General features: G+C 56.3%; 1 protein-coding gene across 1 annotated transcript; it reads right to left on the bottom strand.

The window, feature by feature from the left end:
- Positions 1-36,527: 36,527 nt before the first annotated feature.
- Positions 36,528-63,982, bottom strand: C1H14orf132 (chromosome 1 C14orf132 homolog). Its single transcript, XM_028508046.2, has 2 exons — positions 63,711-63,982; positions 36,528-41,402 (listed from the first exon to the last, which is right to left on the bottom strand). Exons 1-2 carry the CDS (start codon positions 63,735-63,737, stop codon positions 41,178-41,180), a joined length of 252 nt encoding a protein of 83 aa, XP_028363847.1. The 5' UTR covers positions 63,738-63,982; the 3' UTR covers positions 36,528-41,177.
- Positions 63,983-70,140: the final 6,158 nt, after the last annotated feature.

Below are 70,140 nucleotides of genomic sequence, written 5' to 3'. Positions count from 1 at the left end.
CAGCATTCTGGTGCCAAATGCCTGGCAAAGGGCCCTGATGAGCACTACCGTGTGCAAAGAACGCTCGTGTGAGGGGTCTGACAGCCACAGAGGCCGAGAAACGTGGCCCCTGTCCTCGAGGGAAGGGGGAGTGGTGGGAAAGGTGTGGTGGCCCAGTTCCTCCGCTTTCTGCCTGCGTCACGTGCCTCCCTGAGCTGCTAGGGTTAGTTCAGCTAATATATCTGAAAGCAGTTAGCTAAGTGTCTGGCCTATGGTGGGTGCTCCAGAATGTTTATTTACCATATTTTTGGGACTATAAGATGTACATTCCACCCCCCCTCCAAATAATGGTTGTTAATGCTGCCGTTGAGTTCTGTTTACATTTACATTGGTGAAATATTATGTTATGTACGTTATTAAATATTTTACCACATTTTTTGTTTCAAAAATTTTTTTTCCTATTTTCCTCCTCTAAAACCTAGGTGCGTCTTATGGTCTGAAAAATACGGTACTTCTTTCTGCCCTTCCCTGCTGGCAGTGGCCATGGCTGGGGACGATGGCTGGGACCACTGCACCACTGGGCTGACGGTCTCCCAAGGGCGAGGCTCCCCCTAACCAGCACCTGTGGCATCCGGCCTGCTGGACACTCAGGCGTACTGAGAAGAATAATTCTTGCTTTTGTTTAGGCTGGCCCCTTGGATGCAAGGATGCTGTTGAACTGACCAGCCCTAGAGCCTGTGACCTTGAACCTGGGGGACCTGAAGTTGACTCGGATGTCAAGTGGCTCACTGCTCCTCATTCCAGTGAGAGAGGCTCCCACAGTGCGACCCACCCCAACAGCAGCCACAAAGAAGTGGGAGGCCAGCCGTGTGTGATGGCCTTGGTCATTCCCCTGGGGACCTGGCCCCCGCCCCCCCAGCCACCGCCACACTATGTTCTGCGTCTGGCTTTGCCCCGCTCGGTTCTTCTCTGAGAGCCCCGCTCCCAGCATTATGTGGCCAGAGAGCGAGTCAATGAGAACATCATCTCCAGAAACACTTTCCTCATCTGAAGTCTGGCCAGCCGCTGTCCTTGGGGCTCTCGTGGTGCCCTGTGACCACGGTCCCCTCACCGCATGGTCATCGAGTCGTCTGGCTGGCACCACGCAGCGGTCTGCTGCTCCACTTCAACCGCTGCTCCCCGCCTGGCCCAGCGCAGGGCACAGAGTAGCTGCTCTGGGGTTGTCTGTAGACACGACCTCCCCTGAACTCGACCTGCGGAGGCAGCCGGAGAAGAAGGCGGGACGCGGCAAAGCCATTGCGCTGGTGATTTAGAAACCTGACAACGAAATTTACTTTTTCCTAATTGTAAGGCACTAGACAATTGGCACGGTTCAGAAGAGGGCAGGCAGGAGAATGACTAACACTCTCCCCCGGAGGCCGTGCCTGTTCACGTGCGGCTCGCTGCTTGCAGAGCGGATTCCAGCGCATTGTGCCGCGTGCCACTCTTTGCCAGCGCTGTGATCCATTGTGTACACAACGCTGCAGGCTTTCCCCGCACTTCCCATGATATCATAAGCATTTCTCTCAAGTTACTTGTTGTAAATGTTTTCTCTAAACAGTTGCAACATCTTCCCCGGAGCAGATTTGCCAGAGTTTACGTAGCGGGTCCCTGATATCTGACATAGGGGGGTTTCCACATGTTCAGTGTTATAAGTGACACCGATGACACAACTCTGTACGTAGCTGGTTGTGTATTTGGAAACTCGGGGCCTCCTCCGCACTGAGCCTTGACCAGGCTCAACCCGCTACGGAAGGGTTTGTTTGTCCCACGCATGGCTGATCGGCTTTTCAAAAAAAATTAAATCAAGATTTCACATGCGAATCCTATCTTATAGCTTCTTTTGAGGAGTCAGAAGATTAGGTGACCCGGAGCCACATTCCTGCATGTCACTGTCTGCTGAAGTCCTTCAGGTGGGGCAGGAGCCCTGCCGTCCACCCCGTCTCCTCTTCTCTCCCTGTCCCCTCCGCCCAGAGGCCGTGGATGTGGCCACAGCCATTTCCCGCTGCACCCCCGCTGGTATTTTTTCCTGGTGAGAATGGCCAGATATTTCTCACAGTTACACGTCTTTCACAAGTGGGAGATGAAGGGCCGACCGAGGGGACTTCGGGTTTCATAAAGCACAGGACAGAATATTTTCCTTGATGGCGCTGGAGAATATCCCTAGCACTTAACAGGCCAACTGAGTCCATCTTTGCAGAGAGAACGCCCCTACAATGAGCACTTTATGAAAGTTGAAGACAGCTTTACAGACACTCCTGCCTTGGCCTGCTTTACTCCCCACACGCCCCTGCCGGGTTGTCCTTCACACTTCTGTGTGCATCCCCTTCCACGGGAGGCTGGACCAGCCAGCAGGCTCTTCCAGCCAATCAGCAGCATCGGATGCTGAAAGTCTTGGACCAGGAGGCAATGTGTGTCGCACGTAACTCGCAGCCCAGAGGCGGGGCGGCTTCAGGCAGAGTGCAGTCAACGTCCGGTGCTCTGGTCCGGGACCCAAGTTCTGTCCCGTGTCTCTCCACTCAGCACTGATGTCTCCTGACGCTGGCCCATCTTGCCATGGCAGGATGGCGGCCTGTGATGATTGGGACAATACACGCCCCCCAGGAGAAGGCAGAGAGGCTCTTTCCCAGACGGATGAATCTTTTCCTTCGGTGCAACTGGCCAGCTTAGGACACATGCCCACCCCTGGCCGGGTAACAGCCACCAGGGAATGCTGGGCCCTGATTAATTGTGGGGTCTCGGGGCGTCAACCTCATGTCCACCACAGATGGCTTCCTTGAGCCCTCCGGACCTGCTTGTCCTCATTCTTGGCTTTGTGTTTGCGGAGACTTGGGCCCAGCTCTCCCTGAGTCGCGTCCCGTCACACCCCAGCAGATGCCGGCCCTCCCCAAACCGTGCAGGTGGCCACTGTGCCTGCACCAACAACCCCGTGCCCCCAGACCAGCCAGATTGGTTCTTTCTCAGCACCACCACGCACTTCACCCATCGGTTTGGGACTCCACGTTATTTCTCGACAATGCCATGTTTCAAAATGAAAATGGTTTTCGAGCCTCCGTATGACCCCAGGAGACCAGATGATGGAGACAGCATCAGAGTGGCTTGTGAAAAAGCAAACATTTCCGTAAATGGAGTACCGGGTGTTTTTCCCATCCGACTCCCAACGTCCTCCAGGCAGCTACCCCGTCTGCTGACACCACCCGCCACTGGGCTGCCCCTGCATAGGACAGATCGTGTCTACTCGGGAACCCAGCTGGGGTGTGCTGTGGGGGCCATTCCTGGAGTTCAGTGTCCCTGTGTCCCTGGAGTTCAGCGTCCACACCTTGTACAGTCGATGGCTGTGGGTGGGGAGGTTTTCTAGCTAATGAACCAGTCATGTGGCTCTTAGCTGTCAGATCGGGCCGCCTGGGCCAGGGCCAGCTACAGTCCAGGAAGCTCCCGTCCCTGGAGTGATTAGGGTGTTTCAGCTGCCTTCTTGGTGCTAATGCAATCAAGCCTCTGCCACCATTACCCCGGACGGACGGTCGTTCTCCGGAGATCTCTCCAAATGCACATTAGGCACACCGCCAGCATTGCGTTTGCATCCACATGCGGACCCCTTGAAAGATGCGCCTTCACACTCAGCAGAGGGTGAAATCACAGAGTGCTGGAACAGAGTGGTGGGGGAAGCCGGGCATCTGTCGGTTTAATTGTTGTAGTACCTGCGTTACCGTGAGGATGATTCTTCCTTGGCCCTCAATGCCATCTTCCTCCCAAAGACATAATAAAAACCAATGACCTAGAACTCCAGTCCTCGTTTCTCCCCCAGCCACACCCCTCTCACACACACAAGGTCGCTTATTTGTTGATGTCAGGGTCGCAGCTGGAGTTTAGGACAAACTAGGAAAGCCTAGTTTCCAAACTACCATTCCTACTCCAACCAGCTTAGGAACTGGGCTTAGAGACTGAGTGTCAAATACTTCAGCCTCACATTCCTGTCCTTCCACTTACCGAGTACAGCGGCGTCAGGAGCACAGAGCCGGTGCCCCGCCCAAGGGAGCCAGTCCTGGGGGGGGGGGGGCGGTGAGCGGAACGAGAAGCCAGGCTGCTTTCTCTTCCCTGAGCCGTGCCGTCCAGGTGGGCCCAGCTCCCTGGAGGAAGTTCTGTCCTTTTTACTTTTTTTGTTTTGCCTATTTTTACCATTCAATTATTTTACTCCACATACTAATTTGATCATCATCTTCATATTGTTCAAGCATGCTATCTATGTGGTTGTTCAAAGACTGAGCTGAAGTTCGAGTGCAGGGGAGCGCACAGGCCTGTAACGTCCACTCTGACGGGCTTTCACAAACGTGTGCGTCCTCAGACTCAGCTCCCCACCGGGAGGAGGAGTGTGCTCGCACCCACAGTTCCCCTCCCTGCCAGCCAGCCCCTGCCTCTCGAAGGCGACCACTGGTCTGATTCATGTCGCCGGGGGACCCGAAGGTTTGGCCTGTCCTCACACGTCACACAAAAGGAACCCGATGCGGCCTTTTGTGTGTGGTTTCTTTTGCTCACCATTATGTTTTTGGGAGCCGCACGCGTGGCTGAGTGCGTTGGTGGGGGTGTTTTCTGGGGCTGAGCGGCGTTCCACGCTGAAGCTATGCGATGGTTTATTTGCCCACTGGCCTGATGATAGACACTTGGGTTGTTTCCACTTAGGGAGTATTTTAAATAAACCTACTGTAGGTGTTCTTGTACAGGGATTTTTGTAGACATACCCACTCATTGTCTTCCTGGGCGAAAATCTAGAAGCAGAATTCACGGTCATATGGTGAGTGTATGTTGAACTTTGTAAGAAATGATATCATTGGTTACAGTAATGGTTTACACTGTGTGGGTGTGTAAAGAAAATGGTGTGCGAGGTAATGATGAGCATTCCCGTTGTTTCACATGGTCACCAACATTTGGCGTTACTACATTTTTAACTTCTAGCTCTTCAAGGGGTGTGAGCTGGCATCTCACTCTGGTCCATATTTTTCAGACTATGAGATGTACTATTTCCCCCCCAAATTTGGGAGGAATAATGGTTGTTAGTGCTGCTGTTGAGTTCCATTTACATTTACACTGGTGAAATATTATGTTATTTATGTTATTAAATATTTTACCACATTTTTTGCTTCAACAATTTTTTTCCTATTTTCCTTCTCTAAAACCTAGGTGTGTCTTATGGTCTGGAAAACATGGTAATTTGAATCTCCCTGCTGACTAATCGTGTTGTGTAATCTGTCCTGTGTTTATTGGCCATTTGTATATCTTCTTTTGAAATGATCTGTGTAAATGTTTTGCCCAACTTTTATTGTGTCGTGTCTCTCTTTGCTATTGAAGTGTAGGAATTTAAAACTACATCTGGGATATCAGCCCGTCTTCAGATACATGTTTTGTAAATAGTTCCCCTCAGTCTCTGGCTTGCTTACTTGTGTTTTAAAAATAATACTATTTGCCGAGCAGAAGGTTTTGATTTGGGGCAAATATAATTTGTTCTTCTTTTGGCTTATTATTTTCTCTGTCGTGTGTAGGCAAAGGCAACTTTTGGAAGATATTTCCCTACATATGCTTTAAAAATTTTTATTTTAGCCTTACCTTTAGGTTAGGCACACAGGTCATCTTGAAATAATTTTGCCTACCGATGCGTTGTCGCGATACAGGTGTGCTTTCTGCCCAAGTTGCCATCCAGCTATTCCACGGTTTGTTGAAAAGAGTTTTCCTCCTCGAACTGCTCTGGCACCTTATAAAAATTAAATAACCAGCCCTGGCTGGCGTAGCTCAGTGGATTGAGCGTAGGCTGTGAACCAAAGTATCCCAGGTTCGATTCCCAGCCAGGGTACCTGCCTGGGTTGCAGGCCATGACCCCCAGCAACCGCACATTGATGTTTCTCTCTCTCTTTCTCCCTTCCTTCCCTCTCTAAAAATGGATGAAAAAATCTAAAAAAAAATTTAAAAAATTAAATAACCTATGTAAGTATGGATTTATTTCTGGACCCTATAATCTGTTCCATCACATTATTTGTCAGCCTTTTGTCCGGACTCTCTGGATAAATGTAGCCTTAGGGTGAGTTTTGAGGTTGAAAGTCAGAGAGTGTAATTCTCCCACGTTCTTTCTTTTCAAAGTTGCTCTGGATGCTCTAGGTTCTTGGTCTTTCCACTCAAATTTCAGGAGTGCATTGTCAATTTTTGGAAAAAAAAATCTGCTAGTCATTGATTTGATTGGGAATGCATTCAATCCATTCCTTGGTTTAAAGAGGATTGACGCCCGTAACAACGTGGCGTCTTCAAACCCATCAACAGCCCAGAGCTCTCTGTTCTTTTAGGTCTTCTTTCACGTCTCTCCGTGTGGGAGGAGTTTTCAGTGCACGGGTCTTGCCTATCTTTAAAAACAACATTTGTTCCTAAGAGTTTAACAGTTTTTGCTATTTTCTAAATGCATTGCTTTTTCACATTTACATTTTAGATGGTTTGCTCTAACATGTAAAAATATGATTGGTTTTTGTATGTTAACCTTATATTTTGTGACCTACCACAATTCACTTATTAATTCTAGTGGTTGTTTGGTAGCTTGCTTAGCGTTTTTACTAGAAATGATCCCATTATCTACAAGAGTTTTATTTCCTCCTTTCCTCCTTCTCTGCCTTTGGTTTTCTTTACCTGCCTGTCGCACAGCTAGGGCCTCCAGGACAATGCCTAACCAGAGAGAGGGGAGCAAGCATCCTCGCCTTGCTTCTGGTCTTAGAGGAATAACATTAGATATTTCACCATTAAGTATAATGTTAGCTGCAGTTTTTTTCATAAATGTCCTTTCCTTCCATTTCTACTTTTCCAAGACTTTTATTGTAAATGGCTGTTGAATTTTATCAAATGCTTTGTTCTATATGTGAAAATTGTCATTTGTGTTCCCTGTTTGTCACGTTAATATGACAATTTACATTGTTTGGTTGTCTTAAGTCAACTTTGCATTCCTGCAATAAAACCTACTTAGTCGTGGTGAATTATCCTTCTTACATCATACTGGGTTTAGCATGATAATATTTTGTTAAGATTTTGGTGTTCGTATTCACAGGAGATGCTTATCTGTAATTTACATCCGTCAGGTTTTGACTTTAGGGTTTTGCTGGTTGCTTAGGTCTGCAAAATAACCCTTCTTTTGCTCTGGACCTGCATAGTTTACATTTACTCTTTTTTTCTCGACCAGTCTAGCTAAGTGTTTATCATTTTTTCTTTGATCTTTTCAGAGGACCAGCTTGGATTTGTTAATTTTCCCTACTGTATATCTCTTTCTACTTTACTAGTTTCTGCTTTCATCTTTATTACTTTCCTCCATTTACTTCGATTTTACTTTGCTCTTCATTCTAATTTCTTGCTGTAGGAACTTATAATATTAATTTTAGACTTCTTCTTTGTTACTATAACCACCTAAAGCTACATATTTTCTCCTAAATACTACCTGAGCTGCATTGCACAGATTTTCTTCATGTTTTTAATGTTTTCCAATTTTCCTTGTGATTTCTTCTGGGACCCATAGATTATTAGAAGTCTGTTGTTCGATGTCCAAAATTTGTTGATTCTCTAGATGTATTTACATCATTAACTTCCAGTTGAATTCCATTTACTTCCACTCCTCATAATTTAACTCTCTGTGAATTTCTTGAGACTTCGTGTATGACCCAGAATTCTCGTTGGTGGAAATGGGGTTCTTTCACGGGATCGTGAGAAGAGCATTTCACAGACCCACAGGTGGGAGGGAGACTGTGGTGTGGCAAGATTTATTCCGGTGGGAACCCGCCCCTAGGTTTCCAGGGCCCCATCCCTGTCCACCCCGCCGTGGGGCAAGCCCACCATGTCCCCAGCAAGGCCACAGTGAGGGCCAGTGTCCGGAGTCCCTGTGCCGCAGGAAGCCCTGGCCCCGTCCAGCTGGCTTGGCTTGTATTCCTGGCTGCAGTTCCACGCTGTGCTGCGGTGTCCGGGCGCCCACCTGGAGCCCGGGGCCACAGGGTCATGAAAAGAGAACGCTCAGGTACATGGGGCAAGCACGGGCTCCCTGGGGAGAGAGAAGGTGCACGGACAAACGGGTGAGAGCGAGTCATGGGGTGAGCGAGAGCTCCACTTCATCCCCCTGGGGTTCCAACCAGGAGCTTTTTCAAAATGGCCCATCAGCTGCCCGAGCTTTCACAGGCTCCTGATAGGATGACCCCCTGACCAACGAGCTCTTTCCCAGGTGAGACCGTGTGGTCAAGCACCTGAGTCATTTTGACTTCCACCGTGCCTGTCCTCACCTCCCCCGTCTTTGTCCCATCCCTTCCCCCAGTGATCTGCAGGGGACAGGGGGGTGGTTCCCTTGGAGGGAGCGTGAAGCTGCAGTTTCCTGGTTAAACAAACAGACACATGCATTCTGGTTGATTATGCTCAACAACGTCCAATTTCCTTTGCTTCCTTTCTCATTAATAATTAGCTACCTATCTATGGGAACAGAACCTGGTCCATTTTGGTAAACACGCTCGTACAATGTGCACTTGAAATAATGACGGATTGTTCGGTTGTTGAGGGCAGTCATTGATAGTGTCGCTCAGGGTAGCTCTAATCCAACTTGGAGTCAATGTGTTTTATCAGTTGTCGGGGGAGGGGTGGTGAGCGCTTTTCAGATGGGAGCCAGAGTTCCCTTCCCCAAACACCCTTTACATTACGCTACCGTTTTCTTTAAAAACTAGCCAGGTGTGCCCAGCACAGGCAGGACGAGACCAAACTCCACACAGTGTGGCTGTCCAGGCGCTCCAGGACCCAGCCTCGCCTGCTTCTCCAGCCTCGCCTTCCCCCAAGCCGTGCTGTCCAGGTGTCTCTGCACCCAGAGATGAACACACGGTAGGGGGGTGGGGGCAGTGTCCGAGGGCAGGGCTTCTCCTCTCAGCTGCCCTCCAGGCCCGACCAGCCACACCCCAGGGGTTCCAACAACTCGGTCCTGTGGGCGCTCCCAACGTGCCCCGTTTGACACAGCGACTTAAGAGTGTCACTCATCACAGTTCTCAGCAGGCCCCAACAGGCTGCTGACGGGTCACCAGTGGGCTCCTGGCTGTTTCTCAGACTGAAAGGGGTGGTGACAGGGGAGCAGTGTAACACCACGATATCACGTAGAACACGGGCGACTCGCCAGTTTCTGAGCAGGAATCAGAGATTATGTTCGGGTAAGGGGTAGGAGTTATATCGCAGGTAAGATGATATGTCAGCATCCGCCGACGTGAAGACCAGGAATTAAGTGGCCATCACCAATTAAGCTGACTTATACTGGCATTGCCAAACTTTTGAGTTATTCTTCTAGGGCCCCCAGCCTCCAGCCCCCAGGCACTTGCCTGGGCAGCTCCTTCAGTGCAGAATGCCATTTCCCCTCTCTGTCGCCTTTTGGAAATGAGCTCATTGTTCAAAACCATGATTCAACGCCTCCTCCTCCACAGAGCCCTCCTTGATTTCCTTCTCAGGGTTGCTTCCCCTGTTTCCATCACTTTCCCATGAGAGTTTGCTCACATCCTATTTTACTGTAATGATGGAAATAAACAAAGGCCTGGAGTCAGACTCCCGTTTGTATCAGGGTCTGCCGAGTGGGCTTTAGGATGTTAAGATAGTCCATTAACCCCTCTAAGCCTCTGTTTGCTCCTCGGCGGCATCAGTAAGGGAACTAACTACCCCAAACGCTGGGGTGGGAATTAAATGTGGTGATACGTGTGAAGCATTGTAGCACTCGGCAATAGGCACCCAGCTGGTGTCAGGGGCTGTGATGATACGAAGGGGCCATGATCATGATCAGTTGGTTAATTCTGTCTCAAATGACAGTGCTTCTTTTCATCTGTCTCCCCTTCTTAACTAGGACCTCCTGGGAGAAGGAGATGTGGCTCATTTCTGTCCCAAACATCTATTGCGTGCCTGGACCATAGCGAGGACTTAGTAAATGTCTCATAAAATGCAAAATGAGATGAACCAGACCCTACAACTGAAACACGAAAGCATATTCCTATTTCAACATTGTGAAGGTCAACAATTTCTGGAGTCAACCAGAAGTGTAAGCATTCCATCAAAATATATATATTTTTTCAGATGTATCGAAGGTGTTTGGCTGAGCAGCTGCACGCCAAGGGAAACGCAGGGCCAGCCTTCTGCCCGCACCTTCAGGTCCTCCTGGGCCCTTTGTCCTTGCCGAGTTCCTGCAGTCGCACGTTGCAGGATGCAGGGTGGGGTGGCCTGGACGTTTTTAACCCTGCCTGGGAAGCTGGCTTTGCTCCGATTGTTAAATTCTTCCCCGCTCCAAACTCCGAAGGGGTGGCTGAACGGGGAAGGGGCCGAGGGAATGGCCGAGGCCGGTCTCACACACGCACACCGCCCCCTGCCCCCCGCCCCCCGCCCCGACAGTGTCCGGGCCCTCGGGGAGCCAGCTGGCCGGCGTTTTCCCGTTCTTGGCTCGCGTGCACAGACGTGTTTGTTCTGTGACGTCCAGGGGAGCTGCGGGCCTGGAACAATGTGCAGGATCTATTCGGCGAGGTGTATTTGCGCTCTGAAGTGTTGCTAAGCGTGTGAAATAGCTGTCCTCCCCCATCGGCCCCAGCCAGGGATTTCTGGATACATCCAGGAGGAATTCCACTCAGTCTCCGTGACTTTCAAGGGGCTGTTTTATCGTTCCCCTCCAGCTCCCCAGCCCTGGGACAATTGTCACGGTGCCTCTTCACCGTGTCACTGTGGGTGGTTGACACTATTAAAGTCTGAAAGTCCATAGATTAAATTTTTAAAGATTAACCACAAACGAGTCCTAATTCATTCTGTATGAGATCATGTTTCTCCACGTTCTGGTCCACCGTGTGGCTGTCACATCTGACGTCTCAACTGGCAAGACGTCCTACCTGAATGGACCACAGGGCGTGGGCTAATCTTTGGCGCGAACTCTTTTACTCCCCAGTGGCGAAGCCTTGCGCCGAATTCCCCACGATCCCCCGCCTCTCACAAGGCTGTGAAACAATTGTGGACTAAACAAACTCTTCCTTGGGGGGATGAGCTTTCGGAAAAGCCCAAACAAAGAGTCATAAGTACTTGTTCCTGCGGAATGAGTGGGGCACAGACCAGGCTGTGCAATATATTGTGTGTGTGTTTTAACACAAAATTGTTCGTAATTTCTACGCTCTTTTGCAGCTTTCTCTCTGGGTTACAGCGTGTCCTGAGCATGCACTCATGTCCTTAAATAGCTTTCTCACCATCATGTTTAGTGGTCGCAGAGTATTCCACCGAATGATTGTTCCATAATTTATCCAAACCATTATTATGCGATGTTTGCCATAACCACATTATCGTACGAGTCATTAATCTATTTGCCAAGTGTTCAGTGAGCAGCAACCGCACCCCAGCCTTCTGCGGCTACGCAGGGCACATTCCCGGCCCCTTGAAAGCTCTCCGTCCCAGGGCGAGATCTTGTGATGGGCGGTGCCAGAGCAAGAGGACTTCCGCCCACAGACACTTTGGGCAGGGCCCGGGCCGCAGGCCCAGCCTCCTCCCGTGGGTGAGGACCCTCCCGAAAGCCCGCGTCCCCTCACCCCACCGTGCTCAGAGCCGGACCTGCACCTGCTGGGGGCGGGAGGCTCGCCTGTGGCCAGTGCCTGTAGCTCCTCCCCTTCGCTCCCCCCTGCCAGGGTAGGCGTCCTCGGCTCCTGGGCTGCTCAGCCTCAGCTGCTAGACCCTGAACACCTGAGTGTGTGGCCCAGCAGCGCGGCAGGAGCGGGGCTTGAGCAGTGGTGCTCCGGCCAACATTGAACATCAGCTCTCCGAAAAGCAGGCGTCATTTATCGTAAACGTCACTGGTGTAAAGGAGGCACAGGACACAACATACAAATAGGTAAAACCATCTGACGAACGAAAGGGCAGTCAGACACGGGTACGTCTCCCTGTCCCTGTGCTGGCTCTCTGAGGTCTTCACACGCCAGGCGGTTCGCCACGGTCAGAGGGGAGACGGGTCTGCCTTCCCTCTGTGAGGCTGGGGAAGGCGGGAGGAGAGAGGATGGGGGGTGGGGGACCGGCAGCTACCAGCGCCCCTGGCGACTGCGGGTGGCAGAGATCTCTCTTTTCCACCAGGGACCTGTGTGTGTGTATAAGTGTAAATGTAAATGCGATTTATGAAATTTTAGATCCCGTAACCTGCCCTTTGCTCCCCACAACAAAGCTTAGACAGTGGTTTGTGTGATCACATTTCCTCTTCTATTTATACCGCAGGATGTTCCATTGTATGGCGGGTTCTCTCATTTAACCAATTCCTATTGACGGGCATCAAGGCCGTTTCCAACGCTTTGCCATTGCAGACACTGCTGTGGTTTCCAACAAAGCAAAACGTAACAGAGAGAAACACGAACCTGCGGTAGTGCCCTTCCCCCAAGGCTCACAATGGCAGTTGCCATTTCTCTGGTGCCCACCAGGTCCGAGCTGTGCAGGGGGCTTGCCCCCTGCAGGACAGGCTGTCACCCCCACCACAGTCGATGCAGCGGACACTCGGAGACTCAGCAGGGGTCACTCCAACTGACCAGTGGGAGAATAGCCGGGGTCAGAACTCCAGGCTGCCCGACGGCAGGGCCCCAGAGGTCTCGAAGGGCAGAATCTGCCAGGGTGAGTGTGTTAATCCCACTTTTATGTTTTGTCTATTTGATGACGCACTGACATCTTGGGGAACTTGTGGACTTGGGGAGGGACGGTCCCTTTCCACTAATTCCCAGGGACGGCAAACAACTTGCCTGGGAGTCCAGAGCCCACCCCTGCCCCGAACCCACCTCCTTTCTCACACCCTCGCAGGCCGAGTGGACATTCCCTGGCCCTCAGTCACCGCAGGGGCAGACAGTGCAAACCAGAGACCACCCTACTACAGTCCGGAGCCTGCCGAATCTGTCCAAACCATTCCATCCTAAATCTACTCAGTGTGCCCGCCAAGCCTCGCCCACCCCAATCCACAAGAGCCACGTGGAAGGCCTTGCCCTCTGCTTGCCCTGCTCCTCTCCCCCCTGGTGCTTCCCCAGGGGGCCCCCCTGCCGTGGCCTGCCCTGTCCTCGTGAGGACTGGCTGTCTCCCTGTCTGTCGTCTTACCCCTCCTGATTAAAACAAAATCTCGGGTGCATTTTAAAACAGCGAGGAGGCCAACCAGGCTCAGGGGGGCAGCGTGGACCGCACGCCTTAGATTTTCCCTCTGGGCGCTCTCCCTGCCCCACCCATCCTGTGACGCCCGCTTTTGTCCGCTCGCCTGTCTAGACTCCTCCGCCAGGGCCGGTGAATTCCCCCACGGCTGCCGAAGTCTAGACTGGGATGCTGTGAGCGAAAAAATGTATTCAGTTTCCAAAACACCGCTTCTGGGTGCCCCGGAATGCTCACACCTTCGGTGCTCACTTCCCAGGGCAGGGTTTTACACAAAAGCTTCAGATAAGAAGAACAATGGCAACGGTTTCCCAGGAGACGAGGAGCGCGAGTGGCTGCATCGTCCGGAGGCGCAGAAGAGCTGACTTCAGCTGCAGGGGAAGTCTCCGCGTCTCAGGAAGCTGACTGGGCCCCGCAGACCCCTTCCTCTTGCAGAGCTTTCAGCAGGATCTCCTAAATTAAACTGTCGAAGGGCTTCCAAGAGGCTTGATCTGGAAGCCCAAATCCTCTCTGAAATTCTGAAATTCCTTGTGTGAGGCCCAGAGGGGAAAAATGTGTCGGGGAAAAGATGGAAAATGGAAATCCAAGGCCGAAGAGATTCGGGGTGTTTCCTCAAGCAGAGAGCTGGAGCATGTCCTCAGCTGAGCTTCGTAAACCCCTCGCCGAGGCTCAGAAGGAGGTGGGAGCCCTTGGAGCCGCTGGGAAGCGGGAAGCACCTGTGTGTCTGTGAGCAGTGAGGCAGGTGCCAGGCTGGGTTCTTCCCGAGACCCCGGTGTGCCCGGCGGGGACACTCCGTAGGGCGACCCGGGGGAGGACTGACAGGGACTCTCGCAGGCAACGAGCTCACGGCACTCACGGGAGACCCGTGCTGGCTGTGTTTCTTTGAGGTGGCCCGCCCACGGGTTCTTGAAGCTGGAATGCGACAGCACGGAGTCAGGCTAGAGAGTCAAAGGAGCAGGACCCAGGGTGGGGACAAAGAGAGAGTTGGTGTTGCTGGACGAAAGGGCTCTCGTCACCTGTGTGCATTGAAGCCCAGTCAGATGCAAACAGGAGTTTTCAGCAAAGAAAGGAGAGGTGCATCCGTTGAGGCAGTGGCGCCAAGCCCGGGGTCCCAGGTGAGCCAGTGCTGCATGTCCTGGCTTTCTGACGGCATCCAGGGGCTGGGTCCTACAGAGGAAACGTCATTCATTGCTGTGGCGGCTAGAGGAGTTGGGGTCACGGGCTCAGCCGATTGGCTGGGACCAAGCCAGGAGCAGCCACCACTGTGTCAGGTCCGGAGGTCAGCCGTGGATGGCGTTGTCCGGTCTGCTTTCACCAGGGCGTGCGCCGTAGGGGCGTTCGGCTTCACAGACCTGGGGCTGAAACGCAGCTGAAGTGACGATGTCATCTGTGGCTCAGCGGGAACTCTGTCCCCGTGGTCCACGGCCCTGAGGCTTTGTTCTTATGACAGTGCGAAACGGACCAGAACCTGATGCCCTAGCGGTCTAATGATTAAGGACGCGAGTGAACGGACAAAAAGGAGAAAGGGTCATGTTACAGAAGTGGACTTCCTGCTCGGTGTCAAGGGGCATCAGGTCGTGGGGGTCGGGGGGGTGGCCTGGTGGACATGCCCAGCAGCAACCAGCCCGAAGAGTCTTGTGAGCCTGAAGGACCTGGAGTCGGGGGAGCTGAGTGGGGTGAAAGGCCTGTTCCGGACCCCCGAGCCCCGCTCCTGTGGATTTGGGGGGTTAGAAGATAGGACTCAAAGCCCATGAGAAGCTCCATCGGCCATGTGCGTTCTTCTGGATCGCAGGTGTGCCGAACATGTCCGCCCCCAAATTCCCCCATTCCCTTCATTTTTGCTGGTTTAAGGCAACCCCCTCTACCTACATTTGAAGTGAAGGGCCTTGCTCAAGGTCTCCCAGTGGGTCACTACCCCCCCCCCATTCCAGCTGAGCCCCATCCCTATAAACTCCCCTGCCACCCCGCTCACATTGGCTTCTAAAGAAGCACTGGACAGAGCCCCTTCTCGTAGTTCTCCAGGAAAACGGGTTGACAATACATATGCAGGAGGGTTCCTTCCTCTGGAAACCAAACCAGGGTGTGATGCATGCTGGGACACACAGGTCTGCCAGAGACACAAAGCTGGGGACAGGGACTTCTGAGCCCACCACAGGCCACAGGAAGCCTGGACAGCAGCCCCTGCCAACCTTTGAAGTGTCTGTTTCCTCCGAGCTCCAGCCCCCGGGGCCGTGGTTCCAGCTCCCACGTCTGCTGAGCCCAATGGCTTTGCAGGAGAACATCTCCCTATATGGTACGTGTTTTCCTGCCCTCCCGGCCGGTTCCCAAAATAGGTGCTTGGGAAGCAGCTCTCGTTGACTTACCGAGGGAAGGGCGTTTTCTAGAAAAGACCAAATATCCTGGGACGGAGCTGGGGAAGGGGAGGTCAGAGTGACAATCAGGCCCCTGGGGTTGGTCATTAAGGGCCGGATGTTATGCCGAGTGTGGTGGCCTTCAGGTCCATTAATCGGATGTGAAGGAGGCAAGGGGCTGGACCGTGACTGATTTCTAAAGAGTGGCTTGAGGTAGTTGCAGAGGATTTTTCTGTCCTGAAGCGATAGATCCTAGAATGTTTCCTTCCTTTTTTTTTCCTTCTTTAATTTTCCTAAAGACCTTATTTATTTATTTTCAGAGAGAGGGGAAGAGAGGGAGAGAAACATCAATGGGCGGTTGCCTCTGGAGCGCCCCCTACTGGGAACCTGGCCTGCAATCCAGGCAGGGGCCCTGAAGGTGAGTTGTGCACGAGCTTTCCAGATGAGTCCCATGACTCGGCGAGTGTGGGGGTCACCGCGCCACTCCGCTGACTTTGGTAAGGACCGACGCATTCACATGTGGGGGTGCAGCAGCGAGTAACTGCGCCTCACGGGTAAGGCACTTTGCAGACAGAAGCTCCCGGCTCTGCCGATTCCCCCACTTCCGCCCTTGGTCAATATCCTTGCGCACCTTTCCCGGACTTCTGCTTCTGGTCCCGCCCACTTCCTGCGCGGACCGGGCTGCTCAGTGTCCACCCACTGGCCGCAGAGCCATTTGGTGAGCCTGGTCTGCCATCGCCCCGGCCCGTCCCATGACCAGGAGGACCTCGGCTCGGTGGGCTGCCTGCTGGCATCCAACCCCACATGTCCTTTTGGGTAGCTCAGGTACAGACTGGCTCGCTTGGGCAACGATCTGATGATGCTTCTAAGCAGGGAAATGTCCATGTGTCCTCCTGCCCGAGTCCTGAGACTGGGAGGCAGAAGTGGCCGCGTAGTAACTGAGGCTTTCTCCCTCCCTGGGCCCTGTCGCTGGCCGGGCGGCTCACAAACACTGGAGCCGCCTCCATGGACACACCCTGGTATCCCAAACAGCTCTTGGTAAATAGACCGCTTGGTGTATTCCTATCTCTCTTTTCTCTGAAGGATGAGGAAACGTGGGACCAAAGGGAATATTTGGGGTGGGGGGTAGTTCTCAGCCCCCGATGCTACCTGAAGGAAGTGGAATCTTTTCTGTGGAGGTCTCAGGAAATAATCAGCCACATTCGAAGTCGTTTCAGAAATCTCGACTATTCATACACTTCCTGTTCCTTCCTCCTCCAATCTGTGGATTCTGTAAGAGTGCAGAAATGGAATAATGGTTTCCATGGCACCAAATACTGTAAGATTCTTAAAACAACAGACCACATTTTGTTGTGGAAATGGTTTGGAACTGGACCCTGGGAGCCCTGTTGTTTACTGGCTTTAGAAGAGTTACTTAAGTTCTCTGAACCGAAGTTTTGTGGATTTTTTAACACAAAAAAGAGATAGTAGTTTCAGTGGATTACAGAAGTGGTCACCATCCCCCACCCGTCCCCAAATCCTCACCTTTCGCAATGTGCCTGGCCGGACCGCCCATCAAGAAGTGGCACCTACCTCCCAGCTCTCCGGATCCGGGGGGGGGGGGGCTTTCCCTTTGCTTCGGCCAACACAAGTGATCCATGCCAGTTTCAGGTCTGGGCGCAAGGAGCCTTGCACCCCTCTGCTCTCTCTCGGAACCCTGCTCAGCCACCATGTGAGAATGTGGAATGGCTCCCTGGAGGGTGAGAGCCCTCTGGGGCAGAAATGAGACAGTGGAGGTTGCGCGAGATCAGCCAGCCTCCAGCCTCCCCAGCAGCTGAGCACGGAGCCATCAGCTGGGCTCTGGCTGGAAGACTGTCCCCTCTGAGCCCAGCCCAGGCTGTCTGCCTGCAGAACGGGGAGCTAAGTAAGTGCTTATTTTTTGTAGCCACTGGTGTCGGGGTAATTCGTGATGCCACGACCCGGACGCATTGGGTTGTCCCGTCCTGCACACATGCAGCCTAACACTTATCAAAGGACTCGTGAGGGCCCCGAACACGGACTCATGCTCACCCCTCGGCACGGGGGCCCCCTCTCTGATGCTCTGCCCCAGAGATTCCAGCACTTCGCTTCTCTGAGCGCCAACGTGGCTTCCTCAGGTTAGAGGATCTATAGGGTCTGGACCTGAGCTTGCGGCGTCACGGTGGGTGGGAATTGCCCACCCGGAGGGGCGGGGTTATGATGGGCTCATCCCGTGAGTTTCGCTTTTTCTCCGGGGCCGGCACTCTCGCACGGCTGGATGTCAATGCTGGAGAACGTGGCTGCGCGGGTTTTGCCCAGTTTTCTGGTTGTTTATGGTGGGAGGATGGGTTGGGTAGACTCACCCCAGCATAGCCAGAGAGCAAAAATCTATCTTTAAACTGTGAACTTTTTTTAGTCATAAATATTTAAAAATGTTTTCATGCAGAGATCATGATTGTTTTGATTCTAGGAACTGCGTTTTATTAAACTCTTCTCAAAGTGCATATGCAGGCTATTTTCAGAAATCAGCCATCACGGATGATGAAGAGTATGTTGGGCCGGTAGCCTTTTGCTTGTGGGTCTGTCCGTGGGATACATTTCTCAATATGGAATGACTGAGTCAGAAGTTGTGAGCAGGTTCGTGGCTCCCTCTGGAACACTTCTATCAATGCCACTGCTGTTCTGGCATCGGGAGGAGGTTTATTTTAATGTGAGTCTATTCGATGTTGATTTCCAGTGAAAATAAGCATTACTGGCCTCACTCTTTGCTATTTTCTTGAGGCTGTAAGTTTGACTGTACAGGTAGCAGACACCAAGATTTCATTTTTTCCTTTCCCACGCCCACCTTGTTGAATTTCTGCCTGTCGTTGTGATGTCCCCTTTTAGTACATACTGTGCGTTCTTTGAACCCTTTGAGCACCCTAAATGTCTCTGTTTTATGGCCTTGTTATATGTGCAGTGTTTCTGGAGTGAAAGTTCCTTCGTTCGCTGTGTCGGACTTGTTTGCCTAGTGTTACATTGTTACTGTATTTCTGACAAACTCGAAGTTCATTGGAGGGTCGTTTCAGGTTCTGCATTTACTTCTGTTACTCACTCTTTCTAGCTGTGTGAGTTTTCCATTGCTCCCGCTGGGTCCTGCGGCCTGTCAGAACAGAACCTTGAGCTGGAACTGGGTTTTGTTTCTTTTTAAGATTTTATTTATTTATTTATTTATTTTTAGAGAGAGGGCCTCTAAAGGGAGGAAGAGAGGGAGAGGAACATCCGTGTGGGTTTACCTCTTGCTCGCCCCCTACTGGGGACCTGGCCTGCAACCCAGGCATGTGCCCTGACTGGGGATCGAACCAGCAACACTTTGGTTCACAGGCTGGCACTCAGTCCACTGAGCCATGCCAGCCAGGGCCGGATCCTTTGTTTCTTGTGAACAACAAGGAAACCACCGTCCAGCTACAGAGGTGGCGGGGTGGGAGGGCCTTGGGCTGGACACAGAGCCTTTCTCCTCCCTACCACCCTGCCCCTCCCCGCGAAGTCCCTGGGAGAGCCGTGGTTGCACGCAGAGGGCCGTTCCTCCCCAGCACCTTTCAGAATCGAGATCTCCCCATCCTCCGCCTTCAGCACCCCCCGAAACCCCTTGCCCTGGCTTTTATCCGTGAGTCTAGTCCTAACCTTCCTCCTTGTTGCCTTGATGTTCATGCAAATCTCTGAATTCCTTTCTCTAGGTCACAAAAATGCATACTTTGCTTTGAGTTCTGTCTCCTCGGAACATTTCTTCCTTATACGGCAGTCCCCCTTATCTACAGTTTTAACTGCTCCCGGTCAGCCACGGTGCCAGAATGTGATATGGAAAATTCCAGAAACAAACCGTTCATCAATTTTAAAGCGAGTGCCGATCTGAGCAGCGCGGTGAAACCTCGAGCTGTGCTGCTGTGCCCCGCCCAGGACGTGAATCATCCCTTTGTCCAGCGTCTGCAAGCCGCACGCACAGGCCGCCTGCCTCAGTCCCAGAGCAGCTTCCTCGGTGACCGGCCCACGCATGGAGGCAGCGCCACAGTGCTCGTGCTCAAGTCACCCTCATCTTCCTCAGTAGTGCCGCACTCTCAGGACACCTGTCACTGCATATGGCCGCGATTGTCCTATTGTATTATTAGTTCTTGTTGTTAATATCTTGTGGTGCTTAATTTTATGAATTAAACTTTGTCAGAAGGGTGTAGGCAGAGGAAAGACATAGTATATGACATACGGGGTTCAGCGCTATCCATGGTTTCAGGCATCCTCTGGGGGTCTCGGAATGTCTCCCCGGTGGGAAGGGAAGGAGTAGTTTTCTTCTCTCGTTGCTTCCCGCTGGGAGGGGCGTGCCAGCATGAACCACCCCCCCCCCCCACTCTGGCGGGGAGCCCGATGCCTGACCTGACAAAGGTGGCCCTCTTTTTGTCCACCTGGTTTTGGATGCTTCCACCCCACCCTACCCGGGGCCCAAACGCAGGCTTCCAGGCCCCCGCCTGACCCCCAGGGCAGTTGGCACACAAAACGGTGTGTGTTTGCCCAGCCTGGAAAAACGTGAACTCGGGGCGGTGGCGCCCTTCTGCTCCAACGTGGAATGACTTGAGTTCACGGAAATCAAATGTTTATTGCCATCTGCGATGTTTGGTTGGAGGGACTGAGGACCCAAATGCACCCAAACATTCTTAAAGCATGCTAACGACTCCTAATAAGGAAGGGTAACAGTTACAGGATGCATCGTCCCTAAATGGCATTTTGTCTGAAAACTGTGGGGGCCTCCAGGAAACCTGTCGCTTCTCAGCACGTCACGACGTCCCCGCAACCTGCCGGTCCAGGCTCCTCTCCCTTTACTCTCTGGCCCTCCTGCCATCGGCCACTCCCGCCTCGGCCCCTTTGCTCAGACCTGGGTGCTTTCGGCTAGTAGCTGCAATGCAGGCTGTTGGACGTTTCGGTCCAGGGCTCAGGGCCGCAGGGCGGGCTGGGACATGGATTGGGGCTCTGGAGCAAAGGGACGTGCGTTCGTTTGCTGACTCCGTTACAACACACCGCACACTGGCTGGTGAAACAGCAGGAGCTCATTGTCTCATAGCTCTGGAGGCCAGAAGTCCGAGATCAAGGTGCTGGCAGGGTCAGTTTCCTCGGAGGCCTCTCTCCTGGGCTGGCAGAGGGCCACCCTCCTGTTGCTTCTCCACGGGGTCGTCCCTCTGGGCACACGCTTCCCCGGCATCTGTCTCTGTGCCCCAATCTCCTCTTCCAATAAGGACTGAATTAGGACGCCCTCTGATAACTTCATCCACTGTTTCAAGGCTGTTCTTTCTCCAATTAACATCCTATTTTGAGGTACTGGGGGTTCGGGCTTCACCACGAGTTCCGGAGGGACACAGTCCAGCCCATTGGAAGACGGCAGCTGAAGTCACAGGAATGAGAGATCTTACTGTGGGAGAGGGCAAGCCAGGGGCACAGACTCAGGGGAGACGGATGACCCACGTGGGCTGGTGGGAACCCATCAGCAACTCGAGTCGTGTTCTTTTCACACGTATACTTTACCTGAGTATTATTCTCATTTTGAAATCAAGTGCTTTTCACAAAGAGAGGTTCTCTTTGCTAATTTTCTTAACACCAGCCTCCCTTGCAGGATATCTGCTGGTTTCCCACCTTTGATAGTGGCCTTGGCATGGAGAGCAATTTCTCTGTCATAATAAAAACTGTACAAAAAGTGCCCAGTGGGTGCAGCTGTGCTCAGGCTCAGCTTTGGAGACACAAGCGGACTTGGCAGGGGCTGGAGAACTGGGAGCGTGTGCTATGCCCGGAGTGTCAGCTTCTCGTCCAACCCCACGGGCTGCCACCCTGGGGAAGGGCTGACCCCGTGCTGCCGGATTTAGGTTTGTTAAAGGAAGCTGCAAAGATGCAGTTTTTAAAGTGTGCAGTCCCCCTCCTTTAACAGAAAGGCTTGACTGATTGAAAAACACAGTGAAGACCAAGAAGAATACGTCTCTGGCTGTGTTTGGAGGGCGAGACAGGAAGTGAGACGAGAGGAGGCATCATCAGAGCAGAGCGGGAGGACCCGTCTGTCAAAGGTCAGCGGGAGTTCGCCACCTCTCGTGACCTCGTGGAGAGCCACAGTTAGAGTCTAAAGTGACCAGATGACAGGTCAATGAGGAACTTCGCATGGAGGGGCTTCTGTCCCACTCGCCGTGGGACAACGGACAGGACGTGTCTCCTGGGGTGTGACGGAGCAGCCGGTACCTACTCTGAACCCTGTTTCCAGGCTCACTCAACCTGAATCGAACTGAGTCTCTAGATAAAAAAAAAAAATTACAGGAAATTCAAAGGTTAGTGGAACTCATTAAAAAGACATTACGAGGATGTAGGAAGTTCTACTGGACAAATAAATGGCTTGATGTTTTTCTGGGGAGTCAGGGACTATTTTTATAACTTGACCAATTTACCATCCCAAGCCCAAACCTTTGTCTTTTCAATGCTTCGCAAATGTATTGTTTCTCAGCTTTCCGGCCACGTCTCTCCCCGGTTGCTTCTTCTGTCCTGAGCCCCTCCCTGCCCCACCGTCCCCAGCTTTCATAAACACACTCTCAACATCATTTAGACCCGTGTTGTGAAATCTTTCCTACGCGACGTCAGGAACCCACACACTGCCGCTGGCCCGAGGCGGCCCCGCGGGGCCCGGGCCCAGGCCGGTAACAAGCCACGCACATTGCGCCTCTCGCTGTCCGTGCTTAGAACCATGGCGCCCTCTGCGGTGGGGTGGGGTATGTCTCCTTCGTGTTGTTAAAAAAGAGACAACCAACGTGGAGTCGCTTGCGCTAAGCCCCACACCACCACCGGAGACTTAATACTTAACTTAGTTACAGTTTCACCTTTTCCCCCGGGAAGATCGTAAACCAGTCAGCCTGGAATTTCCTGGTCAGCGCCTGTGAGGTCATCTGCCTGATAGACACCAGCCACCCCGTAAGGAAGGTGACCTGGTCACAGAAAACCAGCCATGGGCTTCTGTCCTGCCCTCCCTGCCTGTAGAATCCATCATTCTGTACGGCTCTTTGGAGCTCCTCTCTCTTTGCTAGATGGCATGCTGCCTGGCTCATGAATCATTGAATAAAGCCAATAAGATCTTTAAATGTCACTTGGTTAAATTTTGTTTTTTAACAGTGTCCTCTGTTAAAGGTAGCGGAACATGCCACCCCAAAATAGGACTCTTTGGCATAAAATTATTATTATTATTTTCTAACCCTCACCTGAGGACATATTTATTGATTTTAGAGAGAGAGGAAGGGAGAGAAGGAGAGAGAAACATCAATTGGTTGACTCTCATAAGTGTCCCAACTAGGGATCAAACCCTCAACTTATGTATGTGCCCTGACCGGGAATCGAACCTGCGTCCTTTTGGTGCATGGGACAATGTTCCAACCAACCGAGCCCAGCCACAGCTGGCATAAGGATTGATTTGAGAAACAGCAGATACAACAGAAGCTCTGCAACCAGAGTAGAAGTCACCCTTCTGTACGGGGGAGCTGTCTTTACAAAGGAAGCCGCCATATGTCAGGGTGTCGCCCTCTCTGCACCAGGAAGAAAAGGTGGGTCTAACTCACCAGGGCCTCTTATCACCTGCGTGACAACCTTACCCTCTTGTGTCTCCCGGTCACCTCCCACGACTGCTCCCACCCCACTTCTTTGTAGCTAAAGCATGGGTGCTGGTGGGTTAGGCCCCCTGAGGGGAGTTACTCACTTTCCCCCGGGCCTCTCCCGTGTCCACATGAAGTGTACAAGTTAATACGCTTCTGCTTGTAGTTCATGTCTGTTACAGGGCATCTCAGCCAAGAGCTCAGAGCCTAGTAGGAAAATCACTTTGCTATGCTGCTCACCGCATAGTAGGCACACAGGAAATGTCCGAGACAAATGACCGAGAGAGGGCGCTCTCGTCTTCTTAGTGGTTAACACTGGGCTTGGTGCATGGTAGGTACTCAAGAATGGCTTACTTTCTGGAAGGCTGAACGAATTTTCAGGAAGAGTGGACAGTGAGAAGCATTTTGACGTGAAAAAGTGCAGAGTTGGGCTGGATAAAGAGGCTTTCAAAACCCTTCCAGTCAGACCCGCTCTGATGAGCGTGCTTCCAAAACCCTAACTCCCCCTCCTGTGACTCAGCGCCCAGGGAGCGGATTAAGAGGTTTGCCAACGACTCCCCGGAGGAATCCGGCAGCCAGAGCCAGGCTCTCGGGGAGAACAGAGGAGCTGTGAAAAGTCAGGCCGGGGGCAGCCGGGGGCCTGGAACTTTGGCCTCATCCACATGCCCCGCATCGCACTGGGGAAAGGACGCCGGCCTCCGTGGAGCCCGGGGCCGCGCCAAGTGCCTCACTGGCAGCCTCAGCCCTGATCCCCACAACGGTCCCGGAGAGCAGGCTTTGTCCCCTCCTGCCCCACTTACGGACACAGACTAACCCTCAGGGGGGCTGCAGAGCCCTCCCAAACCCAGGTCTGTCCATCTTGTCCCGTGGCGAGCACCAGGCAGGGCCAGGAGTGGGGGTGGGCGTGGGGGGCCGGCTGCATGGGGCTGAGACTGGCTCCAAGTGGGAACACGGACGGGGTCACGTGACTCTGGGGGACCCCCCCCCCCTCCAGGACCCATCTCTCTCACCCCAAGTGCTGAGCGGGAGGGATCCTGGACTCAGAAACGGAGTGGGGAGCCCGTGTCGGCCATGGCTGTGTAACCTGGGGCAGGGCGTTGAGCTTCTGGCAGCCCTGCTCCCCCGCTGTTAAAGGGGGACTCCCCTCTTTGCTGTGGGCGTCGCTGTGAAGACGAAGGGGCAGGGCGTGTGTGAAGCCCACGCAGCAGGCCCGCTCCCTTTGAGAGAAAGAATGCAGGTGGGGCCGCTCCCAAACGCAGCCAGCGCTGCCATCCCGGAGCCGCCTTGCACGCTGACACCTCAGCCTCTGGGATGTGTCACGTGGGCCAAACAGCCCCAGGACTGACCGAAAGCAACACAGCGTTGCCAACAACTGTTTGCACAGCTCACAGGAGGACAGGCATCCTGACCAGCAGACGGAGAATTGAAGACATTCCTCAGCATTAGCGTCAGCATGTGCGGCTAAAGAGTAACTTAGCTCATTTGCATCTGCCCAAATCTCACCCTTCACTTGGAAACCCCAATTACACAGTACTCCCCTTCCCTCCTTCAGAAAACCCGCTTCCCTTCAATTTCCGCTTCCCAGAAGGGCAGTTCTTTTTTGAGCTCAGGTAAACACTTGTGGCTTGTCTCACCTTGACCTTTTATTTGTAGGTTAACACCGTGTACAGGAGCACTCCTCTCTGGGAGCCCTGGGGTGGGGGGAGGGGGTAGGCCCTGTGTCTGGACTCAGGGTGGGGCCCTGTTGCTCCTTCCCCTGTAGCCCCTCCCTCCAGGGTGCCCTGTGCTCACTCCCCACCCCCCCCCGTCCCCCCCAGCCAACAGGTCAACAGGTACTGGCTCTTCCTGTGGCCCCGAGCCTGGTCTGAGAGCTCGACGGGCGTTAACCCATTGCAGGCTGACAGCAACCCTGTGACAGAGTGCTGTTGTTACCCCCGCCTTAGAGGAGGGGAACCTGAGGGCTGGGCAGGCTGGGAGATGTGCCAGGGTTACAGCTCGAAGGTGAGAGGAGGGTGGGGAGTGCGGGTGGTTTGGTGTGGACACCACTGCTTCGTGCTGGGAGCCACACAGGTGGGGTGGCTGGAACCACAGACCTTTCTTTCTCATGGAGTCCCAGAAGTCCAAGATCAAGGTGCCAGGCGATGTGGTTTCTGGTGAGAACCCTCTTCCTGGCTTGGGAGCGCCTGCGGTCTCGCCGCGTCCTCACAGCAGAGGACAAGGACACTAACCCTATTAGGACAGGACTCCGCCCACCGAGGTTGTCACCTAACCTCATTGGCTCCCTTCCTTCAAATACAGCCGCAGGCGGGTATGGGTCTCAGGGGACGTAATTCACCCCCACCCCCTCGTGGGGAGAAGCGGGAATGGTTGGCATTTTAGGCATCTGTAAGGGAGACCTTTTGGGGTGGGGTCAAGGCTTTCTGGAGTGATTCCTTTCTCTGACCCCCAGCGTGCCTCCGTTTCTTCACCCACAAAGTAAGATTAGGGTGTACACCTTCCTCCCAGCACTGCGGTAAGAAAGTCATGAGAAAACACATCGGAAATGCTGAGCTCAGAGCCTGGCACACAGTAGCTGTCCCCACTTCTACCCAGGTAGCCGTGGGTCTGTTCCCAGCCCTTGGACGTGAGCTGGTCCCGTGACTCGCCTCAGCCCATGGAGTGTGGTCGCAGTGACTGAATTTCAAGTGTCTCCAGGGCCCTTCCAGCCTTTGCTATTGCTTTCTTTGGAACTCTGGCACCCCACGGACTGTGGCCGAGCCGGGCTGCTGGGGGATGAGAGCCGGGCCAGGTGCACGCGAGTGAGATCTTTCTAGACTATAGTTCCCAGATGACCACGGATGCATGGGCGAACCCAGCACGCATTGCTCTGGCTGGCCCGGACCAGAAACATCGCCCGAAGGAGCCACAGATTTGTGAGCTAAATAAAATGGTTGTGGTTTTAAGCGACTACATTTTGGAGTCTCTCTCTCTCTCTCTCTCTCTTTAAACCCATAAAAGCTGAGTGACGGCACTCTTTCCTGCCCATCGGAGTGCAGTGTGGGTGGGTGATTCTGATCTTGGCAGGTTGTGGGCCTTCGACAGCTGAGTAATGAATGACAGCTGAGCTGGCATTCAGGCGTTCAACATGGAAATGGTTCTGTCACCTTGTTTTCTTTTCCCCAGAATGTTTAAACAGGTAAGTGTAAACATTATGCAAATAACCCACGCACAGCTCTCTGGGTAAAAGGCGGAACATGTGAGGCAAGCCTAGTGGCCTTTGGGCCCACCCTCTCTCAGGGGCTTCTTCCTGGGGGTAACCATGGTTACCGTCCTTTCTCATTTGCATTCACATCTATGGACCCCGACGAGTGACGCTCCGGGCTTTCTACCCTCTAAATGGAATTGTATCTTCTCTTCTTACAACGTGCTCTTTTACCCAAGGATTCCATCTCGGAGAATCTTCATGCGTGTAAATCTCCTTCCTCCCTCTGAACAGCTGTTTCCTAGCCCGTCGGTTCCGGGGCACTGTGATGTCCAACAATGCTGTCAACGAAATTCTTGTACACGGTTTCTGCGCACAGCTCTAGGGGTTTCTTCAGAGTCCGTGCCCTGAGGTGGCGTTTCCGGGTGAGAGGGCCGCACGCGCATTTGCAAGGCCCATGCTCTTCCACACCCGCCTCTGTCTCCAGTGGGCTGTCCGTGTCTGCGTGCATCTCGTCTCCCCAGCTCTTTGCAGCCTGTGGCACTGCCCCTCCTTTGTGCCTGGTTCCCGCTGGCTACATCCCCAGGCGTGGGAGGAAGCCCTGGGAGATGGTGGGGGTGGCCCTGCTGTTCCTGGCGAACTCTCGGGAAACATTGGTGCAAGGACGGGCTTGCTCCACTCTCCTCCTGCGTACCCGCTGCTTGTTTGATGGTTTATCGGCCACCTCCCCGTCCAGGGCTCGGCACACAGCACACGCCCAGTGAGCCTTTGTGGGGGGACGTCTGCATGAAGAGTGGACGAGGCCTTGTCACCCAAGCCTGGACGGCAGCGGCCACCCACCTGTGCACAGCCCAGGTGCTTGGGCGCCCGCCGAGGGCTCCTGTGACATTTGCCTGCACACGGCCGTGGTGTCTCATGGGAGAATGGAAAGAGAGACGCTGCAGCCCGTGCCCTTGGCTGTGGACACGGGGGTGGATGGCCGGCATGGATTCGGGGAGCAGAAGGATAGCTTCAGTGAGTACAAAAGGGTGTCTGGGGTGTCGGAGAGCCCCGGCCTTGGTGACAGAACTCGGAGCCTTGTCCAGGCCTGGCCTGGGGACTTCCCAGCTGTCCCAGTTCCTGTCCGCGCAGAGGTGGGCCTAGGGTGACGCAGACAGTTTTGGGGACAGGCTTGTGTCCATGCCCGTGACCTGGGAAGCAGGCAGCCGGTAAGCCCGGAGGAAGGAGGACTTTCGCTGGGCCAGGAAGTGGGGTGGTGGGATGGTGTGTGGGGGTGACTGTTTCCTGTGTGGTTTGTTTTTGTTGGGAAAGATCTGGCCTGCAGGCCACCAATGACCCATCCGAAAACCACTTTGCTTTCCGAGGCTGCCTGCCCCTGACATGCTCACGGAAGCTGCGGGATGCAAATGACATCACTCTCCCCCTGGCCCGCTGCCCGCGGCTTGGCGACTCGTGCGACTCTGGCACGGGCCAGGGGGCGCGATTGCTGCAATCTCCACCATCTGGCTGTCTCTGGCCTCCTGCCCTTCCTCACATGGTCAGAGGTCACCCCTTATCTTCCCAGGCGCTTCCTGGGATGGCAGCCCTCCCGGGGCCAGAAGGCCCGGCAGGCAGGGGCGGGCGGAGGTGAGGAAGCCCAGTTACGGGGATGGGGCGGCAGCTGGGGACGAACCCTTCGTGCGGCTCCAGACGCCGGAAGCTCAGAGGCACCGTCCGGGCTCCTCCTTGCAGCCGGCCTCTGAGAGGGGTGCTTGCGCCAGGCTCCTGCACCTTTTGGACAGATGACCACAAGTGGCATGGCTTACAACAACACAACTTTATTGTCTTAGAGTTCTGGAACTAGGAAGTCCAAAGTCAGGGTCACTGGGCTAAAGTCAAGGGGTTGGCGGGGCTGGCTCCTTCTGGCCCTCTCCAGCTTCTGGAGGCCCCTCGTTGCATCAGCCCCCCTTGTAGGGTCCACCCGCCCACCTCACGACTTGCTCTGGCCCTCTCCCGCCAGGGCTGCCCTACAAGCTCACACCGGCCACAGGCACCTTTCTAAGAAGGAGGGGGTGCCCCCTTCCCTGGGCAGGTGGAGCTCATGCCATGCACACAGCTTGGTTGTCAGCCCGCAGACGCTCCCTGGGCCAGATGCCTCTGCGTAGTGACGATCTAAACGGCCACAGGTGACCTCCCCGGCTGCCTCCTGTAAGCTCCCTCTTCCCCTGGGGCTGATGGGTGAGCTATTTAGGACAGGAGTACGGGGGATGGAAGCAAGCAGACGTGGGACGGCCTCCTTCCCTGGGCCAGTTGTGTGGAGAGAAGCCTCCTCCCAAGCTCCCTGGGTGTTTCTGCCCCCAAAGAGGACCAAGAGCGGGGCCCGCGGTTTGGCCAGCCAGGTGGACCCACCTCTCTGTAGGAAGGGCCAGCTCTCAGCCTTCCCCTCTGGGGCGGGGTTGACAAGCTCTTTTTTCTAAAGGGCCCTATAAGAAACATTTTCAACTCTGCTGGCCACATAGCATCTGTTGCTGCCACTCAAATGCGAGCTCAGTGCCTGAGCAGCTGCAGACAGGAAGTAAATGAATGGGCTTGCTGGGTGTGTCCCAATAAAACTTTATTTATAAAAATAGGCGGTGGCTCCCACTGGCTCCTGTCTGGGGACATTTTCCCTTCCCTCGTCTTCCCGAGGAGCTCCAGGGCAGAGCAGCGCTGACCCAGCTCTTGCAGCCGGGAGGGAGTGGTATAAACGGGAGGCTGGCCCATCGGGCGAGCCGTGAGCCCTCCCAAGGGTAATGTGGCAGCTCCCCCTCATCCACACGTGGCTTCCCTTCCCGCTGTCTTAGTTAACTGGGCCAGCCACGGTCTGAACACATGAGATGGAAAATTCCAGATGTGAACAGTTCATAAGTTCTGGACTGCATGCCCTTCTGAGCAGTGTGATAGACTTCCTCACCATGCTGCTTTGTCGTGAGTCCCCCCTGTCGGAGTCTCCGCTCAGCGCCCGCCACTGGCCCGTCCGTTCCTTAGCAGCCCCCTCGGTGGCCAGATTGGCTGCCGACACACCACAGGGCTGTGCTCCAGCCACCCTTGTTTTGCCCGACAGTGCGAGGGCAGTGAAGCTCTACCACAGGCGGCAGGGGCAGGAAGAAGCACGGTGAACGCAGGGCTCAGCACCACCTGCGGCTGCAGGTGCCCTGGAGGCCTTCGAACGAGCACCACACCCCCCGCCCCGCCCCATGGACCAGCCGCGCCCGCTCGTCTGCGAGTGTGCGCCGGGTGCAAGGCCGGCTGCCGACATCACCTCACTGAAGTCCCTTGGGGTTCTCCTGCGTCCTACTCCTGGGAAACGGAACTGTAAACACCCTCCACTCCCTGCCCTCAACACCCAACACAGTGGGGAGGTGCCGGGGTTGGGGGCGGGGAGGACCTCCTCTGGAAGGTCATGGATGGTTACAGAGCTAGGGCCTGTCTGATCCCAGGAGACAGGCTGTGAATTCCACCCTCCTCGACTCCTACCCAAAGTGATGTCTTTAAAACCCAGCGTTGCACACCCGGTGCCCACGGGGGCCAGCAGAGGAGGGTGGGACTGAGGCGAGCTGCTATACAAGAGTCTGTAGTCACAGGGGGGTCACCCTTCACACCCGCTGAGCCAGGGCCACTGCATCAACAGAGCCCACCTACCATGTGTCCAAATGTACAAAAGCTAGGAACCAACCAATACGTTTTTTACTGGAACACATATTTGAATCTTCTATCTTGACACCTACCCCTTCCAACAGCCTGGGAGGCTGGGTTTGGAGATAGCCTCCTTGGAGTCCAGGCTGGCTAATCCTACGTATCATCTTGGCTAGGCTACGGTGGCCCAGTCGGTTGGTCAAATGCCAACCTCGATGTTGCCGTGAAGGAATTTTGTAGCTGTGATTAACATTTAAATCGGTGGCCTTTGAGCAAAGCAGATTGCCCTCCATGGGATGTTGGTGGGCCTCATGCGATCAGTTGACGGCGATCAGAAAAGGGACTGAGGAAGGCTCTTCCCCAAAGAGGAAGGAACCCTGGGGACTATAAACCCAGCCTGCGTGCCAGCCTGCTGCCCTGCGGCCTTCGGAGTTGAGAACAACTCTCACCTGTGTTTCCAGACTGATGATGCGCCTCGCCGATTGTAGGCTCGCCGGGTCCCATAATGGCATGAACCACTTCCTTAAAATAAATGTCTTTCTCTATCTACCCTGTTGGCTCTGTTTCTTCAGAGAAGTGTGACTAGTGTAGACTCTGAGGGATTCCATGCTAGAATGTGGTCCCCAGGGAGAGTGGGCTCTGGTCTGGATCCTGCCCCCAACAACCTGTCACCATAGGACGAGTGAGTCCTATCCACTGCCCCTCCCCCCAGTTCACACACAGCCGCCCTTGGCATCACCCTGGGGCCTAAAGGTGCAGACACCCATGCCGACACGTCTCAAAAGCACGAGCCACCCAGGCCCAGAGGCGGGCAGAGAATTCTGGGGTGTCAAAGACTAAAGCGTCGTCTGGAGGAGGACACAAGGATGCAGGCGGACACCCCCTCCTGGGCCCCTGGGCTCCACGTCCCGCAGCCAGTGGCATGTAGAGGAGGACAGGGAAAGGCCCTTTAAAATGCGGGGCTCGGGGTCACCGCTGGCCTGAGCATGACCTCCCCGTGAAGCCGGCAGGTGCCCCGCCCCCTCCCCGCCTCAGGCAGGCGGCCCCACATGGGTCTGTTCACTTTGTCCAGAAACCCGGGTTTTCCATTGCCGTTGCTGTTGGCAACCCATTACATTGAACTTGACAGTGTCGGGAAGGGGTTTCTGGGTGAGCTGAGCATGCTCGCCTGCTGACCCGAGTCCTTGGGTTTTATGAGTGCGAGGCCTTTGTGAAACTTTACTGAACTGTCCACGTGGGATGTGTGCGTTTCTCCGTCTCTGTGTCACCCGTCAACAAAAAGCTCTACTGAAACAAGACAGGGCCGTGCCCAGGCCCACAGCGACGAGGTCTGAGGGCTGCGTTCCGCCCAAGGACCCACCTTTATTTGGCGGGGCAGGGTCTAGATGCACACAGGGCTTTTGGATAGATTTCCCCTGCAGTTCAGGACTACTCCGTGTGCAGGAGCGTAACCTACAGGAAGATGCCATTCCAGAGCTTCCGCGGGGCATCCCGGAGGGGGCATTTGTCTCCCAGTAGATGGCAGCCATGGGCCTAGAACCCGCCCTACCGGGCGGGCACCTCCATCATTTTCACATTTCTAGCGCCACACTGCCCCCTGCTGGCTGGGGCTCCTGTGTTTTTCCAGGTCCTCCAAGCCATGATGGGCAATTTTTGGGAATAAATTAAATGCACTGGAGTTTTCTGGGCCAGGCAGGGTTTTGCATGGGTTTCCAGAGAGCGAGCATCAGTTTGTTCTCTGTATCTCTGGGTCGATTTCTGTTTTGTTTATTCTTTTGTTGTAAGAATACATCGTAAGATCTACCTTCTTAACAAGTTTTAAGCGTCTAATACAGCGTTGTGAGTGATAGTATTACATATTTCTCATTATGTCACTAATACGGCATTAGTTCACTATTCCTTCATTTGCTTCTCATCCATGTTGACCATCAGAAAGGGGGTAGCTACACTTTCGTTTGTCCCCTTACACACCCCCCGTATCTGGAGTAGTGCCCGGCTCACCGTGGTGCTCAGTCTTTAACTACTGAGTAAGTGAGTACATGAACTCCACTTTTCTTTTCTAAAAACCACAGACTTGGCCCTGGCTGGTGTAGCTCAGTGGATTGAGCGCAGCCTGTGAACCAAAGTGTCGCAGGTTCGATTCCCAGTCAGGGCACATGCCTGTGTTGCAGGCCACAGCACCCAGCAACCGCACATTGATGTTTCTCTTTCTCTTTCTCCCTCCCTTCCCTTTCTAAAATAAATAAATAAAATCTTTAAAAAAATAAAAAAAATTAAAACCACAGACTCGACTTCTGACCTGGGCTGCCGGCCTGCCTGGGGGTCCTCCTCTGGTTCCCCTCCCCCCAGGCCCTCAGGCTCCCCAGTGTCCATATTTACACCCTGTTGTCTCCACTGACCATTTGTGCTCCCGCTTCTCCCCCTGCCTCCAAGAGAGTGTTGGGGCTCTGCCGGTTGTTCCTCATGCATCTCAGAGTCCCCCACCGCGGACAGACACTGTGCCGGGGGGGCAGTGGGCCGCTGGTTGGGGGAGGCCAGCACAGCCTTGGCTGCCCCAGGATCAGAGCTGGATTGGAAAGTGCTTTGCAAACCCGGAGGGCAGCACCCCTGAAAGTGCTGGTCACGGGTTACCGTGGCCGTTGATGTTCTTTGTGTGGTTTGCAGAGAAGGCCCCAGCAGCCCGGCTTGCATAAACATTAATCACCAGGCCACTCCTGCTGCCCTGCCCTCCTCAGCAGGGGCCTGAGGAATTGGGGCCAGATGAGGCCAAACGGAAAATTACCCGCTGGCCCGGCTCCTGGAATCACGAGGGGGCTCATCACCATGCTGGAACCCATCCCTCTGCTCCCCACCCCCACCCCCTTTCTGAGCTCCTCTGGGCTCTGGCGGCTCTAGGGAGGGGAGGGGGGAGCGGCTGCATGTGTCATCCCAGCTCCCCTAGTTTGCTTGTTCGGCCCCTGGGTGAGTGTGACTCTGCTTTGCCCAGGGAATTGTGGGGACACAAAGGTGGTCCCGGGCAGCTGTTGCCCCCTAGTGGGACAGGCAGGCTTGTGCAGGAGAGGGCAGCACCCCTGCCCCACCCGCTCAGCCGGCGCCTGGTCGAAGGCGAAGACCCGCGGTTGCCTGACTGATTATTTCCGGGCCCGGTGCTGCCTGCGGACAGCCTGCTCCGCGGAACCCACTTCAAACCACGAAAACACGGAGGCTGACCGGCAGCAGGTGAATAGAACACGAACCTATGTGTTCACAAACCAAATTTGCTAGCAGGGAGAACGACAGTGGGGAGCAGGGGACACTTTTAGAACGGACTGGCCTCACTGTCACCTCCTAAAATATAGGAGCCTTGCACTGTGGCTGCCAAGAAAACACCTTGCCACTTGCTTTCCTTGCTGTTTCGAAACAATGCCCCTCAGTGGTGAGACGATAGTCTGTTGCTGTGTGAGCCCCTCTGCTGTCCGTCGCTGAGTGCTGCGTGCTGTGTGCTGGGCAGGAGAGCCTGTAGGTGTGGCAGGGGCAGGTGCCGGGGAAGATGGCAGGAGGGGCAGGTTCGAGGGGAAAATCAGGAGTCCTGTCTCACCTTCTTTGTCGCCTCCCTGTCCCAGACACTGTGCTTGGACACGTGTGACAGCAGCCCTGTGCCCGCCACACTGGCGTTGAGGGCCGCTCCAAGCTGGTTTTAATCACCACCGGGACCTCCAGCTTCCAGCCTGGCTTCCCACCCGGCGGCCAGTCCCAGGCAGCAGTGGGGTGGGGGACATGCCTGCCGCCCAAGGCTTCTTGGCTGTAAAACCCCCGACACGTGGCCCATGCATCTCTGGACAGCATCCCCACTCCTGCACCTGCCCCAGGGGTGGACAGCTCCTGCCTTGGAGGGTGACCAGCCTTTTAAGCGGGGGCCCAGAGTGTTGGGCCCCAGCTCCCAGAGCTGCCTGCTCCTGCATAAGCCACTGATCTGATCATTCCTTTGCACCCACTGTTCCCACTTCAGTGGGTGCTGGCCCCCCGGGCGGACCTCCGTTGGGACCCAGTATGGATTCTTCACAAGAGCCCCTGTGCAGAACCCAGTACTTGGGTCCCTGTCATTTCAGCATGTAACACCGAAAGTGACATTATCTGTGCCCCTCTCTGCAAAAATGGGTTCCAAGGCAGGGACTGCTGGCTGCTCCAGTGTCCCTGCTCCTGGCACGGGGTCCCCGGCAGTCAGTACCCAACAAGTGTTGAGGGGCATTTTACAGCCCTCGGAACATGGACTCTGAGCCAACCTTGGACTCCAGTCCCGTCCTGACGCTCCCCAGCTACACGGGCTTGGGCGAGAAACCTCTCCAACCTCAGTGTCCTCCTGTGTGAAGACAGGGTGACAGTCGTTCCCTCTTTGTCCAGTGTCGGGGCCAAGTGGGTCGCTGTGTGTGCAAAGAGCTCGGAGTTGTGCAGAACCCAGCAAGTGCTGCATGTCTGCTGCTGTCCGTGAGCGAATGCATGAAGCTCACTGCACGCGGGCACTGTGCCGGCTTGGCCGAAATCTCCCGAGCGGGTCTTTGCGACACCATTCATTCGCCCTGGACATCTGCTGGGTGTTTACGGAGCCAGGAACCGTGCGAGGTGCAGGGGTAACAAGTTGACTACGGGAAACCCGGCTCTCAGAGGAGTCGGGGGCGGGGAAAACGGGTGATGGGCAGGTGAGCAGAGCCTTGGGATTTGCTACAGGAAGGGTGACGCGAGGTGGGGGGAGGGCCCTGCCCTGCCTGGGGAGGGGCGGAAGGAGCAGGGGCGCGGAGATGACGCGGCGCTGAGCCTCCAGGACAGAAAGCACAGGCTGCACTCCGACACTTTCTTTTCTTTTAATTGTCACAACAGAAAAGGGCCGCGACAGCGAGAGCGCTACCAGTCAGAGACCCGCGACCCCACAGCCACATTTTCACATCCACTGAAGTTAGATATTTGTCATCAAAAAGAGCACATCGAAACCCTGCGTGAGGAAACAGCCTCCCCACTGCAGGAAAAGGGGGCGATCTCGCCCGAAACCAGGGAGTTTGAGTAGCAAAGCTGGGAGCATTGTTAAAATACCTTTTTATTCAGTAAGGGACTTACAAGTCGATTATGAAAACGTTAGTAAAACACAGAAACATTTTCGATTCGCTCAGAAGAACTGGTATCTGGCTAGTTACAAGAATAAGTTTTCTGTAAAACTTCAGACAGTAGAAAGAGGGTTGGTGGGCGTGTTCATCGGGGGGACGTAGGGCGGGGGTGGGGCAGTGGTCAGAAGCCAGGGAGGTGTGGGTCTCTCCCAGGCTGTCCGGCGGCCCCCACGCCCACCCCTCCTGGGCTCCCCCCAAACCGAGTTTCGCAGAGGCATTGGGGGGAGGCCAGGTCCCTCAGGGTCCCAGAGATGATGCACAGTTACTGGGCCAAGTTCAGCCCCACCCACCCACCATCCGGGCGGGGTCTCCTCCCTCCGGGCCGAGACTCCCCATGAACAACGCGGAAGGCTGTGGAAATGCAGAGTCACAGGGAAACGGTGAATCATGGGCATTTCGACGACGTCTGGGTCCCAGACCTCTGTCCTCTGCCGACCCGTCTGAGCTCCAGGCGGCCGCCGAGGTGGCTGCTTCGCTCCGCAGAGCTCTGATTTCCTCGATGACTCACACCTGGGGAAAGCGGGCCTTCGGGAAACACCGGCGCTTTGGAGTCAGGGGCTGGGTTTCCCGCCCTCGGCGCTGCCGGCATTCCCCGGGCCGGGGCATTCTTTGTGGTGGGCGCTGTTCACGGACCGCTGGCTTTGATCTACCAGATGCCGGTAGAGCCGCACCCCTCCCCTGCAAGCTGGGAAAACCACGACTGTCTCCAGACATTGCCGGAAGTCCCCTGGGGGACAGAGTTGTCCCTCGTGGAGAAGCAGTGGCCCAGCGGTTCAGACATTTTGGAGACAGATGCCCTGGACACTCTCCGGCTGGCCAGCCCGACCTGACAACCCTCCCAGACCTCTTGGGGACTCAGTTTCCTCAAGTGTAAAAGGCTGGAAGCCCCCATGCCTGCCAGTGCCCTGAGCCCTGGCCAGGACCACCTGGCCCGTTGGGACAAAGCTTTGTGCACGGCACGCAGTGACTCTCCAATAACAATGCTGGGGAGAAGACGGCTAATCAGACAGACACCGGGCCACTGGCTGCTGCTCCGGCACGTGGGGGGCTCGGTGGGGAACGAGGGTCTGACTCCCCTGCAGAGAGGGCGAGGTCGGGGCGGGTGCACGCCGGCACCGTGCACAGCACACCCCAGAACGCCGGCCACCTGTCCAGCCGCCCGAGGGTTCCACAATGTGTGCAGTGAATTTCCCGTGCCTTTGACCATTCCGTCCCGCTCCTGCTGGCTAGCGTGTCTCACTCGGGGCCAGTCCTTGCTCTCTTCACTCACTAGGGTTTGAATTGTTTTGTCCCCTGACCCCCAAAGAGAAAGGGCATCCTGAAGGTCGAATCTCAGAATTGCCTCATTGGGACCATCTGGCTTCTGCTTAATTCTGGTTACCTGGGGTTCTCAGAGCGGCTTCTTTTCCTGCTTGGAGATAATAGCCTCTGTCCCTCTGGGCTCTCAGGGCCCAGTCCACCCATCCCCTCCGCCGTCCCTCTCACTGAATGACCCAAGTCAGGGGAGGGCGGGGCCAGAGAGGTGGGTGGGGTGATCACACCAGCCTGAGCTCAGCTCCGTGGGCATCCTGTTGTGGCAGCCCAGCCCACTTGTTCTGGGGACAGTCAAGGGACCTTGCTAGGACATGGCAAAGGGGCCAGGTGACAGGTGGCAGAGAACATGATGCCTGTCCCAGAGCTGGGGCTGGTGACCCAGGGCCACCCCTTCCTCCCTGTTGAATGCCCCGCATGCCGGGAGGTGGGGCTCTGCGCCAGGCGTCCGGAGCCTCCTCGGCTCTCCACTAATTTACTGTGTGGCCCCAGCTGCCCTCCCCAGACGGAAGGGTCCTGATGAGAAGCTCTCTAAGGCGGCTCACAGCTCGGGGACCGGTAAATACGTATGCACTGCTGCCCGGCCCTTCCCAGGTTCAAAACAGCCGGGCCTCAGAGTCCCATCCTGGGATAGACCGGTCCAGTGGGTTCATCTCAGGGTTGGGGCGGGGGAGGCAGGGAGATGCCAGTGACCACCCAGCCTGTGCAGCCAGCAGAGGTGGAACCCGGTCACAGCTCCTTCGCTGTGGGCTCTCGGGCACGGAGCCTGGCCGCCGGTACTCAACAGAGACGTGCAGCAATGCCAATAAACGTGCACTCCTCCGCACCCTCACTCCTGCCTGGGGGTGCGGGGAGGTCTGAGGAGTAAATGAGATGCAAACTGCACACGGCACAGGGAAGGGGCAGGATGCACGACAGCAGGGAGAACGACCATTGATGGTGTCATCACGGGCCAGGAATCAGGAGGAGGGTCAGGCCTGCCTGGCAGGAGTGGGTGTCAGGGTGCCGAGGGTGGGCCTGGCCGGTCTCCAGGGAGGGGTCCGGCATGTGCCAGCAGCCTGGCGGGTGTCCAAGCCCCCCACTTAGACGGCTGGAAGACAGTCTGTTGTCGCTCCAGGCCAGTGCCACCAGCCAGCCCTCCCTGCTTCCTGGGGGAGGCCTGAGAGGGGAAATAATCGTCTCTCGGAGGGGCAGAGAGGGTCAAGGGAGCCTCATTTGCCTCTTGACCTTGATCTCACAGAAAAGGGGAGGGGCAGGCACGACAGAGCAGAAACTGGCAGAACGGTCCCCTTGCCCAGGCCCCAGCAGGGGGTGGCATCCCCTTAGGACACGCCAGGCTAAAGGGTTCTCCTGCCCCCCCCCCCCCCCCCATGGAGCTCCAGTGACAGGACTTGACCTGGTAAAGCGGGCATTGCTCTGTTCAGCAAAATGTGCCCCTCGTGCAGACAAACGCCGGTGTGGGACACCTACAGCTTGCAAAAGGGAAATGGAGTCAGTGTACACAGAGAATGTTCCAGAAAATGCAGGACCCCTTCTCGGAGGAGCAGCCACCAAAGGGTCCAGCCGCTCCTTCTCAGTGCTGGCTGCTCAAGTCAAGGTGGGCGCTGGGACCGCCCCACCCAGGAGAAGCCAGAATGAGAGCCCCAGGCTGGCTAGGGTCTGAGAGAGGAGTACCTGTCCTCTCCCCCTGCTCCTCCCCCCAGCTCAGGGCAGCCCTGGGGTTCAGCAGGAAGCCTGAGCCCTGGCCGGAGCCACCCTGCAGCTCCGGCTGTCCCACAGTCCCCCTCGGCAATTCCGGCTGCACTGCACGTGCTCCATTCCTCAGGGTTCCCGCGGGGCTCCCCTGGGCATGCATCCTCACAAAGCTGGTCTCTGGGGCCCCTCTGGTGTCCATAGAGAACTGTACTCCACCTTAAAGAGGGGGGAAGGCTACAGAGACCGCCACCCCGAAGCCAGGGCGGAGAGAGAGTCCTGGCGGGGGGAGGAGCATGCTCTGTTCCAAACACAGCCAGAGACTTCGACCCGTGGACGCCAGAGCTGGCCCAGACTGTGCCACGATGCGGGACCTTGGAAGAGGACCTCTGGAGACTCAGGGGCTGGTGTAAAGGTGGCCAAGAGGCGCCACTCGGCCACCGAAGGCAGCACGGTGTTGCAGAAAGAGCCTGGCTTTAGAGCTAGGCGGTCCAGGCTCACACCCCAGCTCACCACTTTCACGCTGTCACTGCGCTGCTCTGAGCTCCCGGTTCCTTGTCTGTGGGCTGGAGCGATGACGCGGTGAGGTACCTGGGAGCACTCAATACGGGCACGCCAGCCTGACACGGAGCCTGGACCCACCTCTCAAACAATGGTGTCGCATCTCCTTCTGTCTTTTACCTAAGATTCAGGACGGAACCCCAGCTCAGACAGGGGGAACAGCACAGAACACTCTGGCTAGAACTTACCACACACATCTATCCCATCGTTATCTGAGCCCTGGTGGGGAAAAAACCGATAAGGAAAGCACAGGAGGTCGGGATGCAGTGGCCCTGGGCAAGTCGCTGTCATCTGTGCGATGCCAAGTTTGGACAAGAGGGCCCCTACAGCTCCTGACTCTCCATGGCCTTGACACTGAAAGAGATGAAGGCGTTCATGTCAGGGGAAGAAAGCCGTTATGAAGGCTGCCATGCCCAGGGAATGCCGGCCCCAGGGCTGCCCGGGAGGCTGGAGTCCTCCACCCTTTCTCTCCTCCCCACAGAACTGTCTCTCCAATGCCACCTCCACAGGCCACTTGGAGAGCAGGGAGCTGCCACCTGCCTCGTCCAGGCCGCAGGTGTCGGCAGGTGGAGAATCAGGGCAGGAGGGCTGGAGCGACCTCCACGCGCTGCGCTGCCTCCCCAGCCTGGCTCTGACCTCCGTGCTCATGGCAGACTCGGGGGCTTGATGGAGTGGCGTGAGATGGGGTGATGGGTGGCCGGCTAGCCAGCCCGGGGTCCAGGCCGGTCCTGCAGAGAGCAGGGCCCCATCGGTGGTTCCAGAAGGCATCCAGGCAGAAGGTCCCACATCTGTTCTCCTTCTCTGCAATGTCACACCGCCCCCCGCACTCCTGACCTCCCCTCGAGCTGCAGCGTTTGTGGTGGCTGCGTGGTTGCTGCGATGACAGATGCGACCAATAAATGCCAGCGGCCATCTGCCGGCGCTGTCTGGAGGTGGGGCTGGTAACCCTGTTATCACGGCAGCTCAGTGCCAACCTCCCGGGGCGAGTGGCTGCCGCTGGACAATGATGACGTCCCTTTGTCTGTCATCAGGAACACGCATCCCCCCCGGGGCCACGGTGAGCAACACAGCCTTTCCCCGATCGTGCCCAAGTGCGCGCAAGGCCTTCCTAAGCAGCCTTTCTGGTTTCTCGACTATGGAGGGGGAGCTCACGACATTTATTTTGTTACAGTGCAGGGAGAAAGCAGGGAGACAGCCACCCAGCCCGCAGGGGAGGGAGCCCCCACTCCCTCCAGAAGGGGGTCCTAGGCAGCGATCTTCCCTGAGGTCAGAGAAAAATGCACCCTTTTCCTACTGCTCCCCGGGCATGTTGCCTCACGCTCCCGTCCTCATGGGGGGTGGGTGGGCTCCCTGTTTGCCAGGCCCCCAGCCGCTGGCTTCTAAGAATGCCGGGAACGGACCTGGGCAGGTACGTTCATGCCTGCAACAGCCCAGGCAGCAGCCAAAGCGAGTTCACAATGTGGGTGTCTGACCGCCCCGCCCCCCAACCCTGCACTCAGTTCAAGACCCACGGACGCTGCCCCCAGGGCAGCCAGGGAGAGGGGCCCCTGCTTGGAGGGGGCCCTGAGTGGAGTGGGGGGGGCGTCCCCCCTGATCTGGCCCCTCCACATCCGACTGCGCCCGGTGACCACAGGCAACCACACGCCTCTCCCGCCCCCCCCCCCCCCCATGAGGACAAGGCCCCACTCATCTCGAAGAGCCCGATTTCTCAGGCAACGAAGGTCATCTTCGCGTGTGTGGCCTGGAGAGCGAACTGACCGGCAGTTCTCATTTCTAAAGGGGGCTTCTCGGCTTGTTCGCAGGAAGGGGAAGTCCATCCAGCGGAGGAGGACCGCCACCCCGAGGTCCCGCCACGTCACCGCTCCTCTCCCCATCCCTGCGCTTCCTGACACTTCGGGGTCTCAGGAGCAGCCAGGTTTCTGGTGACGAAGGTGCTGCTTGCAAGTCGGACGAGGAATGTTCGAGAGCCCTTCCGAGACCACCACCAACATTCCCGGGGTGGGGGGGACCGAGACTGGGCTGGGAACACTCAAATGCTGAGGGGGCTCCTGCCTGCACCCCACGCTCCGGGCATGGTAAGTCTGCATGGAACAAGGTACTCGGGTGATTATTCACTGCCAGCCAGCGCTCCCCCAACGACGTCTGTATTCTGAACCGAACCGGCTGCTCCCTCAGGCCTCTTGTTCTTGGGAAGCAGTTTTAAGAATTCCCCACTCGGCTCCTCAAAGGCCTTGCCGGCCACGCTATGGGGCTGGAAGCTCGCGCTGCTCCCGTGTTCCAGGATCAGCTGGACCGCAGCGCGGAGTGTTAACAACGGGGCTGCGCGGGGACCTCCCAGACGCACGCCCGCCCGCCCGCTGAGCCCGGGGAGGCCATGCCCGCGGCCGGAACTCCTGGGTCTGGAACGGGCGCGCAGCCAGAGGCCCGCAGCCACGGCACGCGGGACCGAGCCCCGCCCGTGTGCCTGGCACGGCGGGGGGGGGGGGGGCGCCCCTCAGAAGGTGAAGGCATACACCACCCCCACCACCACGATGTTCCCCAGCGTCGCTATGATGGCGATCCAGAGCAGGACGGCGTCGTTGGAGGACCGCGGAGGCTCCTCCGGCTGGCCCTGGCCGCTGGAGGCCGCGTGGATATTGGTGGAGGAGTTGAAGAGGGAGTACTCCGCGCCGAAGTCCTCGCTGGGCGAGTCCATGAAGGCTCCTCCCATCATGGGCAGCTGTGGACGAGGAGAGCAGAGTTAACGGGGCGCCGGCCGGGGAGAGGCGCCCCCTGCAGGCACAGCGGCCGGTCGAGCCACTCGGTGCAAAGACACACTATGTATAGTCGCCTTTATCATTGACGGCGTACATTTTAATCCCTGAAAGTTAGGATCCGTAGACCCTTGGGAGGCAGACACTTTCGTCTTGCAGAGGGACGCGCCGAGGCCCCCGCGTAGCTGGGCATCTCCACCACCAGCTGGTCGGCGGCAGGCCTGGCCCCTCCAAGGCTGCCTGGCTGTAAAACCCCTTAGCGGTCTTCTGACTTAAGGACTATATGCTCCGCTTAGATCAGAACAATAAAAATATATAAAAGAAGGTAAAGAAAAAAACGAGAGTCACAATCCCACCACTTTGGGATAATCACTGCTAACATTTTGGTATTTCTCTCCCAAATATCTTATCTGCATGAGAGAGAAAGAGAGGGAGAGAGAGGAAGTCACATTTAAAGATGCGGGTTTATATTCCTGTATGAAAAGTGCATCAAAATCCCGTTCTCATAGTTGTATAATAATATTCTTTCATAAGCACAAGCTACAGTCTATTCCCCTAGAACCGGAGATTTAGGAGTCTTGGTTTTTTCCTACTGTGAATAATGCATGGGTAAAACATCTCGCCCCCACGCGTGGGTGCACGCACACACTTGCACAAGCATTGTTATGTATCGGGCAGACTGCTGGACACAGAACCCTGCAGGCCCACGGCGTGAACGCTGCAGAGCTGCCGGAACGCAGGGTGCAGCTCCGCAGGAGAGAGTCAGGCCCCCAGCCCCCCTCAGCCACGTGAAGAGAAGACGGACTGGAAGGCCAGTCTGGGCGCCACCGGTGGACGTGGGGAGTCGGAGATCGGGAACCGACTCATGGCCAGACGGAGAGAACGAGGGCTGGAGTCGCCTCGGAGACAGGCTGTGGGAGAAGCATCCAGAAGGTCCCTCAGAAAGGCCCTTCCGCTGGCCCCATCCACTTTCAGGCCACTTTGGGGGACCTCATCCAGGTGACAACTGGGCACATCACACCAGAGGGGCAGGTGCAGTCACTGGCCCCTGAGAATGGAGCAGATTTGTGGGGACCACGCCATCCCCGCCCTGCCTCCCACAGCAGAGCTGCCCCCAGGAAGGACGCAGCCTCCTGGTCCCCATCTGTCCCTGCTGAGGACACAGAGGTTACATAAGTCTCCCCAGAGCCTGGCCTGTCCTGAGAAAGGGACAGAAAAGCCTTTCAGAGGGAAATCTTCAAAGCACAGCCACCCGCCACGGCTCTGGCACTTCCCTGAATAATGAGCGCCCTTGGGGGGCCGGGATGCCAGAGAGAACAGGCTTTTGTCGTGCCGTGCCGGCTCCACCAGGCCGGCTTGCGGGCCATACCCTGGTGGGCACCCTGCCCTTCAGAGGCCATCCCCAGGGCCCGCCTCGGCACTGCGGCAGCCTGGCCCCAACCATGATAGAGTCCATGCTCCTGGGCTGCGGATCGTAAAGTCACATGTGTGCGTGAGTGAAGACATTTGAATTGTTCTTCGTCTCCTTGGGGCCAAGAGACCCACTGGAGCCCTGCCTCCCTCTCTGAGCCTCACTCACTGGGGAGGGATGGCCAAGGTCAAGCCCAGTGCCCAGAAGTCCTTGCCACATACCAAGCACGTGACAGTCAGGTACAGACGGCCCAAAGGCGGGAGTCAGGCGGTGAGGACTGTCAGATGCAAGCCACAGAGAAAAACCCAGGACTCCCCATTAAATCTGAATTTCAGATAAACAACAAAGTAATTTTTTTTAGTGTAAGTATATTCCAAATATTGCATTGGAATAACTATAGCAAAATGTATACTTTTCCTAAAACATGATCTGGCCTGAGAGTTTAACGGGGTGTCCTGTATTTCTATTGGCTAGGTCTGGCAACTCTACATGTGGCCATCCTGGGAAACAGCTGCCATGCGTTCAAGGGGCCCCGTCCCCGGTTTTGTCCAGTTGGGGCGTGCCATCTGTGGCCCAGGCTCCCCGAGCGACCTAGCTCATCGGAAAGTTCCAGGGCCGCCCCCAGCCAGCCCCCAAACCTCAGGAGAGAATTCCTCTTATCACCAAACTCTCTCAGGCTCTCCATGATCCGCATACGAAGGCCGGGCAGGTTCGGGGTGCCGTGTATCCATTCCCGATCCGTTCAACAAACTCTGAAGGCCCACTCAGCTCCGGAAGGTGCTGGCCAGATCCTGGGGGTGCCAAGGGTCACCCGGGGCCTCTGACCTCTGACCTCGAAGGGCTCCACAGTGAAAAGGAATGGGGACTCAGACACAGTCCTAAAACGGCGTTACAGGCGCTTCATCGGAGATGAGAACACATGGGCGTCTCACGCACAGAGCAGCGTGGGTCGGGGTTGCGTCCTCGGGCTGAGGAGTCGGGCATGAGGCTGGGCTTCGTGCTGTTTCCTTCTGGCTGAAGGACACGGGCAGGTGACTGACCTGCTCTGGGCCCCAGTTTCCCTGTTTGTGAAAGGCGTGTACTAGTGGGGATGGCCCTTCGGGTGCTGTGGGGGTGAAACGTGCTCCCGAGGCTGAGGCGTGGCGCCGGCTGGCTGCAGTGCTCAGTGCTCCTGAGCTGTGCCTGTGAGGGCTGCACTGGCTGTCATCGTGGGGTGGGCCCCGGGCACCCAGGGCGGAGGGCCGAGGGCCGGCCCGTCTGCTGCCCCTCATGCCCTCGCCCCAGAGGAGCGCTTTGGTGTTCTCCATTCCCCTTTTGGATCTCGTTCGTTTTAAGTGAATTCTGTTGGGAGCGCGAGCACAGACGCAGGAGGCCCACAGAGGGTGAGCGGAGATAAGGGCGGTTTCCTGCTAACGGGTCCTGCAGGTGGGGGCCGAAGACCCTCGCCCTGAGCCGTCATCTCCCGCCTGTGCCATCTCACTAAGCAGAGCGGACCCCAGGAGGCCTGGAGGGGACCCAGGAGGGGCAGGTGCGGACCCCAGGAGGCCTGGAGGGGACCCAGGAGGGGCAGGTGCGGACCCCAGGAGGCCTGCAGGGGACCCAGGAGGGGCAGGTGCAGACCCCAGGAGGCCTGCAGGGGACCCAGGAGGGGCAGGTGCGGACCCCTAGGAGGCCTGCAGGGGACCCAGGAGGGACAGGTTCGGACCCCAGGAGGCCTGCAGGGGACCCAGAAGGGGCAGGGCCCTTCCAGGGGATGCACGGCCCTGGCTGCCGGCGCTGCTGAGCCTGCCGGAGGGGCCCCTGCTGGGTCTGCTTCCTGCCCACACAAAGGCGGTTTCAGCCCAGGCCCAGGGGATCCTTCGGGAAAAGTTAAAACACAGTGAAAGGCTCTTGCCGCCTGCCAGGCCTGAGCAAGCCCGCTACACGCAGAGGGAGGAGCTCTGAGCATTGCGGCCCGAGGCTCCGAGACTCCGCCCTGTGGGCGGTGGGTAGCAGCTGGGTTGTAGGGAGGAGAAACCCTGAGCCGGAGGGACGGGCCAGAGGGTGTGCTGGGCTCTCCCGCCTTACCTCCCAGCCCCCACTGCAAACACCATTGCAGAAAGACAGAGGACTGACAAGAGGCTCCTGGGGCTGGAGAAGGTGGGGGAATCCCCAATCATTTCCTTTTCCTCTTCTCTCTCTCCGGCCCTGCCCCCAGGCCAGCCTCAGTGGCTGAGCTGCGCTTCCCTGGCAGAGATGGCGGCGGCAGGGACCGGGGACCCTGAACCCGAGCCCTGACCCTAACGCTTCTCTCTGGCCAGAGGATCAGGAACAGGGAAAAGGGCCCCGTGGCTGGAATAGTGTGTTTTGGGGAGGGGGTCCCTTGCCTTTCCTTCCTCTCTCCCTCCCGCTCTGCCCAGCGGGCATGTGGCAGTGCAGAGCTGTGCCCCAGACAGCACAGGACAATAAAGCCCACAGGAACACAGAACTGCTAGCCTGAGGGTTAGGAGAGAAGGCCCCTGGGAGCCAGAGAGTCCCGGGGGCAAAGGTTGACAAAGGGGATCCCCGTCTCCGTGCAGGACCCCGCACGGGTTCTGGGCTCGCTCCAGGCTGCGTGTGCGTGGAAGCGACCCAAAGACGCGCAGTGAAGGTGCTGAGCGTGGGACCGGGACATGACCCCCCGCCGGGGCCCAGACGCACCCCCAGCGGTGGGGGTGCATGCAGCACAGGCCCGAGCGGCCTCGCCAAGGCTTTCCCGTCAGAGCCGACGGCGAGATCACGGTGTGTGTGCAGAACCAGGGCAAAAAGGCCCTGAGTAAAGAAACCTCCGAATGCTTTCACTGGCAAATTCTACCAAAGATGTAAGGAAGACGAATACCAGTTCTTCACAGCGAAAACCCTCCTTTGGCCCAAGGGTGCAGGGCCCCTGGGCTGCCCGCCCAGCTCCAGCTACAGGTGTTGAGGTCCGGGTGGGGGCGGGGCATTTCAGCAAAGCCGCCCGGCTCAGTACAAAAGGTACGTCCTGCTCCAAGAGCAGGGCTCTGGGGCGGGGAATATTAAGTGGAAACAGGACGATATCTTGCTCCCTTAATTTCCTCACGTGAGACCTTTGGGGAATGCTGGAAGAAATGCCGACGAGCCCAGGTTTGACGACTTCTCCTTAAGGAGGGGTTCATGCTGGGGACCCCACATAGACTTCCAGGTTGTAAAAAAAAAAGGTTGGCACAGCTTGTGCTGGGAAGAAGGGCCCCCCAAACACAGCAAGAGCCGCCCCTCCAGAACAACACACATTCACATCCTGAAAGGCCTAAGAGAAAGGCAGCATCTCCTGGAGTCCAGAGCAGGCCACCCAGCGCCTTCAACTCCACCGCGCTGGAGTTCACGGAGGCCGCGGTCAGACATCAGGCTCTGAGCCCGGGGCTTTGGAGGCTGGAGGAAGAGGCCGAGGTCTTCAAAACGCTGCCCCGCCTGGCTGGGCCGGCTGCCCCAGCTGCTTCGTGTCCACCCCCCACCCGCCCTGGGCAGTCAAAGAGCCTCGGAAGGAGGTGGCGTTTCTCCTTCTCACAGGTGGTCAGACCCTGGCTAAGCATTTCCAGAGTCCCGGAGCCTGAATCCAAACCGCTACAGCAGAGTGTGGGGTTCGCGGTGATACTCCGGGGTCATTGTCACGGGACTGACCGTCTCGGCTGTACCCCAGCACGGCAGCCGGCACGTGTGCTGGGTAAAGGTGACGGGCAAGGAGCCAAAGAACAGAGACCTTGTACGGAAGCCGGATGCACATAGGCCTTTGCCAGCAAACGCCGTGTTCTGCCCACCGTGCCGCCCAGCAGGTGCTCCTGACCCTCCCCTCCCCCACACACACACTGGTTCTGATGGAGGGGGAAATGAAGAGCCCCAGACGGACCCCACTTCGCCCCGTTAGCCAGTGGGTGGGTGGGCTCTGCCTCCTCTTGTCAACACCGAAGCTCCCGGCCACGTTGGTGCCAACTGGTCTGGCGTGCGCGGCCCGGCTCCAGGCTTTCGGGATCATTCGTGTGGACTTCGCACGTCTGGGGACGGCGCCCAGGCTTCCGGACCCCAGACCCCGCAGGCCTCCTCACGGAGTCATGCAGCAGCCCCAGGACGCTTTGGGGTGATGTCCTGCAGAGACCCTGCCTCCAAATGAGGCTCTTTTGTTGCAAGACCCAAGAAAAAATCAGTTCTGCCCCTTTCTCAGATTTGACACCACGGACAGCCTCCCCCCTCTCCGTGTTCTCCTCCACGTGGGCGGGAGGGAGTGGCGACATTTGCTGCCCGGTGTCCGTGCCTGTCACTCTTGCCGGCCAGTGTACATACACGCTGGAGAGTTTTCAGTTCAGCGAGGTGTGTGAAATGAAGACCGAAGCTAGCATTTGTTGAGAGGGGCTCTCTGCCAGGCACGAGCCGGGCACTTCACGGGCAGGAGTGCGTTGTATCCTGAATGAGCCCACGAGGCGGTAGCACCATCGCATGCTTGTTGACAGGCGACGGGCCCCACAACCCTCACACCCACTGTAAGGGGCGCCTCTGGGTGCCGACGCTGTGCTGGGCAGAGAGAGGAGACTCTTTGTTCCCTCAAAGAGGGGAAGGCAGAGGTCACACACCTGCAGCACCCGAAATGTGACAAGTCACAAGGACACAGTGACCGGCGTGGACTGTACACTGAGAACTTCCAGGGCAACATCTGTGTTTATTTCAGTGCCACCCTTGGTGGGAACTAATCTATTCCCACAGGTGACAAAATTACTACATTATTACACTATATTGTATTATTGCATATATTATCATATATAGTTGTAATTACATGTTATATGTAACTATTATGCATACTTATAATTAAGGTTATTCTATGTAATTATATAATTACAATTATGTAATATAAAATCACATTATATTTACTACATTATTATATACTGTCGTATTAGCTTATATTATGTTACATTATAGTTAACGATGTACTAACATTACATTACGCTATATGTTATATGACATTATAGTTGTGTACTCTATTATGTGATGTTTGTTACATTACATTATAATTAGCTATGTACTTATAGTACCTTGTTATGTTAGTTACATTACATTACGTATTATGGTTAGATATGTACTAACGTTAAACTATAATATGTTATATTACATCATATTATATTACAGTTACAATACATTATACTATAGCGGACTGTGTACTTATATTATCTTGTTAAGTTAGTTACACTACATTATATTACATTATATAATAGGCGTGTACTAACATTATGCCACAGCATATGTTACATTATGTTGTATCATAGTCATGTTACATTATATTATAGTTAGCTGTGCACTCACGTTGCCTTGTTGCATTAGGTACATCACATTATTGTGCAGTCAGGTGTGCAGGAACGTCACACTGTGTTATGTTATGTTGTGTTACACTGTATTACAGGGGACGGGTTAGCTGTGCACTTATTTTCCACAGAGACCTCGAGCTCATTAAGGACACCAGCTGAATCTAATTTCTCTTTCAATTCCCAGTGCCTAGCACAGGAACTCAGAGTAGGTGGAAAGAACGCGTTTTTAAATTAAAAAACGTTTGCTCCATCACTTCTGTGCATTGTGGCATTCGATACAACACCTACACACATGGTGGATGAGGTGGTTCTATGCCCTGTGGCCAAACACACCTGGACCCATATGGGACCCAGAAAAAGGAAGATATTTTTGGAAAGGCTGAGAACATCACAGAATTAACAGGAACGAGCAAATTCACCTCTTTGGAAACCGTTGCCCCAGCAACTGGGCACAACACGGCGGGAGATATGCTGTCTCAGCAGAGTGTGGCACCTTGGATTAGCAGTTGTGGGGGAATGCTTGCCAGACAGAGGTGGTCCAGGGCTCTGGGAATGCGCCCTCCATGGTGTGTCCATGGTCCACAGTGAGCAGTCAGGGGTCAGAGCTAGGTTTTACAGGAGCCTGGCCGAGCACCGAAAGGAGAAGCAGCCAAGAGCAGCCAGGAGTGCCCCACCCTCCCTGGCAGCACCTGGCGCTCCAGCACCCGCCGCGGCCCCCATGGGTGGAGGCATCGCTGAGTCTCTGTGGTTCAGCTACGAGATGCTCCTGCCACCGCCTCTGTGCATCAGCACATCAGTACAGCAAACAGAGAGCGACGGGGCGTTTTTTCGGTTCTTCCTTAGGGAAGAGCTGGCAAAGGTTGTCGGAAATTAATTAATCCACTCGCCTCTTTGGGGTGATTGAACAGTAGCAGTGGAACCAAGCGGGCGCCCCGAGTGAGCCAGCTTCTCCCAATCACCCTCTGATCGTACGAAGCCCCCTCTCACCGAGCGGAGGGAAGCCTCGGGCCTTAGGGTGATGGGTGGGAAATCCGTTTGTTCGATGCTTCACTCATTCTTTGGCTAAACAGGCCTCTGCTACCTACCGGGAGGGCTGGGGAAGTCAGAGGGGCACAGAGAAAAGCCACGGGGTCTCTGTTTTGGAGGAAGAGAAAGAGAAAGGAGGAGGGGAGGAAGGGAGGGCGGAGGGAGAGGGGTGGGGACTAGCACAAACAGAAGAAGTAAAATCGGGAGAGCGTGTCGGTGCAGCCTCGAGCTCGCGCACCCTGGGGCGAAGGCAGCAGGGGCGACGGTTCGCCTGCATCTTCACCTCCCGCCTGGACCCTTTTGGGTCACCTTCAGTCTCCCCTCCTCTGTGGGACCGAATCATTTCAGGTGGCCACGGTGCCATGAAACAGACGGCAATAACAAGCGGGCGGACTCTCCCTGGAGGTGCACAGGGGAGCGTTTTTAATAAGCCGGAGTCCCTTCCCTCCCACCACGGAAGCTGCAGCCCTGCCCTCCCCCATGGGGACACCTGTGTGAGCAGGGAGAAAGGACAGGTATCACACAAGGCAGGGCATCACCCCTGGAATGTCCAAGGAAGCTCCTGGAAGGCTTCCAGGAGGAGGTGCCCCTTGAGATGTATCCTGATAGACAGACAGGAAGAAGTCTGTCCCGCAGAGGAAGGGTCATTCTGTCCGACACCGGCTGGTACCATGAGTCAGGACCTGCTCAGTGGCCGTCTCTCTCCATCTCCACTGTCTGTGCTGGGCACTGTCTCGGACAGCTGGCTGTGTGCCAGCCTGCTCAGGACACGGGCAGCTGCCAACACGGTGGTTACTTCTGGGTGCCCGACTGGGTCCGAAGCCAGAGAAAGACTCCTCTCCCCCCGTCTGTGTGCGGAAAGCCACGTCAAAGCCCCCTGTCAGTGCAAGGGAGGGAGGGAGCCCTGTGTCGTGCGTGGTCCCTGCCGGAGCGCACGCCCACCTGGCATCGTCCTGAGTGGAGTCCCAGCGTGGAGAAGGCTCAGTGTCAGACAGGCAAAGAAAGACCGGACGTGAGGTTTGTTATTCCTCGAAAAGACCTGCAGTCCTGGTCCGCGGGTCGAGAGGACGTTTAAAGAGGAACCTCGGTTCCTTTTCAGGCGGTGTGTCAACAGGGATGCCCCTTCTCACCCCTGAGGACGGCCACCCACCATCGGGGGCCCAGCCAGGGTCCAGGGCAGCTGACACCCGTCTCACAGCTGCAAGTCACAGCCGCTCACAAACCTCCCTGGCCTCAGCTTACTGAGCTTTCAGACCCACAGGACGATGCCGGCTTCAACTACCTCCCGGAGGGTTCTCGAGCATCCGATGAAAAGGTTTTTCTCTTTATGTGATGACAGCCGTGGCCTCGCCACGGGCTGACACCCTCCCCTTCTTTGATGCAGCCGGGAAGGACCTGAGCGGTCACCTCTGACCCCAAGTACTCTACACACAGCAGACAACGCAACAGACGCTCACCGGCTTGTTTGAGTGAAGCCAAGGCCACGGGAAACCTGCCTGTTGACGAGAACTCATCTCAGAAGCAAGGCTGGGTTCTTCCCGGGGCACGCCAGGGCCCCCTTCCCCAGGACCGTGAGGCCCAGCGCCCCCCAGAGAGGAGGTGCTCCACGGCCCCGGGGCAAAGAAAGCATTCCGATGCTCTGTTGAAAACCCTGGTCCAGTTTCAGCTGCAAAGTTTGGAGGAGGAATCTGGGCCTGTTCCCTGGGGGGTCTGGCAAGGGGGCGCTCAGGGGAGTCGCTGGGGGAGGGAGCTGGGGAGCAGGTGCTGCCTCTATGAAGAGAAGGCGTCCTCCCGATGAGAAAGACCCTCCGGCGTTGCAGATGGCCATGACAAAGATGCACATGGGCGGCCATAATCACAAGAGGGCTGGTGGCCTTACATCTGAGTTTGGCAGAGAAGTCCAGAGGTCAAGAGGGGTCAGCCTTCTATTCAAACCCAAGTCCCGTCAACTGTCCCCTGCAGACGTCTGAACTGCGCTGGGCCCCACTCCGCTCTAGTGAACCAGGGACAACCACAGGTTGACACCGCGGCCAGCACGGGGGGCTCCGTGGCGAGCGTGGGTGCACACCGCGGTCATTGTGGTTCAGTGCACAGTTATCATGGGTTCACGCCAGGGTCACTACAGGTTTCACACCACGATCGTCGTCATTCACACCCAGGTCGTCAGAGGTTCACACCACGGAGCGTCACAGGCTCACACTGCAGTTGTCACAGGCTCACTGCATGGCTCCCATAGGCTCACACACTACAGGCATCACAGGCTCACACCGAGGTTGTTGCGGGTTCACACCATGGGCCTGTTCAGAGGATGGACCAAAATGCTCCATGGGAAGCTCCTGGTCCAGCAAGCAGTAGTCACCCCGCAGGGGACAGGGAAGGGTGCTGGGGCCCGGGGGGTTTCAGGGACAGGGTGTGGGTGCAGGAGCTGGGCTGGGTGCTGTCAGTGACAGGTGGCCTCGGGGAGAGCTGCGACGCAGACCCCAGGAGGGATGCTGGCAAGCTGATGTGAGACACGGTGTTCCATCCAGCTCTTCTCGTGCTTTCCCTGCTTCTCCCTCCCTCAGTTTGTTTATGAAATATTCACAGGTCTGGGCCCGGGCTGTGCGGCTCGTGACATAAACAAGACGGGAACCTCAGACAGTAGGGATGCTCAGGGCGAGGGCCGGGCGCAGCTCCGGGGGCCAGAGGAGGGCGAGGGAGGGTCACTTCTAGAAGGAGCAAGTGTCCCCTCCCCCAGACCTCTCCTCATCCTCCCAGCCTCCTGGGGCCCTCACTCCTTCTCTGGCGCCAGCCTGTCTGCTCTTTGGAATAATTTGCTTCAGCCACAATCCGCTGTGTCCGCACAGGCCGTGGGCAGAGGACCGAGCTAACAGATGGCTGGGCCGCGGAGGTTTGTGATGCAGGACCACCCAGGTGTGTCTGAGGCTCAGGCCACACTCACTCCCACTGCAATAGGTGTGATCCACCAGCTGCTGTCCTGCCCCGGCACCTGGGCCCCAGTCTCCTACCCGGTGACTGGGGGCCAGGCCCTCAGTCTCCTCCTCTTGGAAATGGGCGTGTGGTCAGCCGCACTGCCCGCACGGGGCCTTGCCCTCCTCTGCCCCATTAATGCCCACCCGCCTCACCTGTCTGCACACCTGAGAGCCACGTCCTGCATGTAACGTGCTTGCAGGATGGCGGTGAGGGTGGCAGAGGCGGGCTGGCGATAGCTCCTCTGTGGCTCCTCGGTGCCCCCATCACGGCATGGGGTTGTCTCCATGGCAGCTGCCTGCAGGGCCCACCCGCCCGACTGATTAGGTCATCTGACTCTCCTCAGGAAGGAGCAAGGACGCCTGGGCGTCAGGGAGGGGCCAGGCGGTGTGAGCGGCGGGGTCACAGCGGGGCAAAGACGGCAGGAGTGTAGGGCCCAGAGGCTCATTAGTCCACCTACCCCCTCTGGCCTCCCTCCAAGCCACTGGACGCCGGATTATAATGAACTTGTAATCAGCTCCCAGAGCGCTGTGCCAAGGAGATGGAGGAGGGCCTGCGGGGGGTCCAGAGGGGACAGATGGGGTCCCATCGGTTGGCTGCTGCCCTGGTGGGGGTGAGGCTGGAGCCACCTGCTCCCCACCCTCTCGCTCTCATACTTCTGAGGCATGAGGCTCTCCAGGGCCCAGGTGCCTGGGACAGGAGCCTAGGGGAACCCAGCCCCGGTCACTGAGCTGCCCGACCTCCGGCCACTGGCACACAGTCCTCCCGCCTGATCACCCTCAGGTTCCATCGATGTCCCGTGGAACATCCTGTCACAGGACACCCTGAGGGAGCTCAAGTGGCAGGGGCAGCGTGGAGAGGAGCGTGGTCTGGCCATGCACAGGTTGGGTCCCCGGTCCTGGCACCAGAGACGCCCCTGCGAGGTAAGTGTGCACAGTGCCTGCGTGTGAGCCCGTTCGGGAGGGACAGGGAGTGCTGGGCCAGGTCCCACCGCTGGGCGGGGAGGGCGTGGGCCAGACTGAGATGTGCATTCCTTCTCGCCAAGGGAAGGGAGGGGGAGGGGTGGGAATAGGGCCGTTCGGGGCACAGACTTAAGAAAATTCTGCTTCCAGCCCTGGCTGGTATGGTTCAGTGGATTGAGTGCCGGCCTGCAAACCAAAGGGTTGCCGGTTCGATTCCCAGTCAGGGCACATGCTCGTCTTGCGGCCAGGTCCCCAGTAGGGGGTACATGAGAAGGAACCGCACATTGATGTTTCTCTCCCTCTCTTCCCCTCTCCCTAAAAATAAATAAATAAAATCTTCAAAAAGAAAATTTGCTTCCAGCCAAGAAACAGGGACTGGATTTACCCTCCCATATGAAACAACAGAAAAGGGACAAAATATACGAAAATGGCTTTCAAGACATCGGGCATCAGGCCACGAAGGACAGTGGTGAGCCTTGAGGGGTGGGAACAAACAAGGCGAGCCCCCCGACTGCCTCAGTTTACCGCCTGAGTGTTTGCGCTGTGGAGCAGGGAGGGGCACCCAGGCAGAGACCGGCGGACTCCCTGGTTGAAGACACAGGACTGGGAGCTGGGGAGACTGAGGCAGCCGGAGAGCACAGGGCAGAGTGTGGAGAGGAGACGGCTGTGCGGACCGAGCGTCCCGGCGGTCGGCAGAAGGGCTGCAGATACTCAGCAGAGGACGTGTGTGCGAGGAGACCCCCGGAGACACGGAAGAATCACGCAGAAGGATTCAGGGAACACGGCCAGGTGCACGCGCAGGCCACGGATAGTGCCCGTTCACCCAGTCTTTAAAACGTCTCGTAGCGCACGGAGCCTGCGTGCAGTACTCCGAACAGCCCTGCCTCCGCGGCGGGAAACAGGTGCTCAGCCTGCAGGTGGCGCTGGTCCCACCTGACACAGTTCACAAGCCACACCCAAAACAGTCACACTGTTTCCAGGTAACACAGCAGCATCCCGGAGCAAAGCTGGAGAATACTGTTAGGACTCGGAGAACATCCAGCCTCCGAAAAGGTCAAGTTCACAGTGTCTGGCACCAACCGGAAGCCATCAGGTATGCAAAGCAGCGGGAAAGGCTGACCCAAAGAAGGGAGAAACCATCTGGCAAAGCCAGCCCCGAGGGGACCCGGATTTAGAATGAGGAGAAAGGACATGAAAACGTTGCCCTAACTCTATGCCACGAGTTCAGACAGCTAGAGGAAACACTGACCGTGTGAGGAAGAGGATGGAAGACATAAAGAAAGACCCAAAAGAAGCTTCTAGGCACGACAACTACCACATCCGGGATCTCACACGGGATGGGAGTAACACAGATTGGCATTCATAGAAAATACCGGTGAACTTGAAGGTATAATATCAGTAACTATCCAAAAGGAAACACAGACAGAAAAAAAAGACTAAACAGAGAGCGACAAGCCGCAGGGAGCTGGGAGACGACTTCTGGCAGCCCGACCGACGTGGAGATGGACTCTCCGGAGGGGGAAGCTGGACTCAGCGGCCAAAACCCCCGAACAATCCAATTAAAAATAGGCAACGGACCTGAATAGTCACCTCCCCCAAAGACGATACTCGGATGGCCAGCACACACGTGAAGACGCACTCAGCATCGCGGATCGTCAGAGAAATGTAAAGCGGAACCACAGTGAGATGCACCTTGTCTGTTAGGATGCAGCAGGTGGGAAGAGGGGCCGGTGGCACGTGCCGGCGAGGGTGCAGGGGAACAAGGAGCCGTTGCACACGGTTGGTGGGAGTGCATGCTGGCGCAGCCACCATGGCAACCAGGACGGAGGCTCCAAAAGTTAGACTAAGAATTCAAGGACAGAACTAGCGTGTGGCCCAGCAGCTCCACTGCTGGGGCTGCGTCTGCAGGAAGCGGTACCCGTGCCCTGAGGAGACGTCTGCACCCCACGTTCCCTGCACCCCACGTTCCCTGCAGCATCACGGGCAGTGGCCAGGGCTCGGACACAACCCCCACGTCCGCAGACGGATGAATGGGTTAGAAATGTCTCACACACACACACACACACACACACACAGGAATATATTCAGCCATGGGCAGAAGGAATCTTGCCATCGGTGACACCATGGACGGATGGACCTCGTGGGCCCTGTGCTGAGTGAGGTCAGTCAGACAGACGAATACTGTACGACCTCCCTCACCCAAGGAATCTAAAAAACCCCAAACTCATAGAAACAGACCACACTGGTGGTTGCCGGAGGCAGGGGGTGCGGGGGTTGGGTGCAGGCAGCCAAAAGGCACGAATTTCTAGTTACAAGATAAGTAAGTCCTGCATTTGTCATGCACAGCACGGCGACTCCAGTTAACAATACTGTGTTGTCCACCGAAAGTTTCCAAGAGAGTGGATTTGGAAAGTTCTGGTCACACGCAGAACTCAGAAGTGTTCCTATATGAGCAGATGAATGTTAACTAAGTTTATTGTGGTAATCGTTTTGCAGTACATACACATATCCATACCCCATCGTGTTAAACACTTTAAACGTATACAATGTTAACTGTGTCTCAGTAAAACTGGGGGCGGGCGGGTGTGGAGAAGGACAGAGAAATTTCCCGTGGAAACCCGCAGGTGCAGGAAGCCCCCAAACCCCGTGCACAGGAAACGTGAAGAAACATGACCTGAAGGCGCATTAGAATCAATGTGCTTGGAGTCCGTCCAGAGAAAACTGTAGAAGCAGCCAAAGGGGAAAAAAAAGACACATTCTGTTCCGAGGGGTAAGGCAGAAATGACAGCAGGTTTCACACCGGCAACAATGCGAGCGGGAAGGTGGTGGAGTAATGTTCTGAAAAGCAAAGTGTCAGGCTAGAACTCTATGGCCAGTTTAAAAAAAAACTTTCAGAAATGAAAGCCAAAAAAGATTTTCTCCCCCAGACATACAGGAGCCGAAAGAATCCGTCACCAGCGTTTCTGCACAACCAGAAGTGTCGAAGTCCGTGAGGCAGGAAAAAAAAAACCCACCTGCACAAAGGAATGAAGGACTCTGGGAACAATAACCCCGTGGGAAACCACACAGGACTTCTCTCCTACTGTTCAAATCTCCTCAAAAGGTAAGTGACTTTTAACAGGCATTACAATGTAAGGTTTGTAAGATGCAGACGTGAAACCTGTAACAATAAGAGCACACAAGCCGAGAGGGGAGAAATGGAAGCATATTATTGTAAGGTCCTTGCGCTACATGTGAAGAGAAACAACTTCACTCGCAGATGGGCTGTGGTAAGTTACAGACATAAACCCCAAATCCTGAAGCAACCACTGAAATAACAGAACAAGGAGTTATAGCTAATCAGCCAACAGAGGACATAACATGGAATAAAAACTTGTCACTTAATTGGAAAGAAGGGAGAAAACGAGGAAAGTAAAAAAATAAACAAAAAAAATTCCAAAGAATGGATGGTACAAAAAAAACCCCAAAACAAACCAAAACAGCGAGATAGTAGGTTTATACCCAACTACACAAAACATCACATTAAATGTAAATGGTTTAAATACTCCAATGAGGAGGTAGGGATTGTCAGACCAGATCCTAAAAATGGGCTGAAGTGGCACAGAGATCTGCCTCTGCCTCTCTAAGCCTCAGTCTCCTCATCTATAAAATGGGTCTTAAAGTTGTCTACCCCGTGGACCTCTTACAAGGATGCAGTGAGATTCCGTGTATCATTCACCACAGGGCCTGCCTGGTACTCCCTAAGTATCTGATACGTGGCAGCTAGGATGGGAAGGTACAGGGACATCCTTAGGGGACAGGACACAGGGAGAGAGTGAACAGAAATGGGTCCCCATCCTCTCAGAGTTGGAGGAGGTGGGGTTCAGACCCCTCCCCCTCCAAGCGGGGCTTGGAGCACACAGCAGGTGCTCTGAAAAACACTTCAAGTTTCTAATTGGAGACTCGCAGTCCACCCCAGATGCTCCAGTTTTCTCAGCTCTGCGAGATACAATTATTCCAGGCCCATTGCAACGCCTTGGCCCCTGAAACACCATCTGCAGATCTGGTCGACGAGAAGCGCTACAGATTTCTCCTTCCTCCCGAACGGCTCGCCACACCCCTGCCAACACGCCGCCCTGCGTTCTCTCCCGAAGCAGGTCTCCTCAGAACGATAAAACATTTAAATCTTTTTTCCGGGAATTGGGAGTACAAGGCAGGCCCCTCAGTTAAAAAAACATTTGAGATAATAGATGATTTGTATGTTTATGGTAATTCTGGCTTCAAGGAAGAGGAGCGGCCCCTGGCTGGGGAAAACATTCTCTAAGCAGCAGGCTGCCAGCCTCCCTAGAGCCCTCTTTTCCTGGGCAGTGCCAGGTTCCTCCGGCGGACAGCGGAGGGCGGGGGGAGGGGGGGCTTCTGCCGGTTCCGTGCAGACCCCTTGGAAAGATCCCCGAGTCTAGCTGGGACCCTCCCAAGAGCTAACACACGTGCTTCTTCGACACCACCAGATGTCTTTTGTCTTTTTTTCCCCTCCCTGAAAAATGATTAAAATGCAAATTAACTGTGAGCCTCCCAAGGCCCAGGAGAGAGAAATGGAGAAAGGGGGACTGGTGGGGGATGTATCGGCTTCTCAGCTATGATTAGACCACACCTCACATGTTGTTTTCCAGAAAGACCCACCCACGGTCAACACAATGTGCCAGGTGTGACGGTGCCCTCCCGCCAGCGGCAGGGTGGGGGTTCTGCGAGCCAGGCTAAGGGGAGGGGAGGAGGAGGGTCCTCTGTCTGAGCAGAGGGAGCCTCGTCGGGTGTCTCCAGCAGGTACGGGCCCACCACCCTCCGCCAGGCCTCCTCACCACCCCCCACCCCCACACCCCATGACTTTCAGCCTCTCCGGGACCTTACCAGGTAGGACCTATCACGTTGACAATGTGGAAGGTCATTTTGTGGGTCAAAATTGGTCAAGTATCAGCAGCTTCTATGGCTGCACCCAACCAAGTCACGGCCTATCGCCCAGTAATAACTGACGTCTCTCCAGGCTTGGCCACTGACCACAAGGTTTTGTCTGGCTCTGTCCACCCACTGTCCAGTCCAGAGAGCTTATACCAGTGGCCGCAGGATGAACCCGGCCCAGACACCTGCTCTGTTTGGTCCACGGAGCAGCCAGCCCCCCGAGAACAGCTGCCACCCACTCCTGTCCTGCCTCCTGGACGCCCACACTGCCCCCACATCGGTGGGTGAGATCTGATCCCCTCCCCTTAAATCTGGGCTGGCCTCGGGACTCCCGACCAAAGGGAAGCAGAGTTAGCCACCTGCTGGCACTTCCGAGGCTCGGGCATAAGCGGTCTGGCAGCTCCCACCTGGGGATGCTTCTTGGAGGGGCGGCAGCGCCGCACAGGAAGTGCAAGGTCCCCGAGGCCAGCCCACGGGGAGGGGCCCGGCTGCCTGCAGGCCGACCCGCCGAGTGGAGAGAGCCGCCAGGTGGCTCGGCGGCGCCAGGCGTGTGGGTGAGGAAGCCACGGAGCCCCAGCTGATGCCATCAGAGTGGGGCCACGCTGCCCGAGTCCCTCCCACACCCCGGGGCCACACAGTCGTGAGCCAGAGACAAAGTATTGCTTTAAGCCACCGAATATGTGAAATAAATAAGCAAGAAGTAACTGAAACTGCTCGCATCATGGTTGGTTGGTTAAAAAAATTAATTAGCTGCCAAGGTCTGAAAATCTAGGCTGCAGGTGCAAATCAAATGTTCAGTTTCCTTGAACACCCGGAGGACCTGCAGCCCTGGCCCGTGTGTCTGGGTGGCTCCGGTGAGGGGCTGCAGCCAGACCCCCACCCTCCGGGTCACCCCGTCCTGTTCCCGTCCATGAAGCCCCCTGCCTGGCCCCAGTCTCCCTGGTCTCGTCCCCGCCTTGGCCCGATCACAGGGGAACTTACACCCCCAGCAGGAGACACCGTGTCCAGCCCCGTTCCATCCCCAGCCGTCATGCACAATGTGTCCCCTCCGCCTGGGACAGCCTCTCACGTTGTCTCTGTGACAGCTATGCGACCCTCAAACTAGGCTCAATTCAAACCTCCAGGAGCCTCCCCTGACTTCCGGGGCTGGGTAGGGAGCCACCTCTGGGCCCCCAGGGCATCTGTGTCTACCCCCTGACCCTGTCACATAGGGCCTGTGACCCCTCCCTCCCTGGCACTCCAGGTAGGGAAGGCATGGCAGGCAGGGCACATCTGCTGAGGGACTAGATGAGCGGCTGGGAAGGTGACTGCGCCCCCATTTCACAGGTGATGAAACTGAGGCCCCAACCAGGGCTCGGTCCACTGCCTCTCGAAGACCAGTAGCCGCTAACACAAGAACCACGATCTCAATTCTCCATGGGTCTTCAGACCCTGCCATGGGTTGAATCGAGTCTCCCCAAAAGATATATAGAAGTCGTAAGTCCTGGTACCTGTGAATGTGACCTCTGGAAAGGGGACCTCTGCAGGTGTAATCACGTTAGGATGAGTTCATGAGGGTGGGCCCTCGTGCAACAGGATGGGTGTCCTGATGCGGAGAGACACAGAGACAAGGGAGGATGGAGGCCGAGATGGCAGCGAGGCACCTACAAGCCAGGGAGATGGAGGACTGCCTGCCAGCAACGCCGTGGTGCTGGGAGGGAGGCGCGGACCACCCTCTGCCCGTGGCCTTCTGACTTGCCACGGCCCCGCCGACCCCCGGTTTCAACGTCCCGTCTGCCCACCTGGAAGAGACAATGTTTCCGCTGTTTGAAGCCACTCAGCAGGGCAATTTGCTTCAGCAGCCCCAAGAAATGAACACCGGCCTCTCCGATGACTTATTTTAAAAATGTACATAATCAGAGGATCCGTGAGCCTCTGAAGCTGATGCGTAGCAAGGCCCCCTCCCCCCTGCCCCGGCTCTTCTGCCTTGTGGCTGAGCCTCCCCGGATCCCCGTCCCCTCCCCGTCTGTGCTGAGGGAACCGTAAAGACCCCCGCCCCAGGCTCCAGGTTCCCCACCTGTGGCAGGTGTGCTCTGGAGGGAGAAAGAGCCTTAGCTTTGGAGCGGGTTCCCAGGTTATATGATCTGGATCTCTCTGTTTGAAGTTGCTGAATCCAGGCTGGGGTGACTTCCAGGGGCCACGTGACTTTAATGACCTAAAAGGGACCGAAAGGCCAAGGATCTGTTCCATCCCGAGAAGGGGAGGGAGGGGGGCAGCCCGGTAGTGAGGATTTAAGCCCCAGGTCTCACCCTTGACCATGTCCTGCAATCCACTGGGGAATGGAGAGGAAACCCTGACCTCCGCCCCCGCCCCTGACTCTGCAGGCAGGGCCTGGGGTGGGGGTGGGGTGGCAGGACCGCTAGGAGCTCCCAGGGGCTTCCAATGGCGGCACCATCTGGGGACACCACGGTTTGTTTGGGCTGGTGACTGAAGGGACCGTGCGGGACCAAACTAGACCGGGCTCATGCTGTGGGTGAGCTTGTGTTACCAGGGTCGGGGGAGAGGGGTTACAACTTAGAGACACGGGGACAGGCACTCCTTGTCCCTGTGGTTCGTCCCCTGTGCTGGCCCAGCACACAGTAGGCGCCTTCCCTGTCCGTCCCCTTCCTGCCGTAGGGAGGCCCCGGAGCCTCTGCACCTCTGCAGCGGGAGGGCGTCCTTAGAGCAGGAGCCACCCACACGTCACGGCGTTCCCAGGGGAAGAGGCTTGGGTTTGGGGCTCCCACGGAAGGCTCTGCTTCCTTTGGTCGATTCACCCACCTGTCAAGCAGAAGTCGCTCCTGACCCCACCCTCCCTCCCTCCCTCCCTCCTGGGTCCTCCCCCGGGGCTGGGGTTTTCCCCAAGCCAGCGCTTCAGCGACAAACCGTCCCTGCTCAGGGACCTGCAGCGGTGCCCATTGCTAACTGCCTGAGTGACTGTCTCCTTTTACCTGGCAGTGCCTTCTGTCACCTGGCCCTGGCTGCTCTCTGCCGGCTCTCCGGGGCCCTGCCCTCCTGCTCCCCGGGGACTCTGGGACTGTGTTTGGGGCCTCGCTCCTTCGCGCCTCTGCCTAGCACGCCCCGGTCGCCAGGCCTGCAGGGGGAACCTGCCTGGTCCGATCCACCAGCGTGTCCGTCCTCAGGGTCCCGACAAGGGCAGGTGCTCAGGAGGAGAGCACCCGGCACTGAATTCGCTGTTTCCTGAGAACGCCCTTCCCTGCACACGCCTCTGGTCTGGCCCTCGCCCAGTCATCTAACAGACAGACACCTGTGGAGGACCTACTACGTGCCAGCCTCCTCGGTCACCCTCGCTGGAGATGGCCTGGCTCGTCCCTTCCCCCGCAGCCTGGGAGCAGCCAGCGAGGAAGTCCACGCCCCGCTCCACTCTGTGCCCCAGCGTCCCCGTCCCCTTGTCCGACACAGAGTGTGGCCCACGGCAGGCACTCGACACCTGCTGAACAGGTGGGTGGCGGCGGCACTGCCATTCCTCTGTCAAACCGCCCACTGCTGCTGCGTGGGGACAGTCACCCACACCTGGCGGCCACTGCACACTCAGAGCATGTGCAGAGCCCCCACGCTGGCTGAGTACTGTTGACGCTTCAGACAAAGGAGTAAAAGTCCCAGCCGCATGGGGCAGGGAGACACCGGGACGCCACCCGCCGCCGGAGCACGGCGCACCACGGCCAGACCGCTTCCCTGGGGAGAGGAGGAGATGGGTCGTCTTTCAATGCCCGCCCTGCCCGGGGCACTGTGTCTTCGGGGTGGAGCAGCGAGGTGGGAAGCCGGGTCTGAGCACCACAGGTGTGCAGACCCAGGTTGGAAACCCAGCCCTTCCCCTCACCCACGGCGCGTCCTGGGAGAATGACCGAACCAGGTGGATATAAGACGGGAGACAGCAGCACCCAGGCCGCCGACCTGCAAGGACTCACTGTGGGAAAGGGCGCGCGTGCCCGGCGTCTGGCACACAGCAGGTGCGCAGTAACCCTTAGTGTCTCTCCCCACTGGGTGTCACTTCGTGTCCCTGCTCCTTTCTGGACTGAGCAGGTAATTAGTGCCCAAACCTCTGTCCATGGGAATAAAACGACCACAGGAGACTTCAATGATAAACAAACAAACAAAAAAATCTCCATGCAGTTTCAGCCTATAGGTGCTGAAAACCCCTATGTTTATGTTGCCCTGTTACCATAGCAACTCACGCTGCTCCAGCCAGCCCCGGGGTTAGCAGAGATCAATTTATCTTTTAGCCGCAGAAACGCCAGCTGTTTGTGCAGTGGGGTTCGGGGGGGGGGGGAAGCGCGGACTCGGGGTGAGCGCCTGTCCCCTCCAGAAAGGAACCCACTGAACCCACCTCGGTTTCCACGCAGCCACGGCCCCACCGTGCAAACTGACGCCCACGTGACCATGCTTTGAGCGTGGAGTTCGAAGGAGGAGACAGAAAAATTCAGCACAGACGGCCAGCGTTGCTCACGGGAGCAGGCAGCATGGTGGAAAACCCGTCAAGTGGCAGCCAGGGAGTGCATGGGGGTTCCCTGGGGCCAGTTGGGGGGACCCTGCACCCGTTCGTGCCTGCATCTGGGGACTCGCTGTCCCTACAGCCTAGGTTTTGCCGTTACTTTTTGAGCAGGCTTCCACCGCAGTGAAGTTTGGGGGAAAAAGGAAACCGTGTCTTCAAACTCCGCTCCCTGGACAATGAAACGGCAGCAGGTGGGCCCTGCCACACACCCAGGGGGCAGAGGGAACCTCGGGGCCCTTCCCGAGTCTGGGCTCCCAACACAACCACAGAAGCTGCGGGACCTACTCCCCCGGAGCAAACACGGCCCTTCCCCGGAGTGGGGCTGGGTGCCGGGAAAGGCCACAGACAGCTGGGGAGAGCGGGTGTGTGTGCCTTTGTTCTGGTTCAAGAGAGTTACGGCAGGCACAGACACAGCAAGATCGCCCAACCTCAGAACTCCGGGGGGGGGGGGGGTGGGGGGGGGTTCCTGAAGACCAAGCGATGAGAAGGCATCTGTTTTCCCCGCCGCTGGGAACCTGTTTTGCATCAAGAGAAGAGTTATGGTCCCCAGCGCTGATGGCCACAGACTCAGCACAAAGCAAAACAGGATAAAACAAATGATCTCTGCCCAGCGCTTGGCAGGTCACAGAGCAGCCAGCCACCTTGCTCCGGTTCCGGTCTCGCTTCAAGAGGAGAGAGCGGAGTGGGGAGCAAGTGACGGATTACCAGGTGCCTCCGGAGGAGAGAGGTTGCCTGGCCATCCAGATGCACACACCTGGGCTGCTCGGGCTTGGGGTACCCGAGGGGGCCAGCAGGTGGTGTTGGGGGCGGGGAGGAGAGGGACGCGGCGCCTCCCATTGCCCAGGCCCCTCGCAGCCTGGGAAGCAGTGAACCCAATGAGCTCGGAGCGCAAGGCCTGCCCCACCACTGGGGAGCCGAGCTCGCCATCCCGGACGCGCGCACCAGGTGGGGATGCCCCAGCTCTGGACAAAGGACAGGGACGTGGATCCCCGGTTGGTGCCACAGCCCGGCCCGAACCCTCCCGCGCACCCAGCACCAGTGTGGAGGGCGAGACCATAGCCCCGGACCTGCCCAAACTTGGCGGCGTGGGGCGCGCGGGGAAGGCGTCCCGTTACCTGCGCGGCCATAAAGGATAGATCCATGGTGTCACTGTTGTCGCGGCTGCTGCTGCCGCCCGTGCTCGAATCGTCACTGCTGCTGCTGCGCTGCTGCTGATGCCGCTGGTCCCCGCTTGCACAGCTGGCCCGGAGGGAACCGAGCAGCTAGCAGGCGCCCTCGGACTCCGCAGCTACAGCGCGGACCTCAGCAGCCGCGGCGCGGCGGCACGTCCCCAGCTCCGTGGGCGCCCTAGGCTGGCTCAGCGCTCTCGGCTCCACACGGAGACTGGGAGGAGGGCCCGGAGTACGGGGGCGGGGTGGGGCGGGGTTGGGAGGGGGGAACTGGGTGCCCCTCCACGTGACCACGTCCAGCCCCACCCCCGAGGGCGGGGCGGCGGAATCCCTGAGCTCTCACTATCGCGTTTCTGTGTGGGCGGGATGGAGAAACTGAGGCCAGACGCGGCCCAGCTGGTCGGTGCTGGAATCAGACTTGAGCCCAAATCCAGGGCTCTTAGTGTTCTCTTCCCCTGCTATTGAGGCCAGCCCGTAGGGCGCAGCGGGCAGCGCTCTCCTGGGGCTGGCATGCCTGGTTCCTGGTCCTGAAGACCATGACTGGGGTGGCCCAGCTCCGTGCCAAGGCTAAGCGCACAGAGTTGGGCATGCTGGGGGCTCTGGGGCTCGGCAGAAGGAAGTTTAAATGCCAGCTCTGCTCTTCGGTATGGCCTGGGCAAGGTAGCGTCTCTGTGAGCCTGGGCATCCCCATCTGCAACATGAAGACAGCAGAACCTGAGAATTAAATGACAAAATGTATCTGACACGTGGTGTCTTCGAGGCACGGGAGCTGCAACATGGCTAATAAGGCCACAGAGACTGGGCCGGAATGGGGCCTTCCAGGATGGCACAGGGCACAGCCCGCACAGCGGGACACTCTGAGCCTGTTCCCTTACCTCTCTCTCTGGGACCCCAAACCGGGCAGGTGCGGTAGCTAACACGAGGGCAACAGCAGAGATGCCCAGAGGGGCCTTTCTCCTGGTGCGTGTGTGTGTGTCCTCAGAAGAGCTTCTCTAAGCGGCCCCTGGTAAGGGGTGGCTGGTGACCTGACAGGTCTCGGTGAGAATTACTGGGCCCTTCCCGGTGGTGTCCCTCCCCGGCCTTTCCCTCGTCACCAGGAGCGATGCCTCATGGGGCCTGTGAGGGGAGGTGGCCCAGGCACCCGGAGGCTTTGTCCAGGGCAAGTGAGCGGCGGCTCAGAGAGAGGGAGGGGGTTGCTCAAGGCCACCCAGCAGGGGGGAGCCAGCAGGGGCTGGGGGACTGGGACCAGCGCCTCCCTGACTGGTGGAGGCTGCATTTGTGTCCCCTCCAAATGCGTGGGTGGGCGCCCTACTCCCCAGTGTGACTAGTGGGCCAGGGGGCCTGTGAGAAGTAGGCAATGAGGCCAGGAGGGCGGAGCTCTCAGGACGGGATCCCGGCCCTTGTAGGAAGCAACCCCGAACAGGAGATCCTAATGTTAATTTTGTCAAAGCTTATTAATATTTTTTCTACATAAGTATCCCCTGTTTTTTTAAGAAATCCTTCCCCAACTGGAGACCATAAAGATACTCTCCTGTAGTTTTTTATGTTTTATTTTTTGTATTTCAGCCCTTTTGTGACTGGTATTTCTGGGATGGGTTAAGGAAGCCATTTAATTTTTCTCATGCTAATAATCGGTTATCGCGGCCCCTTTCATTGGCCATTCCTGCCCTCTCTGCTTGCCCGGTTTCCATGGGGGGGGAGGGGTGGGGCTGTTTCTCTGCTGTCTGTTCTGTTCCATTAGTCGCTCGTCCCTCCCTCTGTTAATTCCACTCTGATTCTGCCACCCTGATGGTTCACTGTATGTGTCGGCTTGCCTGGGCCGCAGGACTCCGGAGAGCTGGTGAAACTTCATTTCTGAAGTTGCCCACGAGGGTGCTTCTGGAGGAGATGAGCGTTGGAATCGGTGGGCTGAGCAGAGCAGGTGGCCCTCCCGGTGCCTCGGGGCCGCGCACAACTCCCGGCAGGCCTGACTAGAACAGAACGGAAGAGGAGGGTTGGAGTCTCCCTCTGCCTGGCCTCTTGAGCTGTCTTAGATTTTGATGAAATCAAAATTGTGATGTGTGAACAACGACTTCACTGCACTAGTCAGCAGGGGGCAGTAGATGCTGTTGAGTGAGCCTGTGTACTGTGTGGTCGTCTCATTCAAAATGACTGAGTAGAGCAACGAATCTGCATCAAACTGTGTGTTAAGCTTGGATATTCCTCCCCAGAAACTATTCAGGTGATCCAGAAGGCCGCAGCTATGGGCAACTGGTGCCTGGCAGCTTTATTACGACAACGTGCCTGCTCATGCATCACGTCTCGTGCAGAATTTTTGGTGAACCTCAGATCACCCAGGTGACTCTGCCCCTCTACAGCCCAGGTTTGGCGCCCTGTGACTTCTGGCTTTTCCCAAAACTAAAATCAATTCCGAAAGGGAGGGGATTTCAGACCATCGATGAGACTCAGGAAAACATGATGGGGCAGCTCATAGTGATTAGGAGAACTGTGTGAGGTCCCAAGGTGCCTCCTTTGAAGGGGGCTGAGGTGTCATTGTCCTCTGTGCAATGTTTCTTGTATCTTTTTCAATAAATGTTTCTGTTTTTCATAGTACATGCTGGATACTTTCTGGACAGACCTCGTGTGTGTGTGTGTGTGTGTGGGGGGGGGGGGGGCGGCGATTTGGTACTGTCCAAGGTTTCAGGCATCTACCTGGGGGTCTTGCAATGTATCTCTTGTGGATGAGCTACTGTATGTAGAAATATTACTTATTGTATTGTATCAATCCTGCATCCTGTGACCTAGAATTTCTTTCCTGGCCTTGCCCATCGCACTGACCAGAATTGCCGGGACTTCGTTCAGTGGGTGGTGTTTTCCTCGGCTCCCCACGAGGACCCCGGGTGGCAGGCAGGACACTCCCTGGAGAAGGTGGAGAGCCCTGCTCGAGGCAGCTCAGCTGAAAAGCAGAGCATTTGCTCCTGCAGCCCTCACTGCCCACGTGGTGACGGAGGGTCCCCAGGGCTTGAACCGTGACCCGGATGGCAGGCCTGTCCTTCCTCAGGGGTCCCCAGACCCCTCTGCCTCGAGGGAAAAGAGAGAGGGGACAGGGGGAGAGCTGAGGGTGCCTGGTGGTTTGCTCGGTTGGCTTTTGTGCTTTAAACCCAAACCTTCCTGAGCAACACCGGCTGTGTGTCCTTGGGCCAGCCCTTCCTTCTCTGAGCCCCAATGCCTCCATCTCTACAAGAAGCGGCAAGCGGGGCCATGCTCATCTCGAGTCCGTTTTGAAAGCCCGCCGTGTCCCGGCGGTGAGCAGGCCCACTTGGTCACAGCGCCCTTGAAGAGAGAGAACCCCCCCCCCCCCCACTGGTCACCGCTTCAGAGAGAGAAGGACGGCCAGGCGGTGTCAGAAGCTGCCGACGAAAACTCGGCGTGAAGGGTCTTTAAATCACTCCCCTGATGTGTAGCTTTCACATGTGAAACCGCTCTACGCGTACAGATTCAAGAGTCACGGCACACACGTGCACCGAGTAACCGGAACTACGCTCAGGACAGAGAATACACGCCGCGCGCCCCTACACTGTCCCTCCGATCCCTTTGCGCGTAACCCCGCCCCCTCCCCCAGCCTGCAGGTGGCCCACCCCTGCGCAGGGCGCGTCTCTCCCTGCCGCCTGGATTTGTCTTTCCCGGGCGTTTCTGCAGACGCAACCCCGTCGAACGTGCCCTTCTTCTCCCTGGCTTCTCTCGTTCGGCACTTTGTGTCTGAGAGTCGCCCGCGTTGTCGCGGGTACTGGCGGTTCCGTTTTCGTTCTCGGGCAGCGCCGTGGTGTATGGATTCTCCGCGGCTGGTCTGCCCACGCTCCTGTCGGTGGGCATTGGGCTTATGTCCCGTTTAGTGAAGGACCTGTGAGTGTGTGTGTGTGCAAGTCTTTGTTCAGATGTTGCATGTTCATTTTCTCGGATAGTAATGTAGGAGTGGGTTTTCCACTGGAAAGAAATTGCCCAACTGTTTAGAAAGCGTCTGAACGTTTTTCATTCCCACCAACGGTGTGTGAGAACTCCGGTTGCTTTGTGTCCTCGCCGACACTTGGTGTTCTCATTGTTCTCATTCAGTGGTTCTAGTCGGTTTTCAACCTGTGTCTCTGATGACCGACGGCTGAGCACATTGCCTGCGTGCTCATCATCGGCCCTTCGTGCATTTTCTCCTGCGAGGGGTCCGCTCCAATCTTCTGCCCATGTTGAACACTGGATCACTTGTCGGTTTATTATCGAGTTGCGAGAGTTCTTTTTTTTTAAGTCAGATTCACTATCATTCTTTTTATTTTAAAGATTTTATTTATTTATTTTTAGAGAGGGGAAGAGAGGGAGGAGGAGGGAGAGAAACATCAATGTGTGGTTGCCTCTCACATGGCCCCCACTGGGGACCTGGCCTGCAACCCAGGCATGTGCCCTGACTGGGAGTCAAACCTGTGACCCTTTGGTTCACAGCCCACACTCAGTCCACTGAGCTATGCCAGCCAGGGGGTTGGGAGAGTTCTTTATATGTTTTTGGTACCAGGTCTCTGTCAGATCTGTATACTGCAAATATTTTCCCTCAGTCTGCATGCACCTTTTTTTCATTTTCTTAATGGTGTTTTTCACAGAAAAATTCTTAGTTTTAATACAATCTAATATACTTTTTTCCCTTTTATGACTCATGACTTTTGTGACCTAAGAAATATTTGCCTACCTCAAGAAAATAAAGATTTTCTCCCTTTTTCCCTCCAGAAGGTTTATAGCTACAGCCTTTATGTTTATATCTATGACCTATTTTTGGTTTTATATATGACACGAAGCTTGAGGTTCGTTTTTTTTTTTGTCTTTCCCAAAAGAATGTCTAATTGTGCCAGCACCATTTATCGTAATGACTTCTCCTCTCTTCTCTTAGTCCTGAATCACCCAGGACTAAGACTAGATTAAAGGAGACACACCATTTAAGGTGGCACTCGCTCTCAAGTGCCAACTCTGCACTTGTTCGACCTTGAGAGTGTGTGTTTCCTTAAATGTTGGTGCCTGGGCACCTTGCCGGCCCCACTCACTGACCCCTAAGCACCTCACAGATCAGTACATTATAAATGTCACTCCCTTCTCTCTAACCGAGCCTGCGGGACCTGCAGGTGTGCAATGATCCAGTGAGGGCTTGACGAACCCTGTCCTGAGCTCCAGCCGGGCACAGCCACCTGTCAACTTACTCAGCACCTTCTCCCGTGTGGCTGATGGCAGCTCAGATTTAACCCGGGCAGCAATGAGCTACGTGTCCCCTTCCACCCGGCAGCATCACCACAGATAACGGCACTACCCCGGCCCCATGGCACAACGGTCCGTGTTGCACAATGGTGCCTGTCGCGTACTGCATGGGGTGCCTGGCAGGCAGGCGAGGGTCTGGTTAAACCCAGCTGAGCTCCTCTGGTGCACTCCTGTGCTCAGGGGCGGGGCTGTGCCTGTCCACGGGAGGGAGGGGGGCCTTTGCTTATTCCCCAAAGGCCCGGCAAGGGGCAGCAGACCCAGGAGTCATCCTGCAGGCTTCCCTCTGCCTCGCACCTGCTCTTGGCTCCCAACCTGCTGGTTCACTGTGCTCCGGCCGTGCAGGGCTTTCTGTCCCGGCCGCACACCAAGTGTGTTTCCCTTCAGGCGCACAACAGTCTGTGCTCTTCCTTCTGCCTGGAACTTTCTTCCTCTACGATCTTCCTTTTGATGGTTCGGGGTGTGTTTCAAAAACCACCTCCTCCAGGAAGCCTCTTCTAGTTTAACTAAGTTGTTTGCAAAATACTAATGATGATGATAAGAGCTCCTTATTCTACCGTTTCCAAAACAGCCCTCCATTTGGGAACCAGTTTTCTTGTTGGGAGAGGCACCCTGCCGTGGGCCCTGAGTGTCCCCCAGTTTTTTCAGGCCGTCTGCAGGCTTCTGGTCCTGGCAGCTGGGTGTGGGGACAGGGAAGGGGCACATCTTTGCACAGTCCACTCGGAGGACGTGGGTTCCAGGGACGGGCTCCAGGCTGCTGGGGTGCCAAGTCCTGGATGCATAATTCATGTGCGCAGAGCACGTGGGATCCTGGGATGCGGGACATTCCGTTCCTTCAGAGCTTCTCGGCCTGAAGGGCACAGCAGGAGGGCCTGGCCCTGGTCCTTGGAGCCTCATCTGGGACTCAGGTGGAGAGGGCGGGGGTCACAGGGACCCTGGGGCGAGGCCCTCCCTTCCTGGAAGGCCCTTCCTTACAAGGGTTCGGGAATTTGTGAGCTCTTCACTGAGTGCCTGGGTGAGTTATTTAAGGCACATCCCTGTGGTGGAGCTGGCCCAGGACCCCTCTTCTTTTTACCAGGTGGACAAAATGGGGGCAACAGCAGGGACCGCAAAATAC

The sequence above is a fragment of the Phyllostomus discolor genome, chromosome 1 (assembly GCF_004126475.2).
Source record: "Phyllostomus discolor isolate MPI-MPIP mPhyDis1 chromosome 1, mPhyDis1.pri.v3, whole genome shotgun sequence".
Taxonomy (NCBI): Eukaryota; Metazoa; Chordata; class Mammalia; order Chiroptera; family Phyllostomidae; genus Phyllostomus; species Phyllostomus discolor.
The sequence above is the reverse complement of the archived record's forward strand: the minus strand, read 5'-3'. Positions and strand labels throughout refer to the sequence as shown.

What these genes read in the sequence shown, in the direction of transcription:
- C1H14orf132 (XM_028508046.2), bottom strand. Translation starts at nt 63,737, where the DNA reads ATGGATCTATCCTTTATGGCCGCGCAG. An exon ending in TATCCTTTATGGCCGCGCAG is followed by an intron (nt 41,403 to 63,710) that starts GTAACGGGACGC and finishes CCTCGTCCACAG; the next exon opens with CTGCCCATGATGGGAGGAGC.